The 60,948-nt window shown below is 43.1% G+C and overlaps 1 protein-coding gene across 7 annotated transcripts; it reads left to right on the forward strand.

The window, feature by feature from the left end:
• Positions 1-26,078: 26,078 nt before the first annotated feature.
• RESF1 (retroelement silencing factor 1) lies at positions 26,079-59,813 on the forward strand. 7 transcript variants are annotated; one of them, XM_065648259.1, is made up of 9 exons: positions 26,079-26,197; positions 27,014-27,086; positions 29,260-29,341; positions 43,423-43,651; positions 48,206-48,288; positions 49,881-49,944; positions 51,405-56,755; positions 57,540-57,614; positions 58,784-59,813. In XM_065648259.1, exons 7-9 carry the CDS (start codon positions 51,445-51,447, stop codon positions 58,924-58,926), a joined length of 5,529 nt encoding a protein of 1,842 aa, XP_065504331.1. In that variant the 5' UTR covers positions 26,079-26,197; positions 27,014-27,086; positions 29,260-29,341; positions 43,423-43,651; positions 48,206-48,288; positions 49,881-49,944; positions 51,405-51,444; the 3' UTR covers positions 58,927-59,813. The 7 variants fall into 7 exon arrangements, with proteins under 7 accessions (XP_065504331.1, XP_065504339.1, XP_065504321.1 ...); XM_065648267.1 differs by lacking the exon at positions 43,423-43,651 and adding an exon at positions 50,405-50,617; XM_065648249.1 differs by lacking the exon at positions 43,423-43,651.
• Positions 59,814-60,948: the final 1,135 nt, after the last annotated feature.

Genomic DNA, 60,948 nt, shown 5'->3' on the forward strand with positions numbered 1-60,948 from the left:
AGCAGAAATAGTAACAAAGGGGTTAAAAGAATGGTGAGTGTTGGTGGCATAGACACTAGACTGTTACCAAGATCTCAGAATATCAGTGAGCATACTGGGAAAACGAAGGGCAGCACTGAAGATGTGAGGAGAAAATACCAGGAAGATAAAGAACAGGATTTGATCCATAAACTATTCAGAGAGGGAGACACAAAGACACAAAGAGAGACACAGATCAGCAAAGGAAGGTTGGACAGGATGAAAAGACAAAAGATTACAATCACTGTCGACTCCAGAAGTACCCTGAAGAGTGAAAGGCACATTCAAAAACCAGTTCATTTTCCCCAGTCAAGAGAGATATGACGACCACTCTCCAGCTGGTTTGCCTTGTCCTCCTTGTCATACGCAAGTCATCTTGGCCAGACCACAGACTCTCTAAGCAGTCTGACCAAGATGACTTGAATATGACAGGTACTCTTAGTGTTTGTGAGTTTGGTGGTATAAGAGCATGAGTGTGAGCAAAATCAGAACTGTTTAAAACAAAACACAGTTTTCCTTTCTCATTTTGCTACATTAGCAGCAACACAGACTGAAGGTTGGCTTATTGGATAAGGAAAATGATAGCTCTGGGTAGATCAGCTGTATGTGTTGGCTGATAATAAATAGGTTTAAAAATAAAGAAAAGAAAATAGAAGTTTAGTGGTAGAGCACCCATCCATTCTCCTGAAGATAACTCAAGAGCAGGGGCCTAGTCATGGGACTGATAAAATGAAACCAGACAGTGCAGCGCTACTGAGAAAAGTTCTGATAAATATCATACTTTATAGAAACTAAGTGAAAAGAAGCAAATAGCATCTGCTTTATGCCATCCAAAAGATTATTTCCTCTCAGAGGAAAAGAGCATGTACTTACTTTCAGAGATGGAACAGTCAAACAGGAAATACAACAATGTAGTAATTACACTCGGCAGGTACCAAACCAAGGAATACAAGATGAAGATATAGACCTGCAGACATGTTTAACTGCTGCTGTGCAGAACATAACTGAGTTGCAAGAGTATCAGAAGCAGGTGGCAAGTCTGCAAGTTTTGACTTAGAAAGTTGGCCACAGAAACCCAAGATGATGATACTACAACAGATAAAGCACAATGGATTTTCACTAAATGACTTATATTTTTGTGTCTGAGTAAAGCAAAACATAAGCCAAGATGATGGTACTACAACAGATAAAGCACAATGAATTTTTGCTAAACGAATTATATTATTGTGTCTGACTAAAGCAAAACATAAGCTATAAGGAGGCTGATACCTTACATCAGTTTTGCCCAAAACAAATGAACTATTAGTCAGATGCTGTTCTTTCTGTAGGGAAGGGCAGTTTTGTGACAAACAGTTCTTCTCTTTCTTTTCTCTCTTCAGGGACTACCTTCTTTTATGTTAGTATCTTACCACGAATACCTTAACTCCTTTTTGCTACCTGACTTCATATATAATCTTCTCTGTCAAGACAGTGCCATCCTACTTTCATGCAAGTTTCATATCAAAGTTTTCACATCAACAGCAGTTTCTTTTAAAAAGCTAATGACTGTTTTGTATCAGGAAGTGTTTATTCTTTTTGGTTTCCAACAAGAAAGGAACAAACATGCTCAAGAAAAATGGTTACTTTATTAGTGCCCCAGAAAAGGTGATAGCAAGTTATAAAAATTCACATCTCTTCTGCTGCTCAGAACCCTGAGATGACATAACAGCAAATGGATCTCTGGTGATGACATGGCATGCTGCACAAATCCTATCCATGGCGAGGTTCCCCAGCTCTGTGCTGCTGGGAACCCTGAGATGGCACAGCATCGGATGGACCTCTGGTGATGGCATGGCACACTGTGCAGATCCCATCCATGGGGAGGTTGGCCACCTCTGTGCCCACCTGTGCTCTTATACAGCTTTGCTCACAATACTGATTCATCAGCCCTGATAGCAGTCAGGTTTGGAATGTGGACTTAGTTTTGAAAAGTGCTTTGGCAATATACCATAATATCCTTATCACATTAATAAACCTATAGTTCCCAGAATCAGTTTGTGCAACTGGTGATCAAAGACACATAGTATTTCAAGTAGACAGAACAATACACTTATTATTAAACACATTGATTAATTACACAATGATCAAATACACATATGTTAGGGTTGAGCCATGGTCACAAGGTATTCATGATACAGGGCCAAACACCTGGTTTAGATATAAAGTGGGTCATTAACTCCTCTCACAATAGTCTTACAGGCTGCCCACTACAAGTGACATGTAGAAACCCTATACATCAGCGAAAGATTCTATACAACTGTAAGCTTAAAAAGTTTATAGGGCACATGGGAGACTGGAGAGGGCATCTATCATCAGTCTATGCTAAGGCACAGGTCAATGCAGGCAAAGGTAAGGCTTTAACGGAGTTAGAGCTACCGGAGATCCAAAGCAAGGAATGTGAACAAGAAATAGCAGGGTGTCAGAACTGGTCAAACACAGGAAATTCAAAACAAATCCAAGTAAAGTCCCGTTAGTGCAGATGGATGTCAGATAATTGCAAATACAATTGTTACATCAGGAATGTCAAACAGTAAAAGCCAAACCAAATAAAACCAAACATCTTAGCTTGAAATGCCAGCCCCTGGAGGGGATTGCTAGGAATGGAGAACTGCACCACCAATTTGCACCTGCATACTTTTAAATATACAGGAATAGCACATCTGCTAACATAGTTGCTAAAGAAGAGAACAGAGTGAGAATGGGGTCCAAGCCAGGAAGAGGCTGCAAGACAAAATCGGTAACTTTTCAAGCTGCAATGCTAAAAATGCCAGATTCGACACATCCTTCTTAGGTACCCTGCCAACAGCACAGGCAATAATTTTGGCATGAAAAACATCAGAAAGGCAAGATGACACCAGCTGCAAAATTTAAAAAAAAATCAGCACTGAATCAGATGATACAGCCCATGTTTGGACAAAATAAATATTCCAGGTACATACAGAGGTATAGCTTATTGGGATGATTGGCAGGAAATAGAGTTTCTTAGACTTGTGTTGTCTGAACCAGCAAATAGTTCTGAAACCTCGTCTCTCAGCCCATTGTTGCATGTGTTGCAATAGACTTCTAGAGGAAGTAATCAGAGGCAACACAAACATCAGAGGTTTATTTGCCCTTAATAAGATAAAACTGAAATACATAGCACGGTAGAATGGCAGTGATTGATTCTGCACACCTGATTCTGAGGCAATGGTGCTTGCACCATTCATAGTTGTTATTATATTGGAGTTATAACCATTAGCCTGCTAGTGGTTTGTGGTTTTTGTTGTTGTTTCAGTCTTAGGTATGCATCTAAAGATGGTTCCAGTTCTGATATCAATTACACGCATCCTCAACAGATTCTACATATGGTCAAATTACATGTCCCTTATGCAATGTTTGAATCACAGTTTTTTTGGTTTTCTTCAATATTGGGCTGCAACATGTAACATTTGTGTGGACTGAATAAATAAACTTTACTAGCACGAACAATGTATTGTTTGCATAACTAAATCTTAACAGCAAAGCATTGTTATCAGTCTGGTGACAATGGTACCAACATTAATAGTCCAATTCATATCTTTATTACAGAAAAAGCCACATTAATTGGCAGTTAAAACAGTTGTACAGATACTTCCTAGTACCTACTCCTATTCTCTGGTGTTAGACTCATCCTTCCACTGTCCCTCTGGCCCCAAGTGTTGACATTGACAACTCTTACTTGAAAGGGAGAGTCATGGTGATTTGTTGGTGTCCCTTGTTCTTCACTGGAAGGAATCTGATGTTGGTGTTGGGAATTTCTCCCTCACTCTATGGTCTGTGCTTGGATTTATTTTTACGTATTTTGTAACAGGCACCACATTTTCCTCTTTCTTTATTGCTTCACAACTCCTTATTATAACAAAATTCACTATCTGTGGTTGTGTCTACAGTATGTTGGATACTTGCTCTTTGTTCTCTTTGTTATCCTTAAAACCTGTTTTTTATCCAGCTCCCAAGGCTGCATTCCTTCAGTGACACGTAACTGACCACTGGTGATTTGTTTATAACCCTGGGGCCTCTGATATCATCTGGTGCCTGCACTTTCAAGGACTCTGCTATCATCCTGCACTTGTACTCCTCTACACTTCTAGATCACAGACAGTTCTCTTGACACAGAATAATGACCTATTTTTGCTAACTCTACTTACAGAAATACATCCAAACTACTACAACAGTACAGCACACAATTGCACAAAGCTAGTTAAAGTTAAAACAAGTTGGGTTATATTATAGGTATTCTGAGTGTTAGGCAACTGCTGTTACAGCTAAAAAGGCTAAAGCAAAGCCCCAGGCAGGGAAGGCAAGCCCAGACTAAGCAACTGTTGACAAATCCCAGCCTTGAAGTAGTACAAAGCTAAATCACAGCCTCTGGCCTGTGTACCAGCAATAACAACATCACTTCACCTGGACTACAAGGCTACACCCTCAAGATGTAGTTTTCTGACTGCATTTCCATTTGTGACTTCATGACTTTTACATCTATCAAGATATAATTCCATGGTATCATAGCTCATGTTTCTCTGATGTAGCTTAACACACTTTAACATATAGTATCTTGACAGTGATATCCAGGTGTAGAGTCCTAATAGTCTCAGCACATTCCAATATGGTCCTCTTCTAGGGTTAATGACTAGATACTTTCCTGTTTGAGCAACCTTCAAAATTCGCTTTATACATGAATGGTAAAATAATACATTCATACAACACATTTTTCAACTACTTGTCCTTAATATCTATCTAATTATGGCATATTACTGGTATGAGTTTAAATCTGATTCTCTTCAGGTTGTGATACCACGCCCTTAGTAATGAAGGACCAAAACATGAATGCCCAACCACTGTGAAAATATACCCTATGGGTAGAAGGCTTTGAAGCATGGATGCATTATTTCAGCACAAGCAAAATTTAGTTTGCTGCTGGAAGTCCAAAGTTAAGTGGAAGATGGTGCATTGGGTGTGCAGCCCTGAACATCCATGGAGACAAACTTCTGGGCAGGTAATCCTAGCGTGCAGACCTGCAAGTGATTTTAGAGATCATGAGGTGATAAAAAGATGGGTGGTTTGAGATGCAGGTTATTGTGTGCAGGGAATATGATTCTGGATATTTGCTTGAGCCAAAAGTTGGTGTAAGTCAGGAGATGGGAAGGTTCTTTCAAATAAGGATCCATGTAAAGAGATTGATAAATAGATGAGACAGTCTGGGAACCATTTGTTGATCAGACATGTGAAAGCTCATCAGAGGAACAGGATGAGTGAAAGAAGGGTGGATATGCCTGTTAGAGAAATTGCCAGCCTGAGGCATGTGATACAGTCAGTAACAGCAAATATCGGTGCCCAATGGAAACATGAAGATCAAGAAAACTGGAAAGGGAAAAGAAGACAGAGGAACAAATAAACATATGATATATTGCATGATAACTGGAAACATACCCCACAAGTCACTGACTCAGCTGGGAGGCCTTTGCTTCAAACGACTAGACTCCAAGGTCTGAGGATGAAGCAAAAGTTGCAAGTGACCTTCAGGCATCCTGAAGTGCACACGTGGTGCATGAAAACCAAACCATTACAGAGGCATTACAGAAGACAGTGAATATGAGTGGGAAGGAAATTACCAGTTATCCATGATCTCGACAGTTTCAAGAAGCTCCAGCTGATTAGCATCTGTGATTTAGTCCTTCCAAACCCTTTTTCTGGAATGAAGATGCTGTTCATTATACCCTTAACTTCACTAGAAACTCCTTCTGAGGGAGATATTTTAACCTGCTTAACTGAGATGCATCAGGAATGGTCAGAGATACAAGAGAAAATAAAGAAGAAGATCGAAAGAGTAGGAACAATAGAAGTGAAGGTGCTGCTTCGAATTTGTATATATGCAGAGGTTGGAGACACAGTTTTGTATTTGAAATTGTTGACAGAACACAATTTGCAGGATAGAGGTGAAGGTCCATCTGTGACTATAAATAGGATGGGTTCTCTGTCATATCAAATCAATGAAATGCCATAATGAAAAATGAGTACGTGCATCACGGTTCAAACATATGGACTACTAAGAATATTCTGCTGTTTTATATCCCTTAGACAGCAGTGTTATTCATTGCAAAGTGAAGACTCGGAAGACTGGAGAGGAGTCAAGGACACGGCTTGGTGTGCATGATCTAGCCTCAGTTCACAAAGTGAACATTCTGCCTTGTTGATAATCATCAGTTCACAGTGACCCCAGCTTCTAATTACTGCAACATTGAATTGTTTGATGTGCAGCCACGTGAGCGTGGTAATACATAATCTGCTGTCAAAAAGAAAAGAGTATGTAAGTGGAGGCAGAGACATCCCTGAGCTGAGCCTCAACTGGATGCCTGCCCCGATGGTCTGCTGGCAGCCGGGGCCGTCCCACCGCCCCAGCTTGGGAGCAGCACAGCCGGGCACTGCTGGGACATCAGCCCATGGATGTGGGTCAGGGTTGGGCCCAGTCAGGGGAACCAGGGACAGATACAGCACCAGGATGGCCAGGCAGGGCCCTGGAGATGGGTCAAGGCTGGGCCAGGATGTCAAGCTGGGGGTCGATGCAGCTCAGTGGGGCCCATGGCCAGGCATGGCAGGGCTGTGGGGAGCTGGAGACTGGCCCTGCCGTGGTGTCACTGGAGCAGGGACTGACAGCCCTGGGAGGGTTATGAAATGGGGTCTTGGGCCATAGCTGGGCAGGGACGCTCATGGTTGCTAGTGTCCTCAGGTCCATGACATGGATCAGGGTAATAAAAAACAGATCCAGTTTGACAGCATCTCCACCACAAGCGAAACGCTGCTTCTTTCAGTGAAAATCATTTTCCGCCTGTTATTGGTGATGATCATGGAAATAATGAGTGTGTTTCCGTTCACTGCTCTAAGAATTATGGAAAGTCAGTGCAATGGGTCAGTAATATTGTTTGTCGTCGAGATCAGCTGATCGGGACCAGCTCGGCCGGAGCCGTTCAGAGCAATCTCGAGGTAAGGAGAAGCGTGGGGGTGGGTTTCGGTTTCGGGACCCAGCAGCCCCCGGTAGCCCTTGCGAGAGCGGCTGACGTGGCGTGGGCGTTACCACGGGGACGGCGATCACACCCCCGCCCCTCGCCTTGAAAAAGCCTCAGGGAGGGCAGCGACGCGTCGCTGCCCACCAGGCGCTGGGAGAGGCAACCAGCTTGTGACGCGGTGAGTATCACCCACACTGTGCTGCAGCGGCAGGTGGAGCAGCTCGTGCAGTAGGGCGCAGAGACTATCACTCCTCGCTTGTTAGACCTTCTTACCTACTGCCAGTGTCCCTGACTGTTGCCAAACATGGTCTCCTCCAGGAAGAGGGCTTGCTTAAAGAAGACTGTGTCGACTCAGACGGAGCTACTGCCTCGAACCGTGGCTGTCCAGGTGTCCGGCCGCAGGGAGTGCCAGAGCCTGCTGCTGCCGGGGGAGGGAGATGAGCATTCAGCCTGTGTGAGGTGCGAGCAGGTGCAAGATCTGCTCGTCATGGTTGCAAAGCTTAAGGAGGAGATTGAGACGCTGAGGTCCATCAGGGAGTGTGAAAGGGAGATTGACTGGTGGAGTAACTCCCTGGCGTGCCAGGCAGAAAGGCCCCAAGGAGGAACCCCCCAAAAGGTGATGGATCCCCTGCCCTGTCGGGCAGAGAGGGAGGATTTGAGAGAGCCCCTGCCCTGTCACTGTCGGGCAGAAGTAGGGTGTCAAACAGCTGAGGAGGGTTGGAAGCGAGTTCCAGTTAGGCGTCGTGGGCAACCCCCCTCCCTACCTGCTTTGCTTCCCCAGGTGCCCCTCCGTAATAGGTTTGAGGCCCTGGATATTGAAGAAGATGTAGGTGGGGATGTGGTGCAAGGGCCACCTACGAAGTCACATAGGAAGAGGCGATCGACTCCACGCCTCAAGACTGCCTCCGATAAAAAAGAAAGAAGGGTAATTGTGGTAGGTAGTTCCCTTCTGAGAGGGACAGAGGGCCCGATATGCAGAGCTGACCCTCAGCATCGGGAAGTTTGTAGCCTACCTGGAGCTCGGATCAGGGACATCGCCAGGGCGCTCCCCAAACTGGTGTGCCCAACGGACTATTACCCGCTGCTGATCTTCCAGACAGATGGGGAGGAAGCGGCATCCCGTAGTCTGAGGGGAATGAAGAGAGACTTCAAGGCCTTGGGACAAATGGTGAAAGAGTCTGGGGCTCAAGTTATCTTCTCTTCCCTCCTTCCATTTTCGGATGATGATGTGGGACGGAATAGAAAAATTGAGTCCGTAAATGATTGGCTTTGGGACTGGTGCTACAGGCAGGGCTTTGGGTTCTTTGATAACGGCTGGTTTTATAAGACACCAGTCTGGTCAGTGATATGTGGGAAAGGTTTATCCCACAGGGGTAAAAAGATGCTGGGACAGGAATTAGCAGGGCTCATTTGCAGGGCTTTAAACTAGATTTGAAGGGGGATGGGGTTGTAGCTGGGCTTGCATCAGTGGGGCAGCACACTGGAATCAATAAAGACCGGGAGGCCCCCCAGGCCCCTAGGGTGAAATCGGTGTACTCGGCTCGCTCCCTGAAATGCCTGTACGCCAATGCGCGCAGCATGGGGAATAAGCAGGAGGAGTTAGAAACCTGCGTTCGGTCAGGAGATTATGATCTGGTGGCAATTACAGAGACATGGTGGGACAGCTCACATGACTGGAATGTGGTCATGGATGGCTATGCCCTTTTCAGGAAAGACAGGCCAGCCAAGCGTGGTGGTGGAGTTGCTCTTTACGTGAGAGAGCAACTACAATGTATAGAGTACTGTCCAGGTGCGGTTGAGGAGCGAGTTGAGAGTCTGTGGGTGAGAATTAAGGGGCAGGCTGGCAGGGGTGACACTGTTGTGGGAGTCTATTACAGGCCACCAGATCAGGGTGAGGAAGTTGATGAGGCCTTCTACGGGCAGCTGAGCGTGGCCTCACAGTCGCAGGCTCTGGTTGTTATGGGGGATTTTAACTACCCTGATGTTTGCTGGAAGGACTACTCAGCCAGCCAGCCTCAGTCTAGGAGGTTCCTCCAGTGCATTGACGATAACTTTCTGATGCAAATGGTGGAGGAGCCGACTAGAAGAGGTGCGCTGCTGGATCTCGTCCTCGCTAACAAGGAGGGTCTGGTCGAAGCAGTAAAGGTGGGGGGCTGCCTTGGTTGCAGTGACCATGAGATTGTGGAGTTCAGAATCTCCTGTGGTGGGAGCAGAATACCGAGCAGAATTGCAACCCTGGACTTCAGCAGGGCCGACTTTGGCCTTTTCAAACAGTTGCTGGAGGAAATCCCGTGGGCAAGGCTGCTTGAGGGTAAAGGCGCCCAAGATAGTTGGTTAACTTTCAGGGACTGCTTCTACCAAGCTCAAGATCAGTGCATCCCGACGCGCAGGAAGTCAAGGAAGGGAGCCAGGAGACCTGCGTGGTTAAACAGGGAACTGCTGGGCAAACTCAAGTGGAAGAGGAGGGTTTACAAATCATGGAAGGAGGGGCTGGCCACTTGGGAAGAATATAAGGCTGTTGTCAGAGGATGTAGGGAGGCAACTAGGAAAGCTAAGGCCTCCTTAGAGTTAAACCTGGCGAGAGGGGTCAAGGACAACAGGAAGAGGTTCTTCAAATACATGGCAGATAAAACTAACACCAGAGGCAATGTAGGCCCACTGATGAACGGGGTGGGTGCCCTGGTGACAGAAGATACAGAGAAGGCAGAATTACTGAATGCCTTCTTTGTCTCTGTCTACTCTGCCGGAGGCTGTCCTGAGGAGCCCCGTACCCCTGAGGCCCCAGAGGAAGGCAGGGCAATGGAGGAGTCTGCCTCAGTTGATGAGGACTGGGTTAGGGAGCAATTAAGCAATCTGGACATCCATAAATCCATGGGTCCAGATGGGATGCACCCGAGGGTGCTGAGGGAGCTGGCTGAAGTCATTGCTGGACCGCTCTCCATCATCTTTGCCAAGTCTTGGGAAACGGGAGAGGTGCCTGAGGACTGGAGGAAAGCAAATATCACTCCGGTCTTCAAAAAGGGCAAGAAGGAGGACCCGGGCAACTATAGACCGGTCAGCCTCACCTCCATCCCTGGGAAAGTGATGGAACACCTTATCCTTGGTGCCATCTTAAGACATATCAAGGATAAGAGGGTCATCAGGGACAGTCAACATGGCTTCACCAAGGGGAAGTCGTGTTTGACCAACCTCATAGCCTTTTATGAAGACGTAACAAGGTGGATTGACGATGGCAGAGCAGTGGATGTGGTCTACCTTGACTTCAGCAAAGCATTTGACACCGTCTCCCACAGCATCCTCACGGCAAAACTGAGGAAGAGTGGACTGGATGATCGGGTAGTGAGGTGGACTGCAAACTGGCTGAAGGAGAGAAGCCAGAGAGTTGTGATCAATGGGGCGGAGTCTGGTTGGAGGCCTGTATCTAGTGGAGTGCCTCAAGGGTCAGTTCTGGGACCAATACTGTTCAATATATTCATCAATGACTTGGATGAGGGAATTGAGTGTACTATCAGCAAGTTTGCTGATGACACCAAGCTGGGAGGAGTGGCTGACACGCCAGAGGGCTGTGCTGCCATCCAGCGAGACCTGGACAGGCTAGAGAGTTGGGCGGGGAAAAATTTAATGAAATATAACAAGGGGAAATGTAGAGTCTTGCATCTGGGCAGGAACAACCCCAGGTTCCAGTACAGGTTGGGGAATGACCTATTAGAGAGCAGTGTAGGGGAAAGAGACCTGGGGGTCCTGGTGGACAGCAGGATGACCATGAGCCAGCACTGTGCCCTTGTGGCCAAGAAGGCCAATGGCATCCTGGGGTGTATTAGAAGGGGGGTGGTTAGTAGGTCCAGAGAGGTTCTCCTTCCCCTCTACTCTGCCCTGGTGAGACCTCATCTGGAATATTGTGTCCAGTTCTGGGCCCCTCAGTTCAAGAAGGACAGGGAACTGCTGGAGAGAGTCCAGTGCAGGGCCACAAAGATGATTAAGGGAGTGGAGCATCTCCCTTATGAGGAAAGGCTGAGGGAGCTGGGTCTCTTTAGCTTGGAGAAGAGGAGACTGAGGGGTGACCTCATTAATGTTTATAAATATATAAAGGGTGGGTGTCACGAGGATGGAGCTAGGCTCTTCTCTGTGACAACCAACAGTAAGACAAGGGGTAATGGGTCCAAGCTGGAACACAAGAGGTTCCACTTAAATGTGAGAAGAAACTTCTTCTCAGTGAGGGTGACAGAACACTGGAACAGGCTGCCCAGGGGGGTTGTGGATTCTCCTTCTCTGGAGACATTCAAAACCCGCCTGGACGCCTTCCTGTGTAACCTCACCTAAGTTTTCCTGCTCTGGCAGGGGGATTGGACTAGATGATCTTTTGAGGTCCCTTCCAATCCCTAACATTCTGTGATTCTGTGATTCTGTGATTCTGTGTTTCAAGATGCTGGGAACAACACTGTTACTAAAGGAGGTATTTGATCAGAAGAAAATGAACTCTGTGTGGACTAAAAATAATAGTAACCTGACCTGGAGATTTTATCCAGACTCTATCTTGTTAAAAATGAATATAACATAGAGCAACTTTAATGGAATCCAGACATCTAGGTGAGCTGAAACACATGAAAAAGACATGTTATGGATTGAGATTAAAATGGGTGTGAGACCCCAGGACAGAGTGGAAATTGAAACCAGGATGTGTTCAGTCCATGGTATCTTGTTTTTACAGGACTTTGGTCGTTCTAATGTGAACAACCCAGTGTTTCAAAGATAGTCATTGTGTACTGTAAGGCAGGCATGTAGAAAAAAAGCAGGAGGAGAGAAACTCCCTCACGCAGGTGCAGGGAGGAAAGCACCCAGGTCTGTGTGACCGCAATTATGTAACTGCAAGTCGCATCCTGAACCATTTGCTTCTGCCAAATGGGTAAGACCTCTACTGCTTGCTTTTGCTAAATGGATAAGGTTCTGCTTTCTTGTGATTGATAATAATAACTGAGTAATGCTGCTTTCTGTTTTCTCGTTCAAATAGAAAAATAGATGTATTATGTAACCCTGTAAGCTGTAACCTAAAAATAGCATGTTGAAGAAGTATAAATATTTCTGTGTGACTAACAATAAATGGCTCATGATGATCATATTGGTCGTGTCGTGAAGGCCATAGAACCCTCGCGTAAAAATGGCGCCGGAACAGGGACCCTCAGATGGTCGATTCCAGTCCTGGGAGATAGCGCACGTCTAGGTGATGGAGGAAGCCGGCCGTAATCCTCACTGCCCCGGTGGGAAGCCTCACCTCGGCTGGACGCCGTCAGAGGTGGGATGATGTGGCGGAGCTCTACACTGCTGGCAGTGAAAAGTTTTGCTTAAAGGTGGAACGAGGAGCTACCGTGGGAGAGAAAAAAGGTGCACCTAATCATCCGTTTTCGTTCAAGAAAGCGAAGCCGTTCAAAAGAACGAAGTCGCCCACGGAAGGCATCCCCAGGGAGCGAAAAAAACAAAAGAAGAAGAATCTCGCCTATGTACTTCAGGTGAGCGGTCGGGGAGGAGATGGGGTTGAACAAAGAGCAGGAATCGGTTCTAAACCTCCTCCAACATACTCTCTCTAAGAGAGGAATTAAAATAGGCTCCTCTGTTTTAAGAGACTTTTTATTATTGGTCTGGAAAAAAGACCTAATTTCTGGTGTCAGTGTGGCTTTTGAACTGACTACTTGGGAGACAATTGGGAAATCATTATGGGAGACAATTAGTTTTGGTGACAAAGAAGCCCGAGAGGTGTTTAAGTATGCGACGGTTTGGTGGCAGTTGTTTAACATGCTGCAAACCATGAAAGAAGAACAAAAAGCTGCTTCAGCTATGTGTGCCGCTCTTAATCCTGAGCAAAAACCTCCTTTAGCATGTCCTGTTACTACATCCATTTTTGCGACTGATTTAAATCTCCCTCCGCTCGGGCCAGTTCCTCTATCGAAAGTTAAAAAAGAGGGTGATTCGCAAGGAGGTGAGAAATGCCTGCCGCCTGAAACTGCAATACCATCTGCGCGGGGGACAGAGGCTGGGGCGACGGCGGGGGGAGAATGTCGAGTCTGTAAAAAGTAAAGACTTGCCTGTTGCAGTTGCACGAGAGGCAGAGCTTGTGTCAGAGACAGAAAAGAATTCGAAAGGAGTATCAGATGAATTGCTGAGAGAATTAGTGTATACTTTACAAAATATGACTTTGAGGGCTTTAAGTGGTACTGGGAAACAAATCGCTAAGTCGTATTCATTTGAACCACCACAATTGAGACCGCAGCTGTCTATAACTTCCCCTGCGGTGCCCTCAGCGCCTGTAATTGAGACTTTGGAAAAGCCAGCAGAGGCTGCTGCTAAATCAAATGTGTCTTCTAATCGGTGGAAAGGAGTTATTAAGGAAGCTTTAATTGAAGGGACAATGTTACCGCAGGCATTTCCAGTATCATTACAACAAGACGGTGCTGGTGCCGTTTGGAAACCTAATGAACCATTTTCTGAATTTGTTGATCACTTACATAAAGCCATCTATGACCATCCTGATTTGGATACTGAGATGCAAGAAAGACTATTTAAAATTATAACTTTTGACAATGCTAATGATAAGACCAGAGCACAACTTGGAACTTTACCGAAAGATGCCAGTGTAGCTGACAGGGCTAGTTGGTGTCATCTTCAAGAGGCCATCAACAAGCAGATTGAAAGCTTAGAAGCTAAGGAAGTACTGATGTTGAAATTAGCAATAGAGAATGCTAATGTTTGCTATCAACGTGTTATCTGCGAGTTTTACAGTACATATTATGTGCTTCTGTGTATTGCCTCTCTAAAAATCAAGCAGCCCTGTGCTTCCCACCCTCTCTTCATGTTTTTTTTTTCACTTATGAGATGCGGTCAGAAATGGCTGTTTTCAGTCGTGTTCCTAAGAAATCGGTACTGGGAGGTGTTTTAGAACATAGGAAAGCACTTGGAAGTATGAGGAAGGAAGATCTTGTGAATTATTACAGTCAGTGGTGGTTGCTGTGTAAGTTTAGGTGAACGGGAAAAGTGGCCAGAGAATAGAACCTTGAAGTATAATACTTTGTTGCAAATAATGTTGTTTTTAAAGCAAGAAGAGCAGGACAAAAATAAAACTCTACAAGAGATCATTAAATCATTTCAGACAGCTTTACAGGTGGAACGGCTTGAACTTCAACAAGCTGGGAGAGAATTAACTGATAACACACAAGTCATAGAAAACTTACTGAGGTCTGCAAGATGTTTTCCTTATTAACCTGTTTTCTTTGTAGGTATCTGTTTAAGCATATTATAGTTTAATAAGTCTTTGCCTGCTGTATAATATAGCAAGTTCACAGAATCATGAGAATCCGTTGACTCAAAATATGCATTTTGTGATTATACAGAAGACTGTGAGTAATTCAGGTTTGTTTTTTTTTTTACTGTGTGAATGTGATGATAAGATTTTGTGTGTAACAGTTGTTAACTTTTCTTTCTACCATGCTAGCTTTATTCCAACATCCAGACTTGCGCAACTCTGTGATAGGCTGTGTCTCATCTCGGCATACTAAGTTTGGCTCTTTTGTATGCACACCAAGTAAAGAATCCTGTTTTGGAATAACAGTTGTAGCACCCCAGATGAGATGCATATAAAAGCCTTGCCCAGTTCAGCTTGCTAGCACAGCGGGGGGGCAGGTGCCGATTGGGCTCCAGCGCACTGACCTGCTTTGTCAGGGAGATCCACCACCGGCAACCTCCACCTAGCTGAGCTGCAAGCAGTCCAAAGGTGCAATGCTAAAATTGAGATATTGTCTTGAATAAGTGTAACTGTGATCCATCTGCATATTTGAACTTGGTGTTTGGTTTTCATATCTGAGCTCAGTATTTTAGTTTGTGTATATATATATATTTGGTACCAAAATAATTTTGTTTGGGGAGATAATTACAAAACGGGAACCAGTTCCGCTACTAAAATACAACCTTGATCCCCTTTAGGATGCATCCTTACACATTAGAGTAACTTTTTGGGAAATACTCTGATAAAAGGAAAATGTAGTTTGAATGTGGAATTCTGGGGTTTAGTGCTATATAGCAGTCAATGTTGTTCTGCATAACTCTGAGAAATAAGTAAATAACGCAAAATATCCCAGGCCTGTGCTGTGTCGAGCTGCAAGATAAACTCAGCTCATTGTAACCCAGCAGTCCGGCAACTCCTCCTTAGCACCAGCGATTACACCACCTGCGTGGCCTTGGCTACGCTGCTAAGCAGAGAAAAGGAGGCTTTATTCCCCCTCCTTGTTGTGGCACTGCGTTGCTTTTCGGCTCTGAATCGGGGGTTGTCGGTGTTGTTTCTTTTTGCTTCTGTCTTGTTTCTTGGGTTCTGGTGCATCTGGGGAGAGAGCTCATCGTTTTGCCTCCTTGCTGAAGTCAGTCTTTTCACACTGCTCAGCTTTGGCGGATTAGAGTGCTGAGTGCTTCTCTGGGTCAGATGGGTACTAATTTGGACGTAGAGTTGAGCCAGGCTGGTTTGATGTGGAGTTTGGACTGATTTGTTTTCATGCCAGGTTAGAGATCTTGCCATCTCAGATGGGGATGAGAGGGAGGTTTTATTCCCCCTCGCATTTCCCCCCCCCCGCAGCAATGTTACTGTTTGAGAACTGTAATACTGAATGAAGCAGTTTGAGGGTGAGAATTAAAAGCATCTCCAGCAGATCTGTAGTTCTAATGAAGCTGGGAAATTAAACCAAAAACCTTTTTAATAGACTTTATCTGTGGCAACTAGTTGTAAGAGACTTCTTATTAAATTCACCGTGATAATTTTTGAAATTGTGAGAAAGAAAGAAAGGCCATTTTTTTTTTTGGAACCAATAGAATGCCAAATTTGGGAAAAGGTTTTAACAGATGAATTCTCGTATTTGCCAGAAAGCCCTATACCTCAAGATTTGTTAAGTAAATTGTAAACTCAAATAATGTTTTCTGAGAATTCTGTTTAGTTGCGTGTCCTACAAGAAGCTGCTTGGATGGTGCAGATCTGCTTGCTTCAAGTGAGAAATCTCCAAGGAAATTTTGGATGCTGTATTTCCACTACTATCAGCAGCTGAAGTATTGGTAAAGCCAACACTACACTGATAAAACTTAAATAGGAGTTCAATCTGGTAAGGAAAAACAATACCCAATAAATATGAAAGCCAAAATGGAGTTAGAGGCTTTGATGAACAAATTTATGACAACCTTACAAGCTAACTGCATTCAATTGGACTTGCATATTTGTCTATTTATAGTTACAACACAAAAACAACCTGTGGCTATTATGGGACAGTATGATGAGAATGCTAACAGACTGATATACTGATTGTTACTAATCCAAAATGCAGGGAATTATTTTAAGTCTTAATGAACCATGATCCTTTTGTCATATATGTACCATCTGTGAAATCTAATTTTGATCTTTTTTATTATTTGCAACTTATGTCCTTTTAAATTAAATTAGCTGATTTTCTTAATGGCATAGCTTTTGGCATGCCTAAATGTAAATTGCTGTAGAATCTGCATGTCTTTGATGTCAAGCTACATTTTTTATAGCAATGAGGTGTTTTGCTTGTCACAGGTATTCCACATTCTCCCGCTGGATAGGCTATTATTGAACAGGCGCATTTTACACTGAAACAAACGTTATTAACACACACAAAAAAAGGAGGAATATGATGCCTCAGGAAAAATTAGACAATGCAATATATACACTTTAGAAAAAAAAAATTTTTTTTTTTTAACCGCGCTGTGTGTCCCTCCTCTATCCTTGTTTCAGATTGTCTCAGAGATCAAAGGTTTTGTATCAGTCGATAGCAAGGGCCTGTAGAGTTAATCACCTGGGGAAGGGGATATGCGTGTGTTCTTATTCCAACAGGATCAAACTGACTTCTTGCAAAATATGTTAAATCCCACTATGAACTGGAAAAACAGTGCAAGAAGAATGCCAGAGATGCAATCTCTGTCCCTGCAGCAGAAAGCAACAAAGAAACAGAAGAGACCAAAGGAAGAGGCCAATGGTGTTACCATGGGGCAGCTAAAGAAGTTACAACAAAATGGGAGTACTATGATGGCAGCAGCAGGCCCCTCACTCCAATTAACACCTTCTTAGTTTATTCGGGGATTATCTCTTGCAACAGTGCAGTAACAATGACATGCTCTGGGTACATGGTGCATGGACTCCTGTAGGTATTTATAAGAAATTAATTGACAATTGTTTGTCAGGGAAGTTTCACTTGTTTTATCTGTGATGAGGAATGGAGGAGTGGTTCAGAGTAATTTGGATTTTGTTTCCATTCTGGGTCTTAACATGCAAGGTATCTAAAATAACCACAGAAGATGTTTTGAATTTGTACTGGACCCCCTGTAAATTAGAGGCACTATCACATCAGAATGATACAGATTCAAATTCTTTGGATCATTAAAAAAAAACCAAAAACCAAACCCCAAAACAACAACAACAACAAAAAAAACCATCACCAAACAAACTTTCAGCGCATTTGTTTTCCTTAATTATTGTAACTTGTATTATTCTATTTTATTGTAAGTTGATTTGTAATGATAATTTATAACAGGAAAATGGCACACAGGGTATGATGATCCACAATGGACATTCAAACTCACCAACAGAATGCCCCCTTTTGACTTTGGAGGCAAGAGATGACTGCACCACCACTCCAAAGTAGCCTGTCAGATCATGACTGTGGTCGCAGGGTGGATTGTGTGGCAGTTGCATATTCCCCTGAGATTTAGAGCCTTCAATGGGGCCATTGATGGCTTTTTATTACCTGTCCCCAGATACACACTTAGGGTGGTACCAAGGTGCTGTTGGTCACATCCTCTCCTGTCTTGGGGCAGAGTGACTTCACCTCTACCAGCTGGTGGGACAGAAGGGGTGGGACCCTCAGTCAATTGACAAGGTCCTCAACAAAAGATGTGCCCAGAGCTATGTTGCAATGCCCAGAGCCACATCTGACTAGACTAGAAAACGGGGTTCCCGCCAAAGACACCCCTTGAGTGATCTTCTTGGAGCTGCGGCTCTGTGAACTAGAGTCCTTTCCTTAGACAGGAACACCATCTAAGGAGACTCCCTGGGATTGAGAGCATCTCACCGCCTCATTTGGGTGAGTGATTATTTACTAGATATATCCTTGAATGAGCCCTTGCCTAATTTAGGCAAGTGATTGTTTATTGTGAGTACCCTGAAGTGAGAGGCCTCTAGTTTTGTTTCTTGAGAGTGACTACATGCACGTTGTGGATCCTCATTATTCTTATGTTATTGTATTCAAATAATGTCCTTAACTGATATCTGAGCCTGTATTTTATGTTAGCAGAGTGCTAAATACATGTAATATCATTGAAATTGAATTATAGTGCTTATGAGCAAAATCAAGTAAAACAACACTTCCAAAGAACAGTCTCAGCTAATGTACAAGGCCTGATTTAGGATTTAGCCAGTGCCCTGAAAAACAAGTGCATAATTTAAGAATTAGCGCTGTAAGATATAATGGTTAACATTATCTAATAGCATAAAATGATTAGACCCAAAAACTTGGTTTTCAGGCCTCAATCTGCACATATGGATTTCTGTGGGAATTAGGATGGCTGAGAAATCTACTTTTACATGGATTAATAATAATGTCTGTGATTGTTGCTCTATTGTTAATTGTGCACTTGGTTTGCGCAAAAACAAAAAGGGAGAATTCTGGGAGATTTGAAGGATTTTTTAAGGGTTTTCTTGAAAAGAATGGACATTATATGGAACTGAACTGAACAGGCCTGTGAGGCCTATGTGAACAAGAGCAAAACAGCCTACGTGCCTTACGTGACTCCTCCACAGCCTTGAGTGAGAACAAGATAAAGTGTGTCCAGTGAAGAAATCAAGAGTCAGCAAATCAACAATTTTGTATTGAAGTAATGCGGAATGTTAGAGCTCGTGCTAACTGTTAAGATCCAATCCCTTGTTAGTTTGCGGCGCGTGAACAATAGCTATTAACCAATTACAGCCTATATATTCCCAGAAACCTCTTTTGGGGGGAAAATCTGGATACCCCGTATTATACAAATAGTACGCAAGTCAGTTATGAACATGGTGAATTTGGCCTGGGTTGTTCAAAAGCAAAAAGGGGGAAATGTTGCTGAGTTTTTACAGGGCTTTGGTCATCTGAATGTGAACAACCCAGTGTTTCAAAGATAGTCATTGTGTACTGTAAGCCAGGCATGTAGAAACAGCAGGAGGAGAGAAACTCCCTCATGCAGGTGCAGGGAGGAAAGCACCCAGGTCTGTGTGACCGCAATTATGTAACTGCAAGTCGCATCCTGAACCATTTGCTTCTGCCAAATGGGTAAGACCTCTACTGCTTGCTTTTGCTAAATGGATAAGGTTCTGCTTTCTTGTGATTGATAATAATAACTGAGTAATGCTGCTTTCTGTTTTCTCGTTCAAATAGAAAAATAGATGTATTATGTAACCCTGTAAGCTGTAACCTAAAAATAGCATGTTGAAGAAGTATAAATATTTCTGTGTGACTAACAATAAATGGCTCATGATGATCATATTGGTCGTGTCGTGAAGTCCATAGAACCCTTGCGTCAGTATCTCAGTTTTTTAATACCACCATCAATAAGCATTCACAGTCCTAGTGCCAAAAGATCCCACCCTTCTTTGTTCTTTACATCGTATTATACCTAACGATCCATTTTCTCTTTCCCTGAGCTCACCTTTTCACTGTCCCTACACATACCACTGGTCTCTGCCCAGATTCCTCCCTCTTTCCAAAATAAACAACACTCCCCATATTACTTCTCCCTCATTGGCCTTAATTCTGCTGCTCCTACTTCTCAACCTGGTGTTTCCAACACTGTTACCTAGAAAATTTTGGTCCAGTCCCATGTAACTTATATAATTGCTGGACTGTATCAGTCTTCAAGTAGAGCAGACTTGCATCCTGGCACTACCTTCCAACATTTAATTCATGGTGGTTATGTTTCATTTACATTATATGCTTTCTAAATAGAGTGATTTCACTTTATCCATGAGTCTCTTAATTTTTCAGAGTTCTCTCCCATCTGTAGTTCAGCTGTGGCACTCACCAAGGCTCACTACACCCAGTTCCTGTTTGCATCATCCTGCTCATCACATCTCAGTATAGGCAGCTCCTCCTGTTTGCACAGTATACTCAGCTCTCAACCAAGAAGAGGCCACACCTGGCAGTGGAGAAAGGGGACAGGGGTGCCACACAAACAGCACTAGGCTGGGAGGCATGCTCTTGTAGCTTGGAATCTGGAGAAGGCAAAGGTCAAGGATGTCCAAAAGATTAATCTCTGAGTAGCAAAGAAACCATAGTCTTAGGCAACAAAAAACCCCATACACAATAAGCACCTGAAGACCACCTGCTGCAACAGACTCCTGATCTCTCTGCTGTAATGGGAAGTCGTGAAGTGCTTGTGAGTGTATATGTATGTTGTGCAAGGGTAATTAGACACATAGCGTGATATTGAGCCAGTCTTAATAAAGAAACAAGTCTGAATTCCTCATTTGCATTACATCTCTTGGGCTCATGGAACCCTTTTGCTATATTGAGGAGAAGGATATTTATCTCTGTAGCAATTGATTTTCAGATCACATAAATCACAGAATCATGAAATATCTCAAGTTGGAAGAGACCCATAAGGATCATGAAGTCCAACTTCCTGCTCCTTGCAGAACTACCTAAACTATATGATAAGCAGCACCATCCAGACACTCCTTGAACTCTTGACAGGCTCAGTGCCATGACCACTTCCCTGGGGAGCTTGTTCCAGTGACAGACCACCCTCACAGTGAAGGACATTTTCCTGATGTCCAACATGAACTTCTCCTGATGCAGCTTCATTCCATTTCCTGTGTCCTACTCCTGGTCACCGGAGAGAGTAGATCAGCATCTGCCCTTCTGCTGCCCCCCATGAAGGAGGTGTAGACTGCCTTGAGGTCAGCCCTCAGCCTTCTCTTCTCCAAGCTGGACAAACGAAGAGACCTCAGCCACTCCTTGTAAGTCTTGCCCTCAAGGCCTTTCACCATCTCAGTCCCTCTCCTCCAGACACCCTCTGATGATTTGATGTCCTTCTTATTCTGTGGCACCCAAAACTGCAGACAGTGCTCCAGGTGAGGTCGCACCAGTGCAGAGCAGAGCGGGACAATCACGTCCCTTGCCCGGCTGGCAATGCTGTGCTTGATGCACCCCAGGACACGGTTGCCCTCTTGGCTGCCAGGGACACTGTTGGCTCATGTTCAACTTGCCATCAACCCAAATCCCCAGATCTCTTTCCACGGGGCCGCTTGCCAGCCTCCCATCCCTCAGTCTGTATGTATAACCAGGATTACCCCATCTCAGGTGGAGAATCTGGCACTTGCTCTTGCTAAATTTTACACAGTTGGTGATTGCCCAAGCTCTCAAGTCTATCCAGATCTCTCTGTAAGGCCTCTCTACCCTTGAGGGAGTCCATAGCTTCTCTTAAGGAGGCAGTGGCAAACTTTCTTAATGTACATTGTACTCCTGCATCCAAATAATTTATAAAAACATTGTAGAGCACTGGCTCTAAAATTGAGCCCTGGGGAACCACACTGGTGACTGGCCACCAGCCTGATGTAACCCCATTTACTATAACTCCTTGAGCCTGACCTGACACCCAATAGCTCACCCAACGTATTGTAGACTTGTCTAGCTGTGTGCTGGACGTTTTGTCCAGAAGGATACTATGAGATGGTGGGGCCTTCAATGCTGGTTCTTTGTTGCTGGTGCCACCTCAGTCTCTGAGTCTCTGAGTAGACTTTTAATGCTTTTTTATTATTATTTTTGGTTTTAGTTTCTGTGACCTGTGGCCCCTTCCTTATATCCTTTAGATTACTTGCTAATCATCCCTGGCAAATCACAATTTGTATAACCAGCCCAGAGATAATCAGAGATAATTGGTCACTGCACCCTTATCCTGCAGCTTTCTTAGGCGCAGCATTGTTACACTGCTTACCCTGTTGCCTTCCAGATGTTAAATCAGCAATCTTCTAAACGTGCTAAACCAGCAAGTTGGTCTTTGTCTCACCACAAGAAATGCTAAATGCATTTGTGTTGTGCTGGGAGTTTGGTTCCTGTCCTGTCGTGGCACGTGGTCCAATTTCCCCCACTGTGGGTTTGTTGCCTCTGGCTATTTTTGGACTTCGTCTTGCATGTGGGACCATAGAAACTTGTAAGAGAAATGTTGAGGTTGTTTTGAATAAAATGTGGATGAAGCATTGCTAGCTAAGGTTGGTGGTTCACCTGGATCACAGCACAAGCTACGCATGATTTCATAAGATGGCATAATAAGATTAATAAGATTTCATAATAACAAGATAGCAAGAAACTGAAGCCGTGTGACTGGTATCCCCCACTCCTGACACCTGGTACAGGATTGTGTCAGGACACGGTGACACTCATTATGGAACAGCGAAGCATAACAGCACATGAGATATTCTGGACAGCAAAACCTGTGATCCCTCAGAGGTCAGGGATGCCTCCTGTGACTGCTTGTCCTGGCTTCGGCTGGGATAGAGTTAATTTTCATGGGAACCTGTGAAGGGATACAGCCAGAACAGCTGACCCAAACTAGCCAAAGAGATATTTGATATCATATGATATCATGCTCAGTGTATAAAGTGGGGGAGCTGGCAGGGGCAGGAATAACTGTTTGGGAGTGAGCTAGTCATTGGTTTCGGAGTGGTGAGTGATTGCATTGTGTATCCCTCACTTTGTACATTCTTTTGTTATTATTATCTCTTCCCTTTGCAGTCCTGTTAAACTGTTTTTATCCCAAACGACGCGGTTTTTTTTTGTTTTTTTTTTTTTTTAATTTCTGATTTGCCTCCCCATCCCACAGGAGGAGGAAGGACTGAATGGCTGCGTGGTCTCAGTTGCTGACTGGGACTGAACCATGACACTGATCACTCAACTCTTGCTCAGATTTTGTCTAACACACAGCTCATCCTAAGGCCTGATGTATGCTGGGAGCAGCACCATTAGGTCAAAGCCAGAGCAACACCAGGTAGGGAGGATGAACTGGACAGGAAGAGATAAAGATCGTAGAATCATAGAATGTTCTGAGTTGGAAGGGACTCATCATTATGCAGACATTGCCACCTGTGCTGTCTTCTGCAGCCAAAATTCTTGTATATTGATTTCCTGGCAGTCTCTTCAGAATCTACTAATTTATGGAGGTGGTAAAGACCAAATTCCCAAACTGAGATGTATATCAATATCAGCTTATCCAAATGGTTTTGAAGTGGACTAAACACCAGCTGGACTGCTAAGGCATTTGTGTTTCGCAGTGTGATATAGTCACAGGGAACTCCAGCAGCCTCGCCGTTGGCTGGAGAATGAGCATCCATTGTTTTTCTTCCTCTGAGCACTGAGCGGGTGTGGCAGGTGCACTCCTTCCTCTCCTTCTACAACATCAGCAACTTCTTGACCGGTAGACCACACATAGTGACTATGGTCACATACCTCGGTTGACAGACAGGGTCTTTAGCTAACGAAATGCCTCGCTTGAGAAAAGTTTCTAGATCACTGACCAAATAGGACGACAGAGTTGACTAGAGTATAAGTGGAGCCGCACTAGAGACCCCATTTGAGTTGGTCCTCCTCGGAGCAGCAGGTCTGCAGTCAGGGACCCTCTCCTTCGGTTGGGATGGTGCCCAAGGAAACTCCTCGAGGTTGAGACTTTATGGGTCAGTGATTGTGCACACTTTGGATCCTCATTTCTATAACTTAACAATTCTTAAGTCAGCTATGCAGTATTAATTCCTCATACATTCTGGACCTGTGGTTTACTAACGTTGTGTGGAGTAATTACTGGAGGGGCAAATTATTGAACTAATTATCGAAGGCACACTTACTCAGAATAAAGGTATAACCACATTCTCAGCACATAAGGCATCAGTCACTGTCAAATAAGAGATAATATCCCATTCCATCCAGAATGCTGGTTGTTGAACCAGCAGCTGTTTTGGAATCATGTCCTGTAGATAAACTTTGTTCGTTATAATCACATTGTCAGTGTCGAATGGTTTTGATAAGCCTCATTTCTAGCTGGTTTTCTGCTAAACAATTTTGGTTAGAATAAAGTGGTTTGAGTTTATCACCTCTCTAATTTGATTTTGTAAGCCTCCACAGCAGTGAGTCATGTATTTTTAAAAGTCGGAGTCTAGATTATGATTATTGTATCGTGTGCTGATTATTAAGAATTTGACCCAATTCGCAGAGGGGGTCCAGGTGACCAAAAATCTCGTTAACTGAAATTTTAGGTAATTGGAAAGCTATGCCAATTGCTAGAATTTCTCTGTAACGATGAGCTACGCTGATTGCTAAAATCTTTATATAATAATAGACCTCTAGTTAAAGCTACAAACTTGTGGCCACTTCTCTACCAAGCATCTTTAAAGGAACCTGCCTGTCACTGTAGTGTTGGGTGACAACTGGCCTGGAACCAGAAGGTAACTAGAAAGTGAAAACGAAAGCACAGAATTGACTCAGCAGCATTTCCTAAGACTGACACAGAGGTAAAACATACCTTGTTGGCTCCAAAAGGTGTTATAAATATACAAGCCAAATCCAAAAGCAGTTTGTCCTTAGCAATGAAGGGGAACTTGGATTCAGCAAATGCCATGTCTCCCGTCACGTGCCAGTCCCTCATCCTCCATGTCACATCAGCCTCCTTGGAGACACAGATACTGATGCTCATGTGAGTGAGCAGAGTCAGCTCATTCATAAAGCTCAGTGAAAATTACTTTCCCTGACTATACAGTTACAAAAGAGCTTTGCTCCCCTGACTGCTACGCATGAAACATAACTTAAGGTAAGATCTATTCAGCACAGGCTGTTTAAAATTTAAACTTAGACCTTTTACACAGATCGTAGTGAAATGAAGAAAAAAACTTAACAGCAGACTCAATTATACTGTTAAGCGGCATTCTTTATTTTATCAGCACTAGGGAACAAGCACTGGGCAACACTGGGGATCATCCTCCGTAAGTGCTCCGATGACTGCATGCTCTCGCATTGCTTATATTCACATAATTATTACATTTGCGTTACAATTTTTTGAAAATTTTGACATACAATACATCTATACCAAGAAATAATTGATGATGTTAGTTATAATTGTTTAGTTTCTTACTTACATCTATTAATTATTAGTTAAATATAAGCTAAGCACTCTGCTTCTAAACAATGTATTATTTAATCTTCTGTCTCCCTCTTGTCATGCAAGAGGATCTAAAACTTGAAAAATATCCCCTCGTTTTGCAGGTGGTCAGAAAGCATTTATCATGTCAATTGGTTAATGATGGGTACATTTTTATTGCTTAATCACAGTATACATTAATTTGGCAGCTTCTCTGCAATAGCCCTCTGGAAATTTTGTGATGTGAAATTTATCGGCAAGTACCTTACTGCTTACATATTTTTTCTTTGCACGTTAAATAATATATGTATTTTTCCTCCTTTTCGCTATTTTTTTTTACTACAGAGCCTTTATATTTACCAGTCCCCAGTTCCCCTAATTGCAGGCTTCCCTGTAAGTCCCAGCTGATCCTCAGCTCACGGTGGGAGATGAAAGACCTACTGTATTTTTCTTAGGAATTGCGATGGGCCCGACGCTGGGAGCTGCGGGACTTCCCTGGGGGCCTGAGAAGGCAGGCGGGGAGAAGGGGCTCGGTCTGGAGGGGGTTTGAGAAACCGAAAGCCAAACTGATCGCGCCGCGCGGCGACCCGGTGACAGCGCGGGCAAACTTCCGCTCCCGCTTGCCGAACCGCGCACCGCTGCCTCTGCGCCGCCTCCGGCCCTCAGCCCCAGCGGCCCCCGGCACAGCCCGCTCGGGCCTGGGCAGAGCGGCGGGGAACGGCGCCGGCCGCCCGGCCTCCCCTCCGCTCCCCGCCCCGCGGGGAGTCCCGCCCAGGGGCGGGCCTTGGCCCCCCCGCTGCCCCTGCCCAGCGGCGGTAGCGGCAGCACCGGCGGTGCCGGTGCCTTTCGGGCTCTGCCGGCCGCTAACGGCCGCTAACTCCGCCTCTGCGCGCGGAGCGACCCGCCGACCGGCCGCGCCGGGCTCGGTGAGGACGGACGGGGAGGGGAAGGAAGAGGAGCGGGCGGCGGCGGCGGGGGGGGGAGGACCCACGGCGGGGACCGTGCCTTCCTCAGCCCGCGGGGCCGGGGAGCGGGCGACTGCGGAGAGGCGCTCCCCGGGCCTCTGAGCGGGCGGGGAGGATGAAGCGGTCGGCCCGCCAGTAAAGGCCGCGCCGCGCCTCGGGCGGGGCTCGGGGCGGGTGGCGGAGCCGTTTCCTTGGGCTGGGCCGGCGAGGCTCTTCCCGGCTCCTCCCCGCGGTAGCGGGGGAGGCCGCGGGTGCAGCCGGCCGGGGTCGCCGGCAGGGGAGGGCTCTGCAAGGCCGTGGCGGTTTCCTGGGGCGGCCGCGGGTCTCTTGGGGCGGCCGGCGGGCCCGTCCTGGCGGGCTCGGGCGGCGCTGGGCCGGGGTCGGTGGCGTGGAGCGGGTCAGACAGGCGAGGCGCGGTGGCCGGCAGGCAGGTATGTGTGTGGGGAGCCGCTCCTCTCGCAGAACCAGTTAATATCAATTAAGCGTCCTGCGAGCGGCCGAGCAAGCACAATGAGATCTGCAGGCGCGCTTTCCGGCCGAACTGTTTGCCTCCAGAGACATCCCCCGCCCCGGTCACCTTCAGCAGACGCTTAATTTACTGTCTTTCTCCATAGGCTGTGGCAATCCAGGGAGATAAGTCTGAAAGGTATTGTTAGAAAGAAAAAAAAAGTAGTAGTAGATTTCAGGGTTGTGGGGAAGATCAGGTGTTTTGAGCCTCCCGTGTTTAAGCTCTGTGATGGAAGTCCGGTGTTTGCCCATGTCTTTTTTTGGTTTCAGTCTTTCAGGTGGGCATCACAAGGTCTGCGGTAAGGAGCTGATGCTCAGCCTTGTGTAAGAGGGACACGTGCAGGCAAGTATTGCGGTTGAACTGGCAAAACTGTTTATATAACTAAAAAAAAAAAAAAAAAAAGGTTTTCAGGGGGTGTGTGCTTCTATTTCTGCTTCGAGTTGTCTGAGTAATGCAGTTGAAAGGATTAGCTAGCTTATTCTATCTGCAAAAGCAGATGGAAATGTGAGAAAAAGGCAAGTACCCTATTAACACTTCTTTATCAACTTTCTTTGTATGCTCTGGGAAATATGCTTCATACACCCGTGGTACAGGTGAAAGCTAGTTATCAGCTAGCATGTGAGTGGGTTTTCCCAGCTCTGGGTGTGCTTGGAAGCCCATAGGAATGCTGGAGGTTGTTTTCCTGGAAGTTGTTATGAAGTTGACTCAACTCTTTCTAGGAGCTCTGCGGTAACATTGGGCCTTTTCCCGCTCTCTTAACTAGCCTCCTGGGATGACTTAAAAATGGAACAAAATAAACCCAGCACATCTTGACTCTTAGTAAATATTTTCTAGCTCTTGCACCTGAGAATGATGGGAGCAAAACATCAAAAGCTCTTTAACTGGGCTCTTATCACCTGATTTCATTGAATTAATCAGCTAGTGTCCCAAAACATTTAGATAGACCTTCCTGGCAGAGAAAGCAGACTTGTGTTAATGATCACTTTTGTATTATTGTCCGCAAAATCCTTTGCTCTTGATAGCTGTGCCAGTATAAAAGTTCCCCTGAGTCTCAAAGCGGAGCCTTAGCCAATGTGCTGAGGTAGTTCTGAAGGTGTTTATCAGGAACTGTTAGTTCTGTCTTGCTGCAGTGGTTTGGGTGGTGCTTCAGAGTTAAAGGATGAAGCCCTCTTCGTAATTCAAGCTTAAGCAGTATTTTTCTTTCAGGAAATAGCGTATTGTCTGATGTTCTGGCAGAAATAAACATTACAGCATGCTTCATATCAAATCAGTTACGGGATGTTTTGTTTTCCTGCTTAATAATAACTAAAAGTGTTTCTCCAGTTCATTGTTCTGCTGTGTGTAGAAGAACTTTTTGTCATCTTAGTTCTGTTTTCCACTTAAATCACAGGTGCTTTTTCACTTCTCCCTTCCTACTATTTAGCAAAAATAGTTGTAGATTAGTAAAAATATTCAGATCTGCTGGAGGCAGTGGCTTTTTAAAAGGCAGCAAGTTATGTATTATGTATGGGTTCTGCAGGCAAACATGTTAGGGTACTAGAATATTTTTATATCTATTTCTAAAAATTACACAAAACAATGTTTCTCAGCTCTTTTGTTTGCCTCCCCCCTCTTTTTTTGAGGAAAAATGATCAAAAGGGGCCTGTTGTGTCTGCTTAGTCACCTCTGATGGAGTAGAGGCATGATGGTGCATTTGGCCAGGTGAGGGGATGTGCTCCTCAGGCAGTCCTTGCCAGGCCTTTTGCCCCTAATGGACCAGCTGAGCTGGTAACTACAACCTTCGGAGCTGCTACCTGGGTCTGTTGGCTTTTGGCTGTGGGTTGAAAACAAGGGAAGTGGTTTCTTAAATCCTGTATGTATTGTGCTTGCTCAGCTTCATTTTCTGCAAATGGGAGCAGCATGTCAGTGGGTTGGAGATGTGTGGCTTTTGTCACAGTGTTTCTGGTTTCTCCTGGTCATAATGCGATAATTAACCTGTTATTTTGATGTTGAGCCTTTCTTCTCTTTGTTGATGACTAATAATCAACAAATGGGCACAGGAGGGAGGTGAATACTCCCCACCCCCTGATATAAAAGGAGGTAAGGTGAGGTAAGGCTGAAGACAGCAAAGAGAGTAAAGGGAACAGAAGGTCAAGAAGGTGCAACTCGGTTATCTTAATTCCTATAGCAGCTCGTGCTTTGTTGAGCCTGACTATGAAGCCTTGTGAGGAACTGTAGAGCCTGCTGGTGGCTCCTAAGGTGGCGGGGGGGAACCCATACAAGGGAAAATGCTGAAAACATACATCATGGTTGTTAGTGTTAGGTGATTGTTATTCTTTGCCTTTATGACCTGATTCTGGGCACTAATAAAAGGAAGCTGGTGCTTCACAGCAAAATAGATTTCAAAATCTGCCAGGAGATGTTCTGCTGTATTATTAGTAATCAGGGACACTTGTCCAGTGATATTGTTGGTACAGGTTGTTGCTACTTCTGTAAAAGTAGCACTTGCAGCTTAATGACTGTTTTCTCTTCTAAGAGCAAAGACCAGTAAGGAGCTCCTGCTCTTCCAGTGGGTGCTACACATCTATCTGAAGGGATACACTTAGAAGATTGCTGAAGTAAGTGATTTTTTTTTTTTAAATTGGAAATATAGAAGCTATTTTATTATCTATGGTCTGGTTCATCCCAAAGCATCACAAGTAGCAGCATCAGTGCAACCGAAGATGTAGAAGTGTGGGGGGGGGGGGAAATTGAGTTGGGGAAAATGTAAACTTCTCAACCTGTCTTCGCCACTCAAAGTATTTCTATTCTATAGTTAATACTGTTACAACCACAGTTTTTCAAATGATTCTAGCACTTTTCCATTGCTGTCAGGGAATGATTTTTTTTTTCTCTTTCATTCATTTGATCGATAAGCGCTACTAGGATCTTTCTGACTATTATTTGTGTCTCTGCTTAAACATGAGAGTTTTAAGTTCTCAACAGTTTTGAAACTGCAAAGAGCAGTGAAAATGTCAAACAAAAGTATTTGAATTTCATACTTGGAGGAATTGCAAGGAAGGACAACTTAATGAGTGGAAGTGTTAATGTAACTTACAGTATACAGGAAACTTGGTAAATCAGTGGAGGAGAGAGGCATTATCACAGCTGTACTTTTTTAAAAAAACACTCCTATGATCTTGAAGTTAGTAATATGCGTTATTAATGGTATAAATGGTCTCCATAAAATGCGAAAGAGCTCTTTGAGTATGTGATGATGAAAGATTACTATTATTCTCTGTGACTGAAATTCAGTTAACTTCTTAATTTGCACTTCAGCCAGTGTACTGGAGGGCTGCTATAAGGTCTTCTCCAGGCTGAACAACCCCAACTCTCTCAACTTGTTGTCATAGGGGAGTTGTTCCAGCCTCCGAAAAATCTTTGTGGCCCTCCTCTGGACAAGGAGGTACTTACGTGAGTTGGAAAAATCCTATGCAACAGCTACTTTGGAGCCTAACTAGCAGGCAGAGTTAACACTGGTCATGTGTGAAGGGAATTCCTCTGCTATGTGCCTTAATTCCCTAAGGGAGTCTGGCATTTCTCAGTAGACCATGACGAACATGCTGAGACAGTACTTGTCCATGTCAGCAATGGCTGTGCATGTTTATGATCTTCAATGGTCACCAACGGCAACTGGAGCTTTGAATTTGGTGTTACATCCAGTTGTGGTTTTGTTAGTTTTGACTTTGTGTTCATTGCTTATAATCATTCTGTATATCCAAGTTGAGCAAATAATGAAACAAATTATGATAACCCAACCTGTAGAACATATGCAATCCACTGCAAATATTCTGCTTGTGTTGAAAATTGCTTTCTCATGCTTATGACTATTAGTCAAAAGTGAACTAACTTTTTCCCTTGAGGAGTGTAAGCAATAAAGGCTTGGTTAATGCCATCAAGGAATCAAATACAATCTTGAAGATTTCATTTTTTTCTGAACAGCAATGTCTCTTTTGCTGATGTTGGTACATTGCTTGATATTGTGGAGAGCTACAATTTTAAAACTCGTGAAACATGGCTCTTCCAAATGCCCGGAGTCCATGGTGCTTGCAGAAAATTCACTTTTTGTCTTTCAGAATAATCTGTTTGAGCTCAGTTTAGATGCTACTTATGACAAAATCAGATTCTTCTGTATCTAACACTTCCAATTATTGGTATGTGGCATTGTGTTTATCTGTGTTATATCATTCCTGGTGAGAAGAATGGCCTCTTTCCTGCTGCCCTTTTGGCTGTGACTGCAATTCCCATTACTCTTGCAGCAGTGTTGCTGGGTGTGGTTCTATAGCTATAGGACTGTGCATCAGTAGCAGTGCCAAGGAGTGCTTTTTCCTTTTTTTTGTGTGGTATGTCTGAATAAGTTTTAAAATTGAATTATATAATGGTAATTCTTCAAGTTGTTATTAACTGCCTGCTACAGGAAACACAATTATAGCATTATCTGGAGGGTATTAAACAATTCTGGGTAGTGTAGTGTGCAGAAGTGTGTGTAGTGCGAGATACCTGGGAGAGTTATGAACCATTGTCTTACACATTGGAGAAAATTGACCAAAATTTTTAAGTTAGTAATTTTATTGACCAATTTTGTGTACACAACTGACACATGAGTACGGGAGCATTGGATCATGGACTTTGCTACCGGTCTGTTGTTGATTTAGTGTCTTTGAAATGAAGAAACAAACTTAACAGCAGAGTCAATTACACTGTTAAGTAGGCATTCTTTTATTAGTGGTGCTGGGGAATGAGTGCTGGGGGTCATCCTCCATAAGTGCTCTGATGACTGCATGCTTTTGCATTGCTTATTCATTACAAATATTATTGCATATTCATTACAATTTTTTGAAATTTTTAACATATAATATACTAAGAAATAATTGATAAAGTTAGTTATAATTGATTAGTTTCTTACTTACAACACATCTATTAATTACTAGTCAAACATAGGCCAAGCACTCTGCTTCTGAACAATGTATTACTTAATCTTCTGTCTCCCTCTTGTCATGCAGAAGGATCTAAAACTTGAAAAATATCCCCTCGTTTTGCAGGTGCTTAGAAAGCATTTATCTTATGTCAATTGGTTAATGATGGATATGTCTTTTGTAATTTAATCACAGTATACATTAATTTAGCAGCTTCTCTTAATCTTTTGGGTTTTCCTCCTGTCTGGCTAGTTCAGCTTGAAATCAAACTTGCAGACCCATGCACATGGGCATAAATCCACTATGGCAAAATAGAAACACAATTAGGTCCCTGTAGTTACTGGTGCTTGGACCTCCCACACACCCCATGGTTCCTCCAGATGCTGACCTTTCCAGTCCTTTTCCAGTTGTTGGCACCCAGACTTTCTTTGCTTGCCAGTCTCTCCAGCTGCTGTTGTGGAGACCTTCAAGCCCTTACTTGTCTCCAGCTCCTTTTATTCTTCCTTTCTATTTCCATCTCTCATTGTTCTTACATATCCCCTTTTTCCCCACATTTGATACTTTCCCTAAGTGTTCCTTCAGTTTTTTTATAGTCCTGAATTTGAGGTTTGTAACATAAATATTAAAATTGCAGTGACTGACATATCAATGAAAATGTGTGAGAAAGCAGCGGAAGAAACAGCAGACCAAGAGTTAAAAGAATGGACTACTTTGGCAGTGAAGGGGCACCATTTCCAGGACACTGTTTGCAGCAATAAAATTGGGGAACATGTTGAGTGTAAGGGTTTGTGAAAGGTGAGAGCATCTGCTTCATTAAGGTTATCAGCTCAAAGACCTTTTCAGTGAAAAAGGAGATAGTAAGGGGGAAGGAATAAACCAAATGTTTGGAGACACAAACTTGGCAGATAAACAATACTGGGCATATTAACAAGAAGCAAATGTCTTCAGCTACGTTAATGAAGTGTGTAGGATGTAAGAGTGTTTATTTCAGCAAGATTTTTTGATCAAGGACCCTGTCAAATGGGATTCTAGGGAAAAGAGGGAAGCAATAAAGAAAACTTAGATAAACCTGACAGGCAGATGTGAAGGAGACAGAAGAAACAAACATTGTCCGTCTTGCAAATTGATGAGCTGTTGAGAAACTGTAGGCAAACCGTGACTTTTAAACTGATTAGATTGCAAGCCTTTGCATCCCAGGTGTGGGTAGAAGAGGATGGTGGAACAGCTGTATGTAAACTGTGGCTGGTCAGGAGGTCTGTCTGACTGAGCCCTGGGCCTGATCCCTGCAGCCAGTCATGTCTTCTTCAGTCTGTCCCTAACTGTCTCTCTGTAGTCTCACTCTCTGTCCTTTGTGTGTGGATGCTATAAGACTGCCAGCTACTGAGGAGCCCAGTCTGAGTTGATAACTGGGCCAGCAAGTGGAGTCACACTGGAGATGTAGGCATCTCTGGGCCATGGTGCCAGCAACTGGAGCGAGAGGATGTCTCAGCATCAGTAATTGGAAGTACTGTCCCTCTTGGCATTGTCTCTACAGGTCCCACAGACTTTCTGTCCAGAGTACCAGCTACTGGGGGTATTGGCATGAGTGAGTTTGTTGCCAGCAGCTGGGGTCAGACCTGGGGGTGCAGGCACCCCTGGCCTGAAGTGTCAGCAATTGGAATGAGTGAGGTGTTCAACACTGGTGGGATGGTAGGTCACAGTCCATGTGCTGGCTGCTGGTGGAGTTGTGTGGGGCATGTCTTTCCCAAATTGAGTCTCTGGGATTTGCCTGAATAATTTACTAGCAGGCCTCGAGGTGTTGGGTAGGAGGCCCTGGGTCTAGGCAGCGGTATCAGATGGGCAGAGGGTCCATGCTGGTATTTGGGGGGATCTGTGAGTGTAGAGTGCTTATGAAATGTGTGTGAGTGCATGCATCTGTTTGCTGGTGACCATTAAGCTGGACAACCAGCAAGGAGAGACCCTTTGAAGTGGGTAAGAGGGCCTTGGATCTGGGCAGGAGGGGTATTGGATGGGCCAAGGGGCTGTGCTGGTTCTTAAAGGAACCAGGAATGTGTGCGTGCTTGTGACCATAGAGAGTGTGGGTGCGTGGGTTTTAGAGAGATGTTCAATTCTGACCAACCAAAGAGGAGGAAAGAGACTTGTCTATACTTGCGCTTTTTTTTTTTTGAGTCATAAAGTTGAAGGCAGCACTTTGTCTGTAACCGTTGGTGTGAATGTCCTGTTTGTGTCTCTGGAATGCATGCCCGGCCTTGCTACTGGTTGAACACACAAACAGGAAAGCAGCAGCAGCTGTGTACAACAGCCTGCGATGGAGACACCTGGGTCTCCAGACTGGGCTCCAGCCTTGGGGCAGGAGGAACCACCAGGCCGCAGAGCTGCTGGAGGTGGTCACTTACAGCATCCCTTAACAAGCACTGGACCTATGTTAATGAGGTAATCTGAAGAGCGTAATTTTGATGGGTTTTGTTTTAATAGCTGTTGCTTGAACTGAAAAATCTCTGTCCGGTTCCTTCTTCTGTTCTGAAAAGGTCCTGTTTGTTCCAAGTGCTCTTCCCACTGTGCTAGACAGAATGATAGGGGTTGGAAAGGACCTCTGGAGATTATCCTATCCAATCCACCTGCTAAAGCAGGTTCCCTTAGAGCAGATTGCACATGAATGCATACAGGTGGGTTTTGAATGAAGTGTGTTCACTTAAGAAAAAAACAAATGACCCAAAACAAACAACCTGATCTCCAGCCACCCAGCCAAATGAACTGAGGAAAATGAGGGTTCTTGGTGTGTGCATATGTACTCTTTCCTTGGGTCACACGCCTGGTTGATTCAGGCCATCTTGTACCCCAGGTGCAGGTCTGCCAGGCTGCTCTAACCTTTCTATGATACTGTATGTCAAACATACTGAATTAATTTTAAATGCTTTTGGTTAACTGAGACTGCTAGAAGTCCAGAAGCAGAAACGAGGGAGAAAAGTTTTGCTGGCCTGCAGCTGAACTTTAGTTCTTTCAGTTCTTGGAAGCTTGTGTTTGCTGAAGGCCATGTTCTGGAGGGGTGGGAAACTGTGGTGGTGCAGTCCTGCTCCAAGCTACTGTGAGATAAGCCTTACAGGCTTGGAAAAATCTGCCATTGTTCTCTTATGTTGATTACAATTGCAGTGGCCTGGGGCTGGGGTGCCAGGCACTCCCTGGCCACACCTGGGCCATCTGCTGCCTGAATTATATATGGAATGACTGGGCACCAGTTATGGCCAGAATGGAAAATACCAACCAAAGACAATCATCTTGACGCTCTAGAGATGGTGATCCAAAGTGAGACCTTTTGGAACTCTCTGGGACTGCAGGGGGCTGTGTGACCCAGTATCTCCCCCTGAGCTGGGATACCTGCCAGGGTAGATTTCGTGAGGGTTGAAAGATCATCCATTGACTGTTTCATGAGGACTCAAAGGCCTGATTTTGCCAGGTTCACCAGCCATCTGTTGATGAATGGCAGCACACAAAGTAATTCATGAAATTCACAAAAAGGGAAATTTTAATCATAGGTTAACCTGTGTATGAATGTGCAATTTGATTTAGAACTGTTTATCTGCATGTGTGTGATTTGATTTAACCTCTGTCTGTATGTGCAATTTGATTGAGGAAACTGTACGGTAAGTCTTTATGAACTCTGCTGTTCTTGACTTGTTAACTGTGTCGCTATTTTGATTGTAATAAATTCCATTAAATTGCTCTCTTAAATTGGCTGATGATTAAGTACTATTAAGAATTACGTAACCTAATCTTGTGATCTATCTCAAAAATATTAATAAATCCTAAATTGCTACCAAGCCAAAGCCATGTAAAAAATCACATTTGTGACACAAACAACCAAGATTAGAGTGGCTGGTGTTGAAATACATGTGTTTAGAGTTTTGGTCAATAAAAGGAAGCTTTTAATAATGAACAAGAATATTTTAAAAGTGTTATGAGTGCCTCATTTACACTTGTCACAGGAGAGATTCACACTGCCTAAAGAACCAGCACCAAAGGTAGCAGCGAAAGTCATTTTATTGAATTAAGATGTTGTAAAAGTGAGGCTTAAGAAAGTCCAATGGCAAGGTCCAATCTATTATGTACTGTACAGGGGATATAATAGTAATTCAAAAATACCAATACAAGTAATTCCCTGTGATATGAGGTTATATGTGATATTGATCTCTTGCCAAAGTTCTGCAGTTGGTAAGGGATCTCTCAACCTTGAGGAGTAACCTTGGGAGGCATCCCAACTCAAGAGGAGATCACTGCCATGCAGCCAGCTGCTTAGCGGGGAGAGCTCAAAAAGGCTCACTCAGGCTGTTGTATTTATGGAATAAAGCGGTTGGCTTGTAGTCAAATTGCATACAATGGAAAAGGTAAGCATTGAACTACTTGTACCCACAACTTCATTTGTTCCTTGACAAATTAGTCTTGGAAGAACCACCTGCTATTCATGTGTTAATCGCATGGTTGGTGTTCGGGTTTCCCAGCTCATATGCATCAAAGTTCACCATGTCACCTTGTTCCTGTGTGGATTCTCAAGGAACATGTTGGAACTAGAGAAGTTCTTGACCTGGTAATGGCCTCGGCCTTCATTTCCTTTGGGAGCCTGAACCAAACTATCGCTAATTTAGTCAAGGAGTTGAGTGTATCCTTCACACTCCACCCTGTGGCTACAGTCAATCCATTTTATCAACTCACAGAGTAATAGTACAGTTACCTCTTTTCTCTGTCATAAATATGCAACATATTGCAGATCAGTGGTAAGGGTACAATGAATTGATAACTTGCTTAATTTAAGCATTGCAATTAATGCTAATTATATACCATTGCACGGTCACTCAGTTGATTGCATATATATTGCATGTTGGATTAACGTAATTTGTTTCATTATTTGCTCAACTTGGATATACAGAATGATTATAAGCAACAAACACAATAAAGTCAAAACTAACAAACCCACAACTAGATGTAACACCAAATTCAAAGCTCCAGTTGCTGTTGGTGACCATTCAAGATCATAAACATGCACAGCCATTGCTGACATGGACAAGTACTGTCTTGGTGTGTTTGTCAGGGTCTACTGAGAAATGCCAGACTCCGCTAGGGAATTACGGCGCATATCAGAGGTTTCAGAGGAATTCCCTTCACACATGAGCCCTGTCCTGGATCAGGGATGTCATCTTCAATGTCTACTTATTGTTGTCCTGTGTTTCTCTGCCAAGCCTGTTGTCAGTGATCCATGGGATGGATCACAGATCCATCTTGATGTAAAGCCAGAGATAGGGTAGGTTCATTCAGTAGTAGCATCTCCTATAGTGAACGTGTAAGGAACAGCTAAGTCTGTGTTTGCATCATATGTAAAGTTTAACTAGGGCTGCCAGGCTTCTAGATGTGATTTGGTGTCAGTGACATTATTTCAGGCAACTTTGAGTTTCAGCAGGTGGGATTCTGCTGAGTTCAGTCTAGATACACTGGTTTGCAGTGTTAACTCTGCCTATTAGTTAGGATCCAAAAATAGCTGTTGTGTCTGATTTTTGCTGATCACATCAGTACCACCTTGTCCAGAGAAGGGCCACAAAGATTATCAGGGAGCTGGAACACCTCCACTGTGAGGACAGGCTGAGAGAGCTGGGGTTGTTTAGCTTAGAGAAGGCTACAGGGAGACCCTATAACAACCTTCCAGTTCTTAAAGGGGACCTACAAGGAAACTGGGGAGGGAGTCTTTTATCAGGGAGTGTTGTGACAGGACAAGGGGTAATGGCTTTAAACTAAAAGAGCGTAGACTTAGATTAGATATTAAGAAGAAATTCTTCACTGTGATCGTGATGAGACACTGGAACAGGCTGCCCAAAGAAGCTGTGGATGCTTCATCCCTGGAAGCATTCAAGGCCAGGTTGGATGAGGCTTTTTTGAGCAACCTGATCTTGTGGAAGGTGTCCCTACCTATGGCAGGGGATTGGAACTAGATGATCTTTAGGGTCTATTCCAACCCAAACTGTTCTGTGATTCTATTCTATATTTCAGTAACGATGGGGGATGGAGTTGAGGGTGAATTAGGAATAATAGTTGGAGAGTTGGTTGTGGTGAGGTCAGGAAGGGAAATACCAGTGGAACTCAGGCAAGAGAATAGTATTAAACTTAGTGATTAACACCTTAACCTAAAGGCACATAATGTCAACAGAGTGAGAAAGGTATAAAGGGCGCTCCAGAAAAGGGTTGGTACAGGCACATGGCACACTGATTGCTGGACCAGTTTAATGTCTGTTAGTATTTCCATAGTGCTGCTTGTGGGTAGCTAATTGCTGAAAGAGACCAGTTCTTCCCCACTGGGAACTGTGTAACAGGCCTGTGTGATGTTTTGTGCCGTGTCCAAGGGAAGACATATTTCATAGCATGCTGCGACTTTGACTAAGGCTTTAGCAGCAGGAAGACTCCAATGTTTGTGCGACCAGAGAGCTACCACAGTGGTTCTGTGGTGCAGATTGGAGATTTGTGCTAAAGTTTCCTCATTTTCATCTGCTACAATTGGCCTGTGGTTGGCTTTACCACAGGTGTCAGTGTTTGCCACCATTGCCACCCTTCTGATCACAGCATTCACATCAGCTTGGGCATTCCAAATGGCATTGGCCATGGGGCAAGCAAAATGGGAATCAACATGGCTGACAGCCAAAGAAGATGGGTGGGCATAGTCCTGTATTTATTCACAAAGAAGGTGGCCCCAAATATCCCCAGAATGGGTGTTGAAGAAGTGTGCTTTCCAAGAGGAAAGCCAATAGGTGCACCCTGCAAAAACAGCCCAAGAGCCACTGTAGACCTCCTGGTCATCAGAGGAGAAAATGACTAAGTGAAGGGCCAAGAGTTCAGCCTTCTGGGTGCTATCGTGGCAATCAAGTCTAACAGCTTGGTCATCTGCAGTGGTATGCCCAAACCAGGGATTATGGTGAAGGATTGTGGAGGCTTCAGTAAACCAGGCATCCTTCTGTGGTGTGTTGAAAGGATAGGCTTCTGTAATAGGTGAGTCTGAGGGGTTGTTTATAGCTGAAAGAGAAGGAGGTGAAAATCGGGACTAAAGAAGGCCTAAAGGTTGGATTCTGATAGCAGAGAAAGCAGGAACCCAGTGCTGAGTGGTAATGGGTTGCACACATCCTTCAGGGAAAGGGAAGTGTGAAGGACACTGCAAAGAATAGGTTGTAAAACCATCCAGTGTAAGAAGGCAATCCACAAGGGCTTTGTCGATATCAGAAAGGACAAGTAAGGTGGTATGTAAAGCACAATGCCATTCCCCACCTGAGGCTTACACATCTTGCCACCCTTTGCTGCCTCAAGGGATTGGTTTAGGCGTAGACTGTGCTGGACCCTGTGTTCTAGTCCACCAGTAGGAGTGAGGGGTCCCAAATACCAATATTGTTGAATACTTTTAGGAAAAGGGTTTGGGCCTGTTGGCGACTCATGTTCCAGTCTCAGGTGAAATGTATGCACAGCAAGGAACAGAGAGGATGGGCTAGCTGACTAAAACCCAGGCCTGTCACAACAGAAGTGTAAAGAGCCCAAGAGACTCTGATGTTTGCATTTGGAGGAGGGAATATGTTGAGTAAAGAAAACAGATTGCAAAACACTTTTTCAGGAACACCTTTGGTATGTGCACACAAGAAAACTCCTTTAAAAAGAACCCAAATACCTTACATTCTGGGCAGAACCCTGGCATTTACCAGGAGAAATATGAAGTTCCCAGTGTTCTTTGAGGGCTGAAATTTGGGATTATACCTTGTGCAGCAGATTCCCATCTGTGTCTGCTTATGAAAATGTCATCAGTATACTGGGGGGTGAGAGACATCAGGAGTGGGAGAAGTTTCAGCTAGGGTTGACCATGAGCAATGGTGGGATGATAGCAAGAGCCTTAAGGTAAATGAGTAAAGGTTTAATGAATGCACTTCCAAGTACAAGCAAAGTGAGCTTGGTTGTCCAAGTGAGTGGGACACTGGGAGAACACATCTTTAATGTCCAAGCCTGCTATGCAATAGTTAAGAGGAATTGATTATTTCAGCAGCTATTGGGGCTGCAGTAGGAGGCAGAGAGGAGCAGAATTTATGTCTTGGTAGTCACTGATCAGATGCTGGAACCTGCTGGGTTTGTGCGCTGACTGGATGGGGCTGTTAAAAGGGGGGGGTGTGTGCAAGTGAATACTGCCTATTTTTTCCAGTTCTGTGAGAAGGGAGATAATGAGTTCTGGGGCTTGCAGGTTCACGAGGTGTTAACAGCATGGGTCATTGGAGGTGGGGATGCTTCTCAGAATACCCAAACTAGGGGGAGTTTTCGTTCAGAAGTACCTTCCATTGAGCATCACGGAAGTTCTGGTCTCTGAGTAGTTCCATATGTAGAAGTAAAATAGCTATTGCCTCATAGGCCTTTGCAGGCCTCTCTAGTTAAGAAGTATCTGCAGCGTTACCTAATGGACTCACTGTATAAGTGTGACCTGATTATTGAAGGAAGTACTGTCTGAAGTTTATCTGAAGTAATCGGTATGTTACTATTTTTTGTGGTAATTTAGTACATCCTGCTTACCTGATGCATAGCTGTAGTTTTGCGAAAAACAAGTTGTGTAACCCAGAAGTATATAAACTCTGTCACTGCCCCAGCTGGGTAAAAGTTTGTGTCAGGCTGCCACTCTGCTGCTCTTCATTGTCCTTTGTAGCTACAGTAACGCACTGTTGCTGTTCTGACATGAATAGAATTGTGTTTGGGTTATTCCACAATGGATGTTAGAACCTCCAGAAAACTTCAGATCCTCAGGCTGGCTGTCTGTTAGGGAGGGCACACTTGACTGACTATGGGAAGGGTGGAAGGGGCTCCCGTGAACACATCAACTGCTACAGAGGGTGAGGGAGGTGGTCCCTTCCAGTGTGATCAACTGAAGGCAGAATTCTGAGTGTCCATGAGGACAAACAAATGGTGGCATCACTGGTGGTGTCTGCCTCTGGATGGGAAGTCTCTGTCAGCTGTAACCTCTGTGCCACCTGAGAAGGATCAGCAGGTTCTGACCAGCTCCCCTGGGGTTCTAGTTATCTGTCTGATAAGTCTGGGTAACCAAGGGCTGGGGATTTTCCAGTTTCCAGCTGATGAACTGGCAGGAGGTACACTAGGGGCCCTTGCTAAGGCTCTGGAGGGAAAAGGCGTGTCATGGTAGGGTTTGTTGGCAAAAGCCAGTAAAACAGATGTTGGGACTCTGTGGACTGCCTGTTTGGGAATGCACAAGGCCAAACAGGCTTTCCACACTTCGTGGTCAGGGCCCTTTTGCATAAGCTTAGGGGGATTTTTAACTGGACACAAGGGCATTTGGTGGTAACTACAGCTGCAGAGGAGGGAGGATGACAAAATGAGCACAGCATAAATTAACTTTACTAATGGTTGGGACCATGTGGCACTGGGCACTGTGCCTGTAAATCTAGTGCCTGTCGATGTTAATTGGCTCTGAGTAGACCAGGACCTTTTTTGACTAGTGGGTGCTGCTGGGCCTCAAAGGGATGGCAACCTGATAGGGCTTTGTCTGGCACAGGGGCCTAATCTAAAGTGTGTTTGATAACCAACTTACCTGTGCTTAATGCCAAATCTATGGGACTGGCCCAGGGAGTAGTCAGTGGGCCTCAGTCATCTTGGGGCCTTTACCTTTGAGCACACGCTAGTGATGACTGAAAGACAGAGTATGTATTTTTCACTGGAGTTTGTAGTTGGATTCCAGACCCTAAAGGAGCATCCAGGCTTCTGATTCTGAAATTCAGATGATATCCCCCCATCATGTGACATATTTGCAAGACAGGTGAAATAAACCACAGTAACAGATTTGTGAGTCTGCTTGCTTGATTTGACTAAGTCTATGCCTGTGAAAGAGCACACAGAAACACAGTTGCAACGCCTCCATTAGCATCCATTAGCAATTTTAATCGTTCGTGTGATTTGTAAGTCCAGTCAGGCTTCAAGGGAGGAATTTGACATACAATTTTCTGAAGTCAAATTGGACCGAATATTTCTGCCCCAGTTGTCTTGATCAATATGTAAAGCTTCATGTATTTTTGTTTCAGAAACTCCCTTTTAAGCATCTTCCAGCCACCTGTCAAGTTTTTCCCTGGGCAGATACTGCCACCACAGGGACCCTGTGGCCTTCTCATTTCTCCACAGTCATGTGAAGGCTTCTAACACAGGCAGTGGCAAGAGTCTTGTCTGTCCCAGCCCAAATGTCCTGCTGGGCTTAAGATATTAATTTCTGTAGGGAGACAACTTGGGCTTCCACCGCATTTGAGTGGTGCTCAGCGTTTCTAAGACCATGAGCTAAGGGAAATAGGCAGGGTAACTTTTCCTTTATGCTTTCATCTTTCTGACTTTCTCTAATGAAAGAAGGGAACAGGTAGTTCCCTCCATAAGAGCATCTGGTGCCCACAGGTGGGTCAAGGCCCCAGAGCATTTCAGGCACTTGCCGTGAGGCTGGGGCCAATCAGGGTGCCATGTGCTGCATCCCTCTGACAGTGGAGTGGAGGGGCTTGAGGCAGCCTGGTTGAGTTAGATTCAAGATATAGTAACCGACACCAGACTAACAGCTTTAGGGATAAAAACTGGTCTCAAATAGCAGGACAGTAACAAGTATCAATCAGTAGTACACTTATCTGGGTCAAAATAATTTTAAATCCAGTAATTCAGTAATACTGGGCTAAACTTAATTCAGTAAATCCAATTTAATCTAAAACTTAATATTGGGGTCTGCAAAGACTTGCATGAGCATGGTTATCAGGCAAGACAGCAGGAAGCAGGGCAGGGCTTCTTCAGATAAGCAACTTGACCAGCCAACAGGCCTGAGGAATTAGAAATTTTCTGGTCAGACTGTCCAAATTTTATTGTTGAGTCATGAAGGCACTATCTGGACTTGCTGACCTGTCATCACATCCCATCTCTGCTCCCTTCTGTGCTGCTTCTTTCCTTTGTGCGCACAGAAATACCATATAATACATTAGTAACCCCACGTTTCCACCCCTTCCTTTTGTGACTCAGTGGGGGCAAGTGTGGCTGTCGTGCCCTGGCTGTGCAATACTGGGCTACTGTCTATGCTGCACACCCCCAAGGGTGTCAGGTGCAGAGAAGAGTTTAGTTGTGGAGTCTCTTCCTTCAATCTGTGGTTTCTCTTTGAAATGGAAATACTGTGTTCTTTTCAGAAATTGGGAAATTTCATGTAGCTGAAACTGGAAGGAGAGTTTGTAGGGCTAAAACTGGATATTGACCCTCTTTCCTGGTTGCGCTACAGAATTCTGGTGGGAAGATAGGAAAGTGATGCAACTAAGTGCATTGCAGATGTTGTTAGACTTGTATATTTTGTGATGTTTTATGCAGAGGTGCAGCTTCCTCCCTGGCAATCCACTCACTCACAGAAGGTCAGTTCCAAAACATCAAGGGTTAAGCAGGACAGGCTGCCCAGCTGTGCCTGAGGGTGAGTGGGCAGGAGTCTTTGGCAATTAAGAAAATGGGCTGGATGGACAGTCAGGCTCAAGTGCTTCTGAATCCATTGGACCTTCTTCCCTGGCATTTGCGATGGCCTGGGGGTGCATCAGGGTGCAGTTCCCCTTCCAGACATGGTACCACAGTCTCCTTTGGGGGACAAGTGCCTGGAGCAGCCAGGAAGAGCTGTGAGCTGTCACTGCCCTGGGTGGCCTTTCCAAGGTAATGGCTCTCTGATGTCTCCCTTTTCTTCCCAGGAGAAGCAGCCATCTACCACTCCCAGACTCAGCCCGGTACTCACAGCAACCCTGATTGCCTACCGGTGCTGCCCCAAACATCTCTTCCGACTGAAGAGCCCCTTTCTGTTAACACGTGTAAACCTGAAAAGGCTTTGTAAGAATCTATGTAAATAGCAGGAGGAAGGAAGGAGACCAGACAGGTCCGTATTGCACTCCAGGGACCCTGACTCCACTCACCACAGGACAGGTATAAATTCTCCTCACTTTATTCATGTGAGAAAGTAAAGCTGGCTTGCTTTCACTCTTTCACACTTTCTTTTTTACTGAATACTCAGAGACTTCAGTCACTTGTGTCTGCTGTAAGTTTCTTTAGATTGGAATTCGATAATCTCCCAGGTTCTGGGAGACCCCCTTGCCAGGAGAATTCCTGGGGATATAGCCCCTATTTGATGTTAAATTAGTAACACTCAAATTCAAAGGGCTGACTAAAGATCTGGTTGTTCATTACTGTAATTCCTGATACACCACCAGCTATTTTTAAGGAGCCCTGTAGTGAACTGTGTATGCTTGTACATTCATGTTCCTGTATCTTATTTTTTTGTCAAATAAGACTCTGAATTTGACTACCATGATTTGCGTGTCTCACTGGGAATTTGGACCTTAAGCCCGTCCACTTGGTACCCAGGACTGTGGAGATCCCAAATGTGTGGGGACCTGTGAGGAAACAATCCAGACCAAGCAGAGCCTTGGGCTTGTCTCACAAGGGTAAAATGACACTCCTAGGCAGTGACCACAGAAAGCACCAAGGGGAGTGATGTATAAACCACTCCTGGGGAGCCCCAGTTGGAGCACTCCTGAGGATCTGCTGGCCCGTGCCTTGGTCATCTCCCCTTAACTTGGGACTCAAGGTGAGGCTACTTTTCTGGGAAATGAGTGATACCTATTAGGTAGATGATGAGGAGTTTGGAATAGAAGCAGGATAGTCTTCACTCACAGCATGGTAGAATGGTTACCTACTTAATGAGTGTCTTATCCCAATAAATCTCACTTTGTGCCTTGGAACCTTATTCCTTCAAGGGGTGGATAGTGGCAGAGGATCTGACTCTGACAGTACCATTTGAACTAATTTACCCACAGCAGTTTAATTTTTGCACTCTCTGAGCGTACATGTGTGTCTTTGTCACATGTGCAAGCCCTACACATAGGATTAGTGCCTAGAGAGAGGCTGCTTTTTAATGCTGTTGTGCGGGGAAGAACCCCACCATGGACTCAGACCTGAGAAGGCGGAGGAAGAAATGCAACCGACTCAGTATGAGTGATAAAGCATACTTCAATTTATTAATAAGTTGCACACACTTATATAGTCCCTTAGATAATTATGCCTACTAGTCATTCAATAATTGGAGAGAATACATAAGTAGCCCAACCCCCCTTGCGGTTTCTCTGGTATGCAAGTTCCTCTTCTTCCCGGAGCTAGTTCCTCAAGGTCGTTTACCGAAACTCCTCTTTGCCCGTAAGTAACCCGGGTTACCCTTGGTCAGTACTTTTCCATCAGCAGTTTCTGACTCTTGCTCACCGAGGCCTACCGAGGCCTACTCATGCTAACTAGAACAAGCTTTCCTGATACAGCAGATCACTGGACCCATGCCCCTTTTCCCGTAGCCATTCCCCAACACTGTTGTACTGGGTGTTCAGGTTAACTGTTTACATGAGTAGACTCAGAAAAGTTTAAAGGATACTGTCATTTAATTTGAAGAGGCTTATTCTTAGTTTGTATTTCTCATTTTATATATGTATATATAGATAAACTTATGTCCAGTTTGATTTAAGAAAAAAAAAGTGGGAGCTCAGAACACAGTTTTAACTTAAATTCCCATACGTAAGTGGTACGCCGTTTTCAGCGAAGCATATTGGTTTGAATGTGATGCCATGTGCAGTTACCTCCAGGCTTCAGCCGGATCTTATTTGGCCAGCTTAAAACACAGAGCAAGCCTGTACTTAGACAAACAGACAAGGCTCAATACCTAAATGGAAATAAGTAGTATGTTTATTAGTTAACCCTTACATTTAAATCATCACCTTGCAAACTTGAGGCAGATGAACTACTTTTATTCACATTGCTTTCTATGCCATGCACTACTTCCTAACTATTTATGTCCCACATTTATTTATTTATACTTATATGGTGTGGAGAGATTGTTGTTGGACAGCTTCAGTGCTGCCTGCGCTCTCCACCAGCTTGTCCCAGGACAGCCATGGCACTGGAGCACAAGGATCAATTTGTAGCAGTCAATACCTTTAATGTCTTCAGGGCGCTGAATTTCATCACGGTGTGCTGGGACAGTTGATTGACTAGCACAGAAGTCATTATGCTAGGGAAGAAGATGAGCTCTTAATTCAAGTATCTGTTATCTAAAACTAATAAATCGGTAGTTCTAAATAAAGCATATCAGCCATGGACTTTACAGGGCTGCAGACAGCATTGAACTGTACTGGGTGTGGCTGGTATGGAGTTAGTTTTCTTCACAGCATCTGTGTGGTGCTGGGTTTTGGATCTGTGCCTAAAACATAGTTGGTAACTCAGCCGTGTCTTGGCAGTTGCTGAGCAGTGCTTGCACAGTGCCAAGGCCGCCTCTGTTTCCCACTTTGTCCCTCCACAGCAAGTGGAATGAGAGTAGGCAAAGGCTGTGAGGGGACGCAGCCAGGACAGGTGACCCAAGTTGGTGAAAGGGGATATTCCATGCAGTATAGCCTCATGATCACCAATAAAAAACAGATGGAGGAAGAAGTGGGGTTTGGATTCCAGGGTGGCTGTTGCTCAAAGTCTAGCTGGGCATCGGTCTGCTTGTGTGAGATAGTGAGTGGTTTCCTCTGTGTTGCTTATTTCCAGCCCCTGCCTTGCCTTTCCTTTACCTGTTAAAACGCTCTTTATCTCGATCCTTGAATTTTCTCACTTTTTGTGCTTCCAATTTTCTCTCCTTTCCTGCTTGTGGGTGAGCAAGCGGCTGTATGGATGCTTGGCTGCTGGCTGAAGTCAACCTACCACAAACCCTGCTATGGTTACATCAGAGGAGTTGGGCTCCCATGGACCTATCCTGCTAAGTAACTGGGAAGAGATCAGCCCTATATTGGCTGTCACACTGATAAATATGAGGTTTTGCTGACCACAGTTCACATCAGGGTACAACGCTAGCTTCCTCCTTATCAGTGAATCTGGATGAAGTACACTTCAATGCTTTTGAAAAGCGATGAGGTCTACAGGTGGCTGTTTCTCCAGAGTGATCAAAGAATCTTCCACAGAGTTGGCTTTGTGCTGAGTTTATATTACTAGTCCCCTGATGACTGGATCACCCGATCAAATACCCTTTATTTGTTGTCATTCTTTTAATTTCCTGTTGCTGGACACTTCCTCATGGTACTTCTGGGTTACCGATGTTACTCATCTCCAGGTGAATATTGTTTACTTCTTTCCACTAATCATGCCTAAGGTCAGTCTGTTAGCAGGAGCAAATGTATAGCAGTGTTACCTAATGGAGGATGACTATACAAACATTGCAGTGATTTTTTGTTTTGTTTTGTTTTAAATAGCCCAAGCACTGCAGTGTACAATTGCAATTAAAAAAACCCTGCATGAATACAGTAGTGTATGGTTATAGTAAACTGTAGTAGAGAACTATTCTACTCATGTAGTTTATTAAAGATTGAAGCGGTTTATTAAGAACATGTAATTAAGTGGCTAACACTCAACTATATTTTTGGAAGGAAAATTGCTAACATAACAAGTAAACCACAAAATGCGACACTTTAAAAATGCTAAGTATCTACAGTTTCTGGAAGCACCCACTGTTTCTGAACACCCTTCTTTTATACCAGAAAGTTCTAATCTCTCTCTTTTTGTGACATGCATCTCTCCACCTTCCCCTGCTGTATGGCGTACAAGCACATGCCCTCTTCTTGTACACACCTTCTGTGGGTGATGGGGTTGCTTCAGCTTTATGTGAGCATTTGCTGTTCCCTATAACCCGCTGATCCCCTTGCTGGTGAGAAGGCATCTGAGTTTGCATGCACACAGCTGAGCTGTGGGTCCCTACTTGTTTTGCTATGCACTGTCAGTCCTCTAGCTGAATAAATGCTGGTCTCCTTACAGCATCTTATGGAGATGATGCTCTGTCTGGCACAGGTGGAAGTTGTGATGTTCACAGGGTGACTTTGGGCAATGTCACACAGATATTGATGACTGTTTCCACTCCAAAGTGTTTTGTTAAAAAAAAAAAAACAACATGTTTCTCTTATACTTCTGTTGAATCCTTTTTTGTTTGAAAAGTGTCTTTGAGCTTCCCCAGCTACTGTTTAACCCAGGCAATGATTGCATTCTTCTTCAACACCATCAACTGGTTGATGACCATCTTCCCTTTTGACTCGATCAATTTTGGGCAGATGCCCTCCAGATAAATTAGCGTTTTGCACACATACACACAAAGAATGCACACTTGCATTCTGACCTTACCAGGTATTGTTATCCAGTACATTTGTCAGGGGTCAACTATAAGAGCAACGCCAGAATAAGTTCTCCTGACCTGTTATGGTCCAAAAGATCCTTGTATTGGCACTTAAGAGACCATGCTCATGGCATGGGTGCTCCAGGAACATCTGTCCTTTTGTGTTGACATAGCCTGGAGAAGGATGCTTGCCACCATAACTGTTGATTTTTCAGGTGGTTGAGATCTTCAGTGTTGTGATCCTCTGCTGCTGGTCTTAACCCACAGTTGGTGAGTTATCTTTTTATGTCCTTTAATTGCAGCAACCTGTTGTCTTCTGCAGTTGCTTACTCCATTTGAACTGGTTGCCCATGTTCCCTGGTGAATCACAGAAAATAACTGACAGGTGAGTAGTTTACCCTGATGATCATCGTGCAGGTGTCTTACCTGCTCTATTGTTGCATTTACCATTTAATGAGAATGCTACATACATTAACGCTAAATTAGCAGTTTGGTCACTGCCAAGCTGCTCTCTGCAGAAATGGTAAATGTTTGCTCGGGGCTGGTCATTCACTTACTGTCCAGTCTCGGCACAGTAGTTCCCACACTATGGTTCTGTGGCCTCCTGCTGCATTTATTTTAACTTTCTCTTCCAGCAATGTGTAGGACAAGAGATGCAACCTCATGAGTCTTTACTGTGTGTCCCACTATCCTTTTGACTGGTGACAGTGAACTGGTTTTGGCTGTGCTTTCTATACACTTGAAGAGTCAACAGCTACTGTGATCTTGGTTTGCCTCTCACAGGTCCAACGCAACATTGCCAAGTCTCATACTCTCCCTTTGTTTTCGCTGTTTAGGTGTTTTTTTGGCTCCAGTGTGCAGGTGTACAGATTTTAATGTTAAGTTACAGTGTTCAGTTAATGAAATATTAAATTTTTGCTGGCATGTCTTACCCAATCTAATAGATCAAAAGCCTGTAACAATTTATTCTGTGTTTTAGGCTTCATTTGTTTTTCTTGGTATTTTTCTGGAGGAGGGTCTCTAAGAAGTAATCAATAACAAACATTGCCAATAAAAATTGAGGTCTTTCCTATCAGAAATGAGCTTAGATGTTTTGTGTAGATTAAGGCTATTAGAAAACTGAAGCAAATGTAGCCTTCTACTGTTTGGATGTGGTGTTCCTTTTCCCCTAAACCAGAAACCTGTAACAGTTGAATTCACTGGTCTTTATATAGGTGGCCCAAATTCCCCTCAGATCTCTCTCTGAGGTGAACGCGGGGTGTCTCCACAGAGTGATTCAGGGATGTTACATAAGATGGGGCCAGATACTTACCCCAAACTATTTGGTAGAGGAGCTTAGGTGGTGGTGTTTTAGTCACATGATATGATTTGTTGAAGAGCTGTGTTGTTACTCCTGTGTTCAGTGGGGGGCATCTCCATTCCCTTTCTATGCACCATCAATGAAAAATTGGTAGTTGCCTATGTAGTAGATGCTGATGATTTCTGAGGCTCGTGGTCAAAGTGAGAAAGCAGCAGGTGAAGGAGTGAAGCAGGTATGTGTGAGGAAGTCTCTTTTCTTTGTCTTTTGGAGTCTTGTACTGATACTGATCTTCTCAAATCTTCTTTTGAAGACAAGTGCTTTCTGCCAAATATCACTTTTTAAAGTACCATAGTTTGTATTAAAGTTATAAAAAAATTTCAGGTTGTGATCACAGTTGCTAACTTAGTTTTCTTAATCCAAGTAATAGTGATGATGAACTAAGGTTGTACTCCTCATTTTTATGGTCTTGATTGTGACAAGAATTGGGTTTTACTCGTGGCTAAGTTGTGTGTTCCATGTAGTCAAAGTTTCTTCTCTCTTTACAATTACTACTAATTGGCATCTTAATCTTGTTTACATATCTCAGTCATGTTTCTGGAATGTATAAATGTCTTAAATTTCTTCAGCAGTTATCTAACTCAAAGATGTGATTGTTTTATGCCCTGGTTGTTTTTCAGGAAATATCCAGTGTAATATTAGCAGTCTGAAATCTTTAGCTTGGATGCAAAAGTCTGCATCACTGTAAGTATTGCCTTAATACTGTTGTTGATGTTTTATTAATTTCATATGCAAATTTGTTTTCCTGTTTACTTTTGTTATTGGTGTCCTTTGAGAGCAGAGAAAGTAAAAAGAAAGAGTGAAGGAAGATAGAGCGATCTTTGAATCTTGGTAATAACATCTGGAAATTCTAGCTTTGTGGCTCTTATGTGCTAGATCTGAGTGGTGCTTCTAATGCCCAAGTTTGAAATCAGGAGAGTCCTAAAATCTAAAAGAGCCCATGAAAAAAAGTCGGGAGCCTTTGGTGATCTGGGAGAAATGACCTGAAATATTTTGTTGAAGTTGTCTAACACCCTGCACGAAGCGAGGTGTTTGTTCTGTCCTAGGTGGGTTTGACCATACTGAGAGGAACTTACTGAGATACAAACAGCATTCATGCTTATTGGTGGTTGTCGGGTTTTTTTGCACTTTTCTATTTTTGAAGACTGAAACAGTGTTTGGCTTTGAAGATGACGTCTCTAAGAACTTCCCAGAGATTCTTCAGAAATAACATGCTTATTCAGTTGGACTTGTTAAAAGATGTAAATTCTGGAATATAATGTGTGAAGAGTTAGAGATTTGTGACTTGGTCACCTTTTGGAGGTGTACTTACTGCAGCAGCAGAGATGATGGTGTTATCTCCATACTTCATACTTGAGTAAGTTCATGCTACCAAACAGAATTAGGGCTGGTTTACTTTTAGCTACATGTATTGTTAACTAGAGTCACAGACTTGTGTTTCTCAAAAATTAGTAACTACCCACAGTGTCAGGCAAGAGCAAATGACATGTAAGATAAAAGTGGGCCACACTATTATGAGAGATCTTTACTGAACCCAAATTCATTTTCTCCATTCTTATGTTGTATTTGAAGATATAATTGCAGTCCATTCCTGTATGAAAACTCTGACCTGCATTATATTTTGTGAGTGCTTCTTATGCTCAGCTCTTAAGTGTTTTTCATTATATCGTGTTATATAAACACATCGAGTTTTTTTCCATTCTTTTTGGATGAGAAGGTAAATGTAGCAATCTACCATTAAATAAAAAAATTGAATGATAGTAGAATTAGCAGAATAATGTGAGGATTTTATTATTCATTAGACAATCAACAGAATCGTTAGTTGCTGCACTGTCTTTTTGTACCTTAACTGTGTTCTGGAAATAATTTATGCAACTTGACATGACAACATTGATGTCCATGGGTTGTGCCAAGGAGTTGCTCTTCTACCTAGCAATTTAAGTTCGACAGTTCTGTTCATAAAGCGTTATAGATCACTTCTGGGTAAGTGAAATAGGTTTTAAATGAAAGACTAAGATTTCGGGTTTTGTTGTTTTTTGTGTTTGTTGTTGTTGTTTGGTGGTTTTTTTGGTTGGTTTTTTGTGGTGTGTGTGGTGGGGTTTTTTTGTGGTGGTTGTTGTTGTTGTTTTGTTTGTTTGTTTTAGCATTTTGGTTTTTGGCTGAAGAAAAAGAATTCAAGAAAAGATGGACTGGAATGTAAGACCACTCCAGAATGCTGATGCAAATAAGAACCTGCAAAGTGAAGAAGCATGTTACAGTCAGTTCTTTTCTAATCCACATGCTTTTCCTCAGACAAATGTCTATTCCTCTACAAATGTATGCACTTACATTGGAAATAACCAAATGGCGTATCTGCCAACCAGCAATGTTGCCTTCTCTCCTGTAAATGCTGAAGGATTCAGAACTTCAGATCAGGCCTTACCAGGAGCATCTGTAGCTGGTAATGACTCTTCTATCTCAAAATACTCTGTTGATCAGTATCTACCATCCTACAGGCCAATAGCTCCGAAACCTCCCAATCAGACATCACACTTGCAGGCAGAGGTGACTCGGACTTGGCCAAAATCTACTGCCTACGTTTATTCCCCTAGAAAGTTACCTCCCGTGTCTTCTCTAGCGAATGCTGGAAATAACACGAGGAACGTACTTCAGGAATCTCAGTATTTCACAGCAAAAGGTTACAGTGTACGGCCACAAATACTGCAGCACAATTCTATGAGAACTACGATGTTATATCAAAGTAACATTCATTCTCAGAATAATTCTATGTCTCTTAGTACATCCGGGCAACATGTCCAAACCCAGATATATCACCCCGACGTTCAGTTTAAGGTTTTACGATCACAGACTCAAAATACTGCGGCAAATGTACAGATGCTACAATATCAACCAAGTCAGATGGGACCAGAAGTTCCTAATGGATGTTCTGCACCATCATTGTTGCCCACCAACTGTGATTCAAGAGCTACAGCACAGTCCTCAGTAGGTATATCACAGGCAGTTCAAAATGTGCCTAATGGGTGCACCCTTAGCCAACAGAGGTGTCCGTCGAATCCGGAACATGCTTCTGGTTTTAACAGTGTTCAGCAATACTGTCAGAAACAGCAGTCTGGAGAAATCAGTCAATCAGTTAGTAATGTATGTAATTCAAGTGGAAGTGTGACATCGAATCAGCCTTTTAATGGAATGCCGGTGCCATCCCTTGGCATTTCCAGAGAACCATACGATGTGCAAGAAATGGAAACTCTTTCTTTGGTGGCTGCTTCAAAGCCTCTAAGTGATCCTGCTTCAGTTCAAGAAAGCCAGACTAGCAGTTTAATGAATAGGCCTGTTAATTCTCAAATTTCTTCAGCAGCAGCAGACGAAAGAACAGTTACAAAGGAAAGACTATTTTGGGAAGCTCAAAGGTTGCTCAGTATTAAAAAAAAATTCGTCCTTCTTGAAAGGATGCATCATTATAGAAGACGACTCTTAGCAGCTTCAGAACATAACAATAGTAATCCCCCATCTCTTTCAAATAATCAAAATACTCCTGCTAATCATTCTCTATGGATGCCCAACCAAAATGTACCACCTGCCCCATCTGAAACAGCAGGGACAGACAGTCCAATACTTAACTCTTCACCCGAAGAAAGAAATGACAAAAACATAGCCAGTGCTGATAACAGAGGATTAGAGGTGACTCAAAGTAACCCTCAGGTGGAGCAGGGAAACCTTTCGTCAAGCTCCACTTCTATTTTCTCTCAGAGCAAACTCCCAGCTCAAAATCCTGAGAGTGCTCCCATCTCAAAAGAAAGGGATGCAAATGCCTTGGCCTCTTCTCAGAAAACAGCGACATCCTTGAACAATGCTTCGGGTTTTAGTCAAGTGGATAGCTCTATCAAAATCACATCGAAGAATGCGTCCACCAATACAGAGAACCCATCATACCCCAAGAATTCATCGTTTCTTCATTTCGTATTAAGCAGCACAAATATATTGAAAGAGAAGACAGCTGGTGCTACTGCTGATAAAATACTGACTGATCTCCTGTGTAGTGAAAAACCACTGGTAGATACGTCTGTCTCAGGTGGAAGCTTACTAAAAGACACTAGTGAAAAGAACATAGAAAGTCTGAAAGGTGATCAGGCATTTATGGTTAACACAAACTCTCCCGTATCAGAAACAACCAAATCTGGTGAAGCTAAATTCCAGAGCAGTGTAGCTCAGGAAAAAACACCGATTCCTAAAAATACATCTGTTAAACAGAGCAATTATGGTTACTCTGTGGAAGAGCTAACTGCATGCCTGGGCTTGTGGAGAAGGACTCCGTCAGAATCTGTAAGTGTGCAAAATAAGCAGTTAAATGAAAACCCCACAACAAATCAGGTTTCACCTTACAGCCAAAACACGAAAAAAAGAGAACAAAATAATGCTCTGGTTGATACAAATGAAGCAACTGTAGGGCAAAAACTTGATACATTGAGTTGCAATTTAATAAAAAGTTTTGAACTCCAAGTTGCAGTTGTTTCTCCTTTAGTACTTTCTGAACAGAGAACACAGAGTGAGCAGGCAGACAAATGTCCAACATCTGCAGGGAAAACCTTTCCATTGATTGACTCAGGAAGCATATGTAGCTTGCAAGGAGAGGAGAAAAACTGGTTAAGTGTGGTAAATACTGATAAAGGAAATGTAGAAACGGTTCAGTCAGCTGATGGAAACAAAATAGTGAAAAGCAGTGTGAGTGCAAGTGAGTCATATGATGAAAACCAAAGGAAAGCTTGTCAATCTGCACAAGATGCCAGAGAAGATCTGCAGCTTGGAGTACGAAACAAGCCTTCTCTTCCTGAATTGGGCATTGATTTTTCTAGTCAAATCTTTCAAGAAGGTATGAGAGACCATAAAGACAAGCAAGATGTGTTAGAGACAGGAGATACATCCATAGCTGTCTTGGATGAACAGATGTTTTGTATTTCTAGTGTATGTTCTCTTGTTGAAGGTGATACATCTTACAATCCGCAAATAGCAAGTATCTTCAGGTCAGTCCCCGAGACACATACATTAAATGGTACCTCATCAGAAGGGGATGCATCAGACCCAAAGCAAAAGGAGCAACAGCTGGACTTGCGTAAAAATGAAATGAGCAGTAACACTCTGCAAAGAGAGAGCTTGCTGCAAAAGACATTGGAAGAAACAACAAGCTGCAAGAGTAAAGCAAGTAAAATTTTGGATTGCATCACAACTAGTCATTTGGAGAAAGAAAGCAGTGTCAATCCTCTTAAAACGGTTTCTACCTCGGAACAAAAAAAGTCATTCGATGCATCTGTCAAGCATCCTGAAAATGATTCAGAAATTCTTGCTAGTATAAACCAGGAGTTAGCTCAAAATTCACTGGATTTCTCTGTCGATGTATCTGCTGTAACAAATGCATTCACTGTTCCAAGAGACAACAGTAAACAAGATTACAAGTCCAGCAAAAAGAGCACAGAAAAAGAGATGAAACTTTCTGGAGCAGACTCTATTAAATGTCTAAGTAATCAGCTGTCTGAACTAATGGAAGAGTTTCCATATGGCATTGAAGGTGCTGCTGCACTAACAAAAGAACCAGTACAAAATGATTCTGTGGCTGAGCGGATGGAGAATCAACCTCAAAAAAAGACTCAAATTTGCAATAAGACTTCTCATTTGAAGGACCCAGTAGATCAGATAAAAATTGCAGTGTTAAGCCCTGAGCAGATGCGAGAACTGTTTCCTAAACACAGCCTGTGTTCCTCTAGTGACAGCGGGAGTGTGGTGAGTCAACAGTCAGAAAAGGCTTCAGCTGAGAAGAACCATCAAGGCAGCGTTCAGCCTACTCAGAGTCTATGCAAGAAGAAAAAAACAACGCAAAAAACCTCCGACCCCAGAAAAGAAAACAATTGCTCTTTAGTAGGTTGTCTGTCTGTAGCGTGTGAAGTGCCACACTGCCCCAGTAAGTCTGGAATGACTGGTTCAGAGAAAAACGACCAACTTTCAAAAGCTGAAAATATTGGCTCTGCAGAGAGGCAAGAAGACAACAGTAAATCTGATGCTGTAACGATGAACAACTGTGCAGTGGGAAACCTGCCAATTTCTGAAAAAATGCCAAATGGTGTCAGCAAAACCAAAAAAGATATTTGCAAATACACCTCTGTAGTGGGCAAAAAAGCTAGGCTGACGGTGAATAATGAACACAAACCGCTTACAACACAACAGGAAAAAATTGGACCACTTAATTCCTCTGAAAACCAGAATGTTGATAAATCTAAAAGGAGCAGCTGGAAGGAAGAGCTACTAGTCATCAGAGGAACCCCATTGTTAGGCAAAGAATTGCATTCTGACAAAAAAGAACATCAGACAGTCTCAGAAGAGTTGTCAGGGAAAGCTGGTCATACAGATGCAGACAACGTGACAAAATCATCTAAAAAGAGAGAGAGTATTTTCAAAATGGAGTCCCTTTCTAAAGATAAAATCAAACCAGGTTTGACTATGAAATCCCAAACAGAAGTTAACAAATTTACGAAGTCAGAAACTGTTGAAATTAGACGTGCTGAAGTCACTCAAGGACAAAAAATTACCTGTGAAGAGAACCCACTTGAAGAACAGAACTGTAAGAAACAAAAGGAGATCCTTGGGCAAGATGTAGGAATTAACATCAAAGAGAAAGACAATTTATCAGCAGAAATAAAACATAAAAAGCTGAATAGTTACCATGCTGATGCTATAAAGGTCCCAAATTTTGGCACCGTAGACTTAAAGTCAAAAAACCACATTCATTCTCAGCATAAGGTTATAAAAATTCATCCTTCACAGGAGCAGCAGTACAAACGGAAGAGGAAGGAAAATATGATTGGGAAGAGAGACCCTAAGAAAACAAAGGTAGAAGAGGAAAGACTAAAACATTCTGAAGCAAAGAGTTCCAAGCAGCTTTCACGTAATTGCATGATAAATAATGACAAAGCTAAAAAATTGAATGGAGAAAATGGCTGGAAAACAAAGAGTTCGTTAGCAGATCGCTCTGCGCTTAAACTACAGAGAAAAAAAGCTCTGTCTTCTACCATCTCTAAAAACTACTTCTCTAACAAAGAGAGACGTCTTGATGGTCAAAACAAAGACAAGTGCTCTGAGAAAATGTTTCCTGATAAAAACCTGCTATACTTAAACAGAAGAAATAGCAGATTAAAATTGCATCTTCAAAAGGAACCAAAAAAACATTACCTGAACAGAGTTGCATTCAAACGTATGGCACAGGAACGCATATATCTGACAAAATTAGAGACATCACCTCTCAAACTTGCCTGGCATACAGAGCCCAAAGTGTCACAAAACAACCCAGATAAAAAAAGAGATTCTTCTCCTTCAGAAGGTGAGAAATCCTGCAAACAGGAAGTACTTGAGTTTAAGCTGTGTCCAGAGATACTGTTCAGAAATCCAACAGCTGATGATGAAAGCTTAGCTGCAAAGAATTCCCTGGAAAGAGAGAAAGCCATTGTGGCAGGTATGATTCTGTCTTGATTACTAATTTGTAAGTAAATTAATTTGCAAGTAAAAAGCGTGTGCTCCTTTTTAAATTTATGCTGTACAAAACTACAGACAGCAAAAATGTGGGGCTCTAGAAGGTGAAGGTCAAAGTAGCTTAGCCAGCTTTCTGACAAACTGTAGCCGTGTATTAAGCTGAAAAAAAATGAGACTTTTCCTTCAATTTAATGTTTCATTCATTTCACTTAAGTTTTACAGAATAAAGTTAGAGTAGCTCAGAGCATGGCAGCTTCAAGTAACTTTGCAAGAAGGCTTTCTAACCTGCTTTTAGAAGATAGCTTGGCTTGTTCATAGAAAGCAGGTTCCCTTGGCATAGTTACCAAAGGTGATCTGGTTTGCATTCAGTGGTCACCTGGTTGTGTATAGATCTGGCTGGGCAGAGAGGAGGGAGAGATCTTTTGTGGTATTGAGGAAGAGAGAGGGTTTGGGCCAGGCATGTCCTGCACACAGTCTTGGTAACCTTTGCCATCTTTGCTTTAAGATGCCTTTTTTTCCTCCTCCTTATCCTCAACCTTTTGATATTTCACGTGGTGCAATGTGCAACATATTTGTATCAAACATTATATTTGATTTTAAATAAAACCAAATCTTAAGTTGTACATAACAGCCCTTGCAGTCACGTTCACACCTAAAGGAGGTTTCCTTTTGCATGTGCTAGTATATGTGTTAAAACTTGATACTGAACAGAGACCCAAACTTGTAAGGCGGGAAACTCAAAAACACTTTTAAAATTTTCTCTTTAGGTGTGAAAAGTAAAAAAGAAGATTGGTTAAAATGTGATCCAGTGAAGCAAAAAAACCTAGAAGAGATCGCTACAGGTGAAATAACTTCTGATGATCCATTTCAAAATACAACTTAAATACTCTTTGCTTGGCTTTAAGTTTTTCTTTACAGTAGCAAATCTTAATAAAGTTCTTTAACTTATTCTTTACTAGCTCTGCTGCTGGAATGAACACTGTAGAGTAAACATACGAGTTTCAAATATTCTTCTTGCTGTAAAAATGTGTTGTTGGAATTTTCCTGCTTATGTGGGTGTGCAGTTGAATTGGAGGTTGCACCAGTAACAAGATTCAAGTACAGTTTAAAACTGTAGCTAAAGACTAAGACAGCTCTTTCCAACTTTAAAATGTAGGAAGTAACATAACAAAATCTATGGCGAGACTATAAAAACAGAAAGTGATTTTTAAATTTTATTTGGCTGTCACGGTAAGTTGACATCCGCACATACACCCGTGCTCACAAGTACTGGGACCCGTGTGTCCCGGTAGTCTGGACAGGATTACTTGTATGACACACAGAGGAAAAGTGGTGCCACTACTACATCTGCCTCATTTCTCTTGATTGGCAAATTACTTTTTGGATGGTCTTTTATACCCTTTAGGCATCAATAACAGTGGCATCTTTCATGTCAAGATCTTAATTGTTCCATCCTTTGTAAATCTTTGGCGAGGTTGCTCCCTGCTGTCTTTAGTTCTTTGCTTTAGGTGTCTTTCTGGCTATGGTCTTGTTTTCCTGCTTGTTTAACAGGGAGTGAAATGGTGCATTCAGCATGCTGTAACTTTGTCGTCATCTTCTTCTTATCAGAGTGCAAGTCCTCTGCCGACAAGTTATCTGTTGTGGTCTTGATGCAAGCAACACGTTTTGCAGTGTTTACATCTTTTATTGCTGTTGAATGTGTCCTTGGCTGTTGGTGTCTGCCATTATTTTAGCTCTTCCTCTTGTTTCTTCTCTTACTTTCACAACCACTCGCTTTCATTCACACCTTTCTTAATATTCTTTAGAAATTACAAAGAGGTCCAAATGACCATTTGGTGCTTTAAAGATGCATTGGAGATCGATTTAAATCTGAGGTGACTGGTGCTCTAGGAAGGAAGTTTGCGACATCCTCTTTGTCAGTATGTGGCCATAAGTACCACATGCAGAAGGAGTAGGGTCACTTAAGACTCTTAGACTTTTGCTTTAACCTGCTTCTCTGTCTGTCTTTCAGCCAAGGACAGTATTCCACTTGACACAGCTATACAGATCCTGGATGGAGATGGCGAGGCTCTTCACATTCCAATCAAAGACTCAAAAGAGATGTTTCAGACCTACAGGAAAATGTATCTGGAAAAAAAGATGCAAAAGCCTTGATAGCACTCCTGTATCATAGGTCTTACTCAGAATCACTGGGAAAAATGCCAACAGTAAAATCCTTTTTCCTGTTTACTTCATATTTCTGAATAATTTTTTTAAAATATATTTTTTTGGATGTTGGCAATTTTTTCCCCTATTTGCCTCATTTGTGAATGATTGAGATCTTATTCTGTATTTATTGCACAAATATGCTTTGGTGCTGAAAATGCCATTGTCAAATGTGTTGTTTCCTTTTGGCACGTTTGTTTGTTTGTTTTTAAGATACAGGAGCTAGTTGAATCTTGACCAAAAAAACCCAAAACCTCATTTAAATTGTCCTAGTCTGTTTCCTTTTCTGATTTGGGAAAACTTATACCTGTGGTTCTTTCCATTGCGGGCAGTGGAAAAGTATTCCTACTGGAAAGGGATTGCAGTGAATTCCCAAGCATTACATGTTTATTTTCTACTTATGCTAGTCTGACTGTTGTGCTTCTAACAAGGCTTCCTATTTTTGTAGAAACTTTTTATTTTTTTCTTTTTTAAACTGGGAATACAAATATAAAACCCTCAAATCAAACATACAGATTTGAGGATGCCATGAAGTATTTATGCTGCTACCCAGTTTTCTTACATTTCTTTTTGTGGAACTTGTTCAAATTGAATTCTTGATCTGAACACAGTGCCATAAACTGTTAGTTGACTGAAGAGTTCTTTTGTTTTTTTTCTCTCTGCTTTCTTTACACTTTTGTTGAAGTGCAGGGAGTTTGAATTCACTCTTGTCTGGACTATGTTGCTCACTTTAACCAGACTCTAATTAATTTCTTTGTTCATAAAGTGTTAGTTAATGTTTGGCTACACGTTCACTGTGACATGAGTTATATTTGTTGCTGTATGTCTTTTGTTTAAGTGCCTTTTCACTGTTGTTCAGAATTTTGAATTCGTATTTTTTCAGAGATTTGGTACTTGATTCTTTCTATCTGTTTAAACCTTTCTACTGAAAGTAAAAACTCTGTAGATATTTCACTGAACAGTTTTTATATTTGAAATAAACTTTTGAAGGTTATGCCTTTTTTAGTTTAAAAGTATGAAGTTGTGTTTATTGCAGTTAGTTAAATAGGCATTGAAGATATTCCTGTAGATGAAAAGCAGCTTTAAAATAAGTGCCAGATCTTCCTTCTTAAAAGGCTTCATAGTTGCAAGTGAGAACTGGACTTGAGTCCCAGTTTTTTCTAAGGAACTCCTAACAGCATGTACTTATACATCAGAAAACATGTCAGGAATGTTTTTCTCTTCAACTTTTTTTTTTTTTCACCTGCTCTGACTTGGAGTTGGGAATTGGTCGTCATGAGTACTTTAAAAAGCCTTCAGTACTATGTTCACGAAGATGTATGTTTGTAGGCATCTTGGATGTAATTACCCAGTGGAGCATAGCATTATAATTTCCTAGCTCTGTGTGTACGCTGAATTAAAAATGGGCTTTTTTGGGAGAAAGAAGTCCTCCCCTTCCATCATTTGTACATTTCTTCTCTCAAACTAGGGAGCTATTCAGGAGGTTTTTAGCTCCCTTCCTGCCTGGCACAGCTGTCCTAACAACTTAATTTTTTTTTTTTTTTTTTTTTTTTTTTCTGGCTGGATGCCCAGCTATATTAGTCTGTGGGGAACACTGCCACTGGAGAATTTTGTAATAATGTTGGCAACTCTGAAAAGGTTTTATTTTTCATTTTCTTGGGAGTTTAGCATCTGTAGTATACTGCCTGCATTAAGGAAGATTCATTGTAACCTTAAATGTACCTGGTACAAAACCCACATAATTCCTGTCAAGAATTGATTTTGGGTTTTGTTCTGTATAATGATATATGAAGCTGGCTTAAATGCTTGAGTGAATTCTTTTCAACAGGAAATTATTCAATGCATTGACGCATGACAATTACATTCTAAACATTTGGAGATGTTTTCTTACTGATCCAGTGCATCCAAAAGGTGAGAATGCCAGTTTTGAGTCCCAGTGGATACAGCTACATCTTCCTCCTCTATTACACC

Source organism: Caloenas nicobarica, chromosome 1, assembly GCF_036013445.1.
Source record: "Caloenas nicobarica isolate bCalNic1 chromosome 1, bCalNic1.hap1, whole genome shotgun sequence".
Classification (NCBI taxonomy): domain Eukaryota; kingdom Metazoa; phylum Chordata; class Aves; order Columbiformes; family Columbidae; genus Caloenas; species Caloenas nicobarica.

What these genes read in the sequence shown, in the direction of transcription:
- RESF1 (XM_065648259.1), top strand. Translation starts at nt 51,445, where the DNA reads ATGGACTGGAATGTAAGACCACTCCAGAATGCTGATGCAAATAAGAAC. An exon ending in AGAGAAAGCCATTGTGGCAG is followed by an intron (nt 56,756 to 57,539) that starts GTATGATTCTGT and finishes TTTTCTCTTTAG; the next exon opens with GTGTGAAAAGTAAAAAAGAA. An exon ending in CCTAGAAGAGATCGCTACAG is followed by an intron (nt 57,615 to 58,783) that starts GTGAAATAACTT and finishes TCTGTCTTTCAG; the next exon opens with CCAAGGACAGTATTCCACTT.